At 41.1% G+C, this 72,089-nt stretch overlaps 1 protein-coding gene across 4 annotated transcripts; it reads left to right on the forward strand.

The window, feature by feature from the left end:
- Positions 1 to 1,593: 1,593 nt before the first annotated feature.
- LOC144493584 (histone deacetylase 2) lies at positions 1,594 to 58,483 on the forward strand. 4 transcript variants are annotated; one of them, XM_078212707.1, is made up of 15 exons: positions 1,601 to 1,679; positions 16,517 to 16,555; positions 26,949 to 27,061; positions 29,732 to 29,849; positions 33,048 to 33,122; positions 33,248 to 33,386; positions 43,035 to 43,176; positions 44,968 to 45,060; positions 45,244 to 45,352; positions 45,465 to 45,605; positions 48,045 to 48,153; positions 51,366 to 51,496; positions 53,349 to 53,501; positions 56,272 to 56,326; positions 56,942 to 58,483. In XM_078212707.1, the coding sequence occupies exons 1-15, from the start codon at positions 1,628 to 1,630 to the stop codon at positions 56,970 to 56,972; spliced, it is 1,500 nt and encodes a 499-aa protein (XP_078068833.1). In that variant the 5' UTR covers positions 1,601 to 1,627; the 3' UTR covers positions 56,973 to 58,483. The 4 variants fall into 4 exon arrangements, with proteins under 4 accessions (XP_078068836.1, XP_078068833.1, XP_078068832.1 ...); XM_078212710.1 differs by lacking the exon at positions 16,517 to 16,555 and having other exon boundaries at positions 1,594 to 1,679; XM_078212706.1 differs by lacking the exons at positions 56,272 to 56,326; positions 56,942 to 58,483 and adding an exon at positions 54,455 to 54,675.
- Positions 58,484 to 72,089: the final 13,606 nt, after the last annotated feature.

The raw sequence follows: 72,089 nt of genomic DNA on the forward strand, positions 1-72,089 counted from the left end.
GTTTTTTGCTGGAATATATTTTTGCTGAGAACTGAAAAGGATCTCCTTAAAAATCCTCCACTGTTCCTCAGCTATCCTACCTGCCAGCCTGCTCTCCCAGTCTACCTTAGCCAATTCATCCCTCATCCTATCATATTTCCCTCTGTTCAAACAGAGGACACTGGTTTGGGACCAAACTTTCTCCTCTTCCATCTGAATCAGAAATTCGACCATATTGTGGTCACTAGACCCAAGAGGGTCCTTCACAATTAGATCCTTAATTCTACCTTTGTTCTTTGTTTACAATTCAGATTTCTTGCACCCGGGGGTTGGGGTGGTTAGTGATGTGTGGGTTATTTTTGCTGGGAGAACTGGGCTGCAGACTCTAGTGGGTTTCTGTGCAAATTCTGTGGGTTTCCTCCCATAGTCCGAAATATGTGTAGGTTAGGTGCTTTGGCTATGCTACATTCTCCCTCAGTGTACCCGAACAGGCGCCGGAGTGTGGCGACTAGGGGATTTTCACAGTAACTTCATTGCAGTGTTAATGTAAGCCTAATTGTGACACTAATAAATAAACCAACTGAATTATTTGTTTACTAGGATGCTACTGGGGCTTGATGGTTTGAGTTACAAGGAGAGGCTGGATAGACTGGGACTTTTTTCTCTGGAGCGTAGAAGCCTGAGGGGTGATTTTATAGAGGTCTATAAAATAATGATGGGCATAGATCAGCTCGTCAATAGCTTTTCCCAAATGTAGGGGAGTCTAAAACTAGAGGGCATAGGTTTAAGGTGAGAGGGGAGACATACAAAAGTGTCCAGAGGGGCAATTTTTTCACACAGAGGGTGGTGTCTGGAACAAGCTGCCAGAGGTAGTAGAGGCGGGTACAATTTTGTCTTTTTAAAAACATTTAGACAGTTACATGGGTAAGATGGGTATAGAGGGATATGGGCCAAATGCGGATAATTGGGACTCGCTTCGAGGTTTAAAAAAAAGGCGGCATGGACAAATTGGGCCGAAGTGCCTGTTTCCATGCTGTAAACCTCTATGACTCGAAAGATGATGACTGACTGCATTTGCAAGATTTGCAGAACTTTCCATATTTTGCCCAGACATAATTAGGGATTGTGGAAGCAGTCACGTTTTTAGAGGGATGCAGAAACAAAAGAATGAGTCAGACTGCACTGGTGCAAGTTAACTCGCCTGGTTCCCCTGGACATTATTGTTAAAGAAAAAGCTGCTTGGCTCGGTGTTTGAACGTGTTTAGCTGCTCACTAAGGTACAGGGTCATTGTAGGAAGTCTCACAACACCAGGTTAAAGTCCAACAGGTTTATTTGATAGCAAAAGCCAATCTCTTTTGAGCTTTTGCTACCAAATAAACCTGTTGGACTTTAACCTGATGTTGCGAGACTTCTTACTGTGTTTACCCCAGTCCAACGCCGGCACCTCCACATCATTGTCATTGTCTCAGGGCAGGAGACTCCGCCCCGCGCGCGTGACCGGGGGGACTGGTTCATTTGGGGAGAAGTGGGGGGGGGAGTGCAGGGCGGTGAACAGTCAGCCCACTGCTAAAGGCGGGTTAAACTCCATCAATCCTCCCCTTCCCCCCGGCTAATGGTGGTGGCCGCACAGCCTCTGACGCTGCTGTCATGGCGCTGAGTCTGGGAGCAGCAAAGAAGAAAGTTTGTTATTATTATGACGGTAAGCCTGAGACTGGGGGAGGGGGACGTGGGGAGAGAGATTCATGGGGAGAGAGAAACGGGAAAGGACATGTGAGAAGAGCCAGGGAAGATGAAAGGGGAGGAGAGAAAGAGATGAGATGGGGAGGGGATAGGGAGAGACCATGTGGAGAGTGCTTGGGGCGAGAGAGAGAGAAAGAACTTTGGGGAGAGACCAGGGTTTGAGGGTTGTCCCCAGTCTGAGTTAGTCTTGCGGTGTCAACTCCATCTCCTAGAGGGGAGGAGGGGGGTTGTAGTATTGTCCCTGGGGCTGTTGGTCACTTTTTGGGGTCAAGGCTGTTCTTGGGCTAAGCTCTGTTCTTTATGGTGGGGTGGATCCAATCTGAACTGCTAGGGGATTGAGTAGTGGGATCCTGGGCTGAGCTTGTCTCTTGGTTGGGGGTGTGCAGTCTATGTGGGGTTTGGGGGGAGGACTACAGCACAGGGAGCAACCATTCAATCCATCAGATTTTTGCTGAAACTGACGTTTGGCCCCATTTCCACATCCTTTTAAATTTTAGCCTTTCCAAATATTTATCCATTTTCCTCATGGATTCTATCTACTCTGTACAACTGATCGTGCATTCTCTGCCCAAACGATCTTTGCAGGGGAAAAATCCTAAGATTTATTCCACTGTGGGCTATACTCTCCAGTTACTGATTCGCCAAACATTAGAAATAAGTTTTCTTGACTTACTTTATCAAAAGCCTTATATATTCTGAATACATCTATCAGATTGCCCTGAAGGGTTACTTCAATGTGGAAAGGTGTTTGAGGAGCAACCTGAAACCATGTAGGGAATTCTAAGCTCCCCAAGAGTGGCAATGAAGCACCTCTGGAAAGCAGATAATTTGACTATTTCTACTTTAAGCAGAGTTGGTCGGTACTTTAAATTTACTGATGAGGCTGCATGTCACAGATTTGGATAGACATAATTGGACAGCTATTGGCATATTTCTTAGGATTGGGGACAACCCTGAAGCTGAAGGAAGGCAGCACTGTTTGTAGACCAGGAGGAGCAGGAGTGCTTTGCCTTAGTCCTCCAAACAGAACTACGATGGCGGATCCTCACCTCCCCACTTTGCCACTGCTGATCCTGTGGCATCTGCCACTCCCCTTCTGTTGCAACGTAAATTAAATTGCAACCACAATCAGTACAAGTTGATTCCTGTTAAATGTGTGTCTCTGAAAGAACATTTGTGGGCTGTTGGAGCCAAAACTAATTTTGCCCTCACAGATGTCTCCGTACTTTTGTTTGGGGTTTCTTAATAGGGTTCTTGATAAGGTGGCACAGTGGTTAGCGCTGCTGTCTCACAGCGTCATCAACGTGGGTTCAATTCCAGCCTCGGGTCACTGTCTGTGTGGAGCACATTCTCCCCGTATCTGAGTGGGTTTTCTCTGGGTGCTCTGGTTTGCTCCCACAGTCCAAAGATGTGTGGGCTTGGCTGATTGGCCATGCTCAATTGACTTCGTGTCAGGTGGATTAGCTGGGTAAATACGTAGGGTTACAGGGATAGGGCCTGGGTAGGATTGTTGTCGGTATAGGCTCAATGGGCCAAATGGCCACCTCCTGTACTGTAGGACTTCTATGCAGAAATACCAGCTGGTTATTTTTTCTCCCCTTTTTCCATCCCACTTACCCCATTTTTTTAAAGACTACTAAAGCCAATCCTGTTGACTTGTTATTTCTCTGGATGAGAACAGTCAAATCAAATAAGGGATTGAAAACAGAAAATTTTGGAAATACTTAGCAAGTTTTGTGGAGAGAGAAATATTTCATGATTTGGTAGATGAAAGTTAGAAATGTTAACAGGTTTTGAGCAAGAGAAAGGGCTGAAGAAAGAACAAAGGGAACGACTGTGATAGGATGGAAGCCAGAAGAGATTAAATGGCAAAAGAGTTGGTGCCGGGTCAAAGGTAGTGGTAAGATGCAGGTGATGACTATGTGGAACACTGTTCAGTATGCAAACATGACCCTGTCATTTTCATTCTCTACCTTATTCTCAGGTTGACCTTTCTGTCCTTAAATTCCTGTAGTGTTCCAGCGAAGCGCATCATAAGCTCAACTTTCCATTGGGCATTTCACAGCTTTCTTGATTCATCATTGAGTTCAGCAATTCCATAGAATCATAGAATCCCTACAGTGCAGAAGGAGGCCATTTGGCCCATTGAACCTGCACCAACAACAATCCCACCCATGCCTTATCCCCATAACCCCTTGGTATTTACCCCCCTGACACTAAAAGGCAATTTAACATGGCCAATCCATCTAACCTGCACATTTTGGAATGTGGGGGGAAACCCACGCAGACACGGAAGAATGTGCAAACTCCACACAGTCACCCAAGGCTGGAATTGATCCCAGGCACTGACACTGTGAGGCAGCTGTACTAACCACTGTGCTACCTTGCCATCCAGACTTTTACTTTCCTTTAACTTTGCAGGTTTCAAGTTTACTCTTGTTTTTGCTTTTGGTGGCAAGTTGCTCATTGTGCTGTCATTCACATCTCCAGATTTAACTTATGCTTCTTTACTTGAAATCTCTCCAGCCTTGCACTATGAACTCTTACTTAATTTCTCGTCTTCCAGCTGATCACAGAACTTTTTTCTTCTTCCCATCTTCTAGCATTTTCTCTTTTTTTATTTCAGATATCCAGCATCTGCAGCATTTTGCTTTTGTTTCAAATTAGAGGACCTTAAGGATTACTACTCAGAGAAGTTAGGGTAAACTTGTATCAAACTTTGGATACGCCACTCGGTGTTCTGTTGTGTCTATTACAAAAGAGGAATAGAGAGACATGGATATATTGCAGAGGAGGAGGATGATACTACAAGTAAACACTAAACAGGCTGGGCCTTTTTTTTTTAGATAGGAGAGATGTGGTGCAGCTATTTCCACTTGTGGGAGTATCTGGAACTAGGGACAAAAACATGATGGTCAGTGGTAAATCCAATTAGGAATCCTGGAGAAACTTTACTCAGAGCTGGTGTCCGTGTGAATTTGCAATCAGATGGAGTAGTTGAGGTCAAGAGCGTATCCTCCTGTATTTAAGGGGAAACGAGATAAGTATGAAGTTAAATCACTTAATTTGGCAGCTTTGGTCTTGTGAGATATTGATTTGTACCTTGGTGGACAATTCGTGTGTTAAACATCACCTGGTTTGGCTCAGAAGCCACAGTCTGCCTGGCAGTCTCTGCCACATTTGCTACAGCCAGTTGAGAAGTTGCAGGATTTGTGGGCCCTTTTTCTCAGCCAGCTGAGCTCTCCACTTCTCCTTGCCTCTTCCAGTGCCCCTCCAGACAGTCAGCTTCCAGAGGTTATAGCTGTCAGCCACTGTCTTCCAATTGTAAAGTGAAGTTAGGGTTTACAATAAGGTGCAATTTTATTATTTTTGTTAAAACTGCTTTCCTGACTATATTGTGGGAAGTATTTATTAAAATAAGTTAAGAAAATTCATTACAAACAAGGTGGGTAAGAAGGTATAGCTCAGCCTACTTTAAAATTAATACTGTTCAGTCAAATCTCAGTTGAGGTCAAAATGCTTCCATATACTGGCTACATTGCAAAACATTGATGCAAATGAAAGCTTCCCTAAAACTTCCCTTTTTTTTTAGAAAAAGTCCTGTCACATGTTCTGGTAATCTAATAATAAGCTTCATGTTTGTGCACTTCTAATTCATTAACATCAGTAAAATCTTTTCTTCTGTTAATGCTTGAAACATTATAGCTACTGAAAATTTTATATTAATATGTGGTAAAGTTAAAAATTGTGCCCGATAATGAATGAGTCAAATTGTATTGGATTTCTTCTCTTGGAGTTGTAATCAATGCAATGAGTTATTTATTTTTCTCTGAGGTGTTTTCTGCTGAGAAAAAGTTGAAGCAGCAAAAAGCTCAGAAAAAGAACAAACCATGCAGCCGATTGCGTTGGCAAACTGGTTAAGAATTGTAGTCTGGGTGCAAATTGCATTTGTTTTATAAAGCATTTTTATTGTTCATTTCTGTTGAAACATATTTGAAGATCGCTGATTTTAAAATCTTCAGTGCACCAATGCAATCACACGGTATTTTGAATTGTTAAAACAGATTTTCACTATTGACATTAGTGGTAGTACAACTGAAAATGAATTTATCATAATAATAATCAATTTTAATCAGTTTCTATTTCACCACTTTAAATAACTGAAAGTAGTCTTTTAAAAATCTACAGGAACATTTGCTAGATATTAGTGTGCAATAGTCAGCTTCTTTGTACCTATTCGTGCCCTTGCACCAAAAATGAAGCAAACTTGATTTTAAGAGGCTACTCAAAGACCTGAAAATGATTTGTACCAAGCTGCTACGAGAATGTCAAAAAGCTAGATTTAGGCACTGGAAGCAACAACAGTAGCTTCTTGTCCCAAAATTGAGAAAGCTGTCCCAATCAGCCAATTACTGCCCCCTCAATTCACACTAGATCGTTAGTAAAGTGATGGAAGAGGTCATCAGTCGCACAATCAAACAGAACTTGCTTAGTAATAATCGGCTGACTGACGCTTAGTTTGGGTTCTGCCAGGGTCACTCAGCTCCTGATTCAATTACAGCCTTGGTTCAAGCATGGACAAAAGAGCTGAACTCCAAAGGTGAGGTGAGAGTGACAGCCCTTGACATCAAAGCAGCATTTGCCTAGGTGTGGCATCAAGGAGTCCTAGCAAAACGAGTCAGTGCAAATCAGTGGGAAAACTTTCCACTTGTCAGGGTCGTAGCAAGTGCAAAGAAGATGGTTATGGTTGTTAGAGGCAAAACAACCTGCAATGATACCCTGGATTTCTAGGGTATCACTGCAGGAGTTCCTTGTCCTATGCCCAACCATCTTCAGCTGCTTCATCAATGACCTGCCTTCCATCATAAGGTCAGATTTAGGGATGTTAGCTAATGAATCAGTACTCCTCCATGTTGGAACACCACTGGGAGAAAGGAGTGAGGACAAAGGCACAGAGGGTTGGAGATTGTGGTCCCACTATAGTTTAAAAAAAAAAGCCCATCAATGCCTCTACTTTCTCAGAAGACTAAGGAAATTTTGCACGTCAGCTATGATTCTCTCTAACCTTTACTGATGCACCATAGAAAGCATTCTTTCTGGTTGTATCACAGCTTGGTATGGCTCCTGCTCTGCTCAGGGCCGCAAGAAGCTACAAAAGGTTGTGAATGTAGCCCAATCCATCACGCAAACCGGCCTCCCATCCATTAACTCTGTTTACACTTCGCGCTGCCTCGGCAAAGCAGCCAGCATAATTAAGGACCCCTCGCACCCCGGACATTCTCTCTTCCACCTTCTTCCGTCAGGAAATAGATACAAAAGTCTGAGGTCACGTTCCAACCGACTCGAGAACAATTCTTCCCTGCTGCTAGCAGACTTTTGAATGGACCTACCTTGCATTAAGTTGGTCTTTCTCTACACCTTAGCTATGACTGTAACACTATATTCTGCACCCTCTCCTTTCCTTTCCCTATGAACAGTACGCTTTGTCTGTATAATGTGCAAGAAACAATACTTTTCACTGTATACTAATACATGTGACAATAATAAATCAAATCAAAGTCCATTGTCAAGAACGGTTCGGTCTAGCAACTCAAAACTGGGCAACCATGAGGCACAGTAAGCCATCATCAGCAGCCGAATTGCGCTGAAAATACAATTTGTAACCTTGTGGCCTCATTCCCCCACTCTATCATTACCACCAAGCCAGGGAATCAACTCTGGTTCAATGAAGCGTGCAAGAGGGCATGCCAGGAGCAGCACCAGCCATACCTACAAATTAGATGTCCTGTCAACAGGACTTACTTGTGTGCCAAACAGCATAAGCAATAGATAATAGGCAGAGCTAAGTGATTCCACAATCAATGGATCAGATCTAAGCTTTGTGGCTCACCGGAGGAGGAGGTTCCGTAAATATCCCTATCCTCAATGATGGAGGAGCCCAGCACATCTGTGCAAAAGCCAAGGCTGAAGCATTCGGAACGATCTTCAGCCAGAAGTGCCAAGTGGATGATCATCTCGGCCTCCTCCGAAATCCCTAGTGTCATCGATTCAGCCAATTCGATTCACTCCATGTGATATCAAGAACTGGATACTGCAAAGGCAATGGATCTTGACAATATTCTGGCAATTGTACTTGTCATTCAAACAGTCCTGGAGGTTTCCTTACTGCTCACTCTTGTTGGAATTTTTATGTTTCTTGTCTGATTTCCCTTTTACCTTTTTTTTGGCTTCATGTCTTCAGATGTAGGTTATTTGTACATTTGATCTTTTTCCAAGTTAAACTCTGGTGCACAAGGTTGATTTGCAGCGCATCTTGAACTTTAAACTCCACATCCTGTCTGTCAGAATTATTTATTTCTAAGACATTACTCAATTTTTGAAGCAACCTTCCATTCCAAGCTTTCTTCACTAATTTATCCAGAACTCTGCTGACTGCACTCTATTAAGTCTCTCTCACCCATTAGTTAATGTGTGTCTGGATTTTGCTCTCAGTGGTGATGGGACAATTTTTGTCCATCATCTCACTGACAATTACTGATGTCAGCAGAGAATTCTTCTAATTCAGCATCTTACTTAGTGTGGTGCTCTATAAATGGGAGCTGTGGCCTCTGAGTAGATCAAGCAGCAATGTGGCTCTTCAACCAATGAGGTTGAAGAATTCTCACTGAGATACTTCCAGTCTAAGCCAGGAAGTACAAAGCAGGAAATATAAGACAGATTTAAATCAAGTACAAAAACTGAAATAAAATTGGGAATGATAGATGGGATTAAAGAAGATAAATAACAAAGAAAAATGAGAAAAATTCTCCAACACTCATTTTCTTCTGAAGGTGAGACTCCACGCTTGTAAAACTATTTTTTCAGAGCCAAATATGTTGTTCGGTAATTATCACTTGATTGTTTCATTAAAAACTCAGATATTCCTGAATACACCAGGTATGAGCCCTGCAGTGATGCACCCTGTGGAAAGCAAGGGGATCTCTCATAGCAACTCTGGGTTTCTGTGTTTAGCTTCTCTCGTACATTCTCCAGAAGTTGTCAGATTTTCTCCATTATAATGGTGAGCACTGATAGTCTCACTGTTACCTTGTTGCAAATTCTGTTCCATTGAATTGAATAAACTTTTTGTTTATTTTCATATCCCTTCATGAGTTCAAATTACTTCATAGCTCACCTTTTACTGTCCACTTTTTTGAGCATAGACCAATGTCTCTGCACTCTGATTTCTACTATCAGTATAAGAGCCTTTTGTTATTACAACTTTACACTGGAATTTTGTTCCCTAAAGCTCATCCACCTTGCTACATCTCTCGCTATCAAAAGGCTCCTCTAATCTTAATTCTTCGTGCTTTTGAGCATATGCCCAACCTTATTCTCCAACCTAATAAAAGCAAATTACTGCAGATGCTGGAATGCGAAACCAAAAGAGAAAATGCTGGAAAATCTCAGCAGGTCTGGCAGCATCTGTAAGGAGAGAAAAGAGCTGACGTTTCGAGTCCAGATGACCCTTTGTCAGAGCTGTCAGCTCTTTTCTCTCCTTACAGATGCTGCCGGACCTGCTGAGATTTTCCAACATTTTCTCCTTTGGTTTCTTATTCTCCAACCAATGTCCAGGCCGATAAGCTTGTTTTTTTTATTAATGTCACAAGTAGGCTGAACACTGCAATGAAGTTACTGTGAAAATCCCTTAGTCACCACACTCTGGTGCCCGTTCAGGTACACTGAGGGAGAATTTAGCATGGCCAATGCGCCTAACCGGCACGTCTTTCGGACTGTGGCAGGAAACCGGAGCACCCGGAGGAAAACCATGCATACGTGGGGAGAACATGCAGACTCCGCACCGACAGTGACCCAAACCGAGAATTGAACCCGTATCCCTGGCGCTGTGAGGCAGCAGAGCAAGTGCCACCGTGCTGTGTCGTGTGATAAAAGGTGTGGCAGCAGAGCAAGCCCCAGACCAAGAGAAGAGTGAGCTGAGCAGATCAGGGAGAAAGAACCCCAGCACAGGAAGAATGAGAGCTGGGCAAGAATAGTGCGGGATAAGAAGGGCAGCAAAGCCAACGCAAGATCGGAAGCTGAGTGGAGTGGGATTTTTAAAAAGTGCTATGCGAGAACAAACTCGTGACCAGAAAGAGCACAGGCAGAAAGTAAAAATGTTGTTGGGATAAATGTGGCATGGAACGAGCAGCAGAACCTGAGGGAACTAAAATAATTATAGAGGGTAAATATTGAGGTAAGGATGTAAGATAAGAACTAAAATAATTGTATTTGCTTTTTAAATCTTAAGTTTATTTTTAAAAGTCAAGTTTTATTTCTGATAAGTATAATTAATATCCAGTGAATGGAGGCATGACAAGCCACCTCAATCCATGGAATGCTCACCATGCTCCATGTGTGTACTCCAGGATGCTTCTTGTATCCTGGACAATCACGTGCAGGAATTATCTGCTGGAAGAATTCTAGCTCCAGGTTTTGTGTTTCATGGATGCCATGCAACATAATGATGTGCAAGCAGAAAGGGAATAGGTGATCACCAGACAATCAGGAAGGATCAAGCAGGTAGTGCCAAAGTCCTGAGTGCATTTCACACTCCAACCTGTGTTCAGCTCTGAATACTGTTCAGGGTGGTGGTCCATCTGGGAAACGTAGCCACAGCCAATTCCATCACAACACAAATTGCTCAGCTGTACAGGGGGACAAGGAGGACGATGGATCTGTCCCAGGTAAATCGGATTCAAAGGTCAGCAGGCAAAATCATAATAGAACCATAGGGGCTGCCTTTTAAAGAGGAAATGTTTTGGGTACAATCGATGTACATTCCCTGAGGGCGAAAGATAGGATGAGCAAAGCCAGGGCTCCCTGGATGATGAAAGAGATAAGATGGTAAGATGACACAGAAAAAGGGGACATCTGATAAGTGTCAGATTGAGAACAAGGCTGAATATAGAACGTTCAGAGAGGAAGTGAAAAAAGAAATTAATGAGGCAAAGTGAGAATGAGAAGAGACGGCAGCTAACATAAGACATATAAATAGTATAATGGTAATAAGAGCTGGAGTTGGACAATTAGGGACTGAAAAAGGGATCTACAGATGATGGGAGTAGAAATGGTATTTTGTATCTGTCATCAAGTGAAGAAGAGGTAGTTGAGATACTGAACAGGCTGAAAATAACGAAAGAGAAGATATTAGAGGAACTAGCCATACTCAAAAGTTGATAAGTCATCAGAACCAGATGGGATTCATCTGAGGATGCTGAGGAATGTAAGGGTGGAAATTGCAGAGGTATTGGCCATTAATCAACTAATCCTTCTCAAGTATAGGGGTGGTGGCAAAAGACTGGAGAACTGCAAATGTCACATAGTTGTTCAAAAAGAGTGCAAGTATAAGCCCAGCAAGTTTTGACCAGTCAGTTTAAACTCCGTGATGGGAAAGCTTTTACATTAGATATTCCAGATGAAAGTTAACAATCACTCGGGCAAGTATGGATTAATTAAGAAAAGCCAGTGCAGGTTTATTAAAGGCAAATCATGTTTAAGTAACTTCATTGAGTTTTTTGATGAGGTTACAGGGTGAGTTGATGTGAATTTTTTTTTAATGTTTGCAGGGATGAGAAATTTCCATCGTTTGGCAGAATTCTGACTTCTGGATCACAATATTTCACTGAAGTCTGGAGGCTGGGAAGGGATGGGGGAGGTGGGATGCAGCGAAGCTGAGGGCTGGCAGCTGAGGCCAGGGGGAGTAGTGATCCCAAGACGTGGGGGCTGGGTTTCTGGGCCTGGGAGGAGCAGGGCTGACTGGGGGGAGGAGGGTGGTAGAAAGGGCTGGGTCCAGGCCCTAAGGTCTCCAGGAAGGACGTAATTGCTCTGGAAAGAGTGCAGAGGAGGTTTACAAGAATGTTGCCAGGGCTAGAAAAGTGTAGCTATGAGGAGAGATTGGGCAGGTTAGGGTTATTTTCCTTGGAACAAACAAGACTGAGGAGTGACTTGATAGACTGTACAAAATTGCGAGGGGAAGAGATAGTGGGCAGAATAAAATTGTTTCCCGATGTGGAGATGCCGGCGTTGGACTGGGGTAAACACAGTAAGAGTTTTAACAACACCAGGTTAAAGTCCAACAGGTTTATTTGGTAGCAAATGCCATTAGCTTTCGGAGCGCTGCCCCTTCGTCAGATGGAGTGGATATCTGCTCTCAAACAGTGCACAGAGACACAAAATCAAGTTACAGAATACTGATTAGAATGCAAATCTCTATAGCCAACCAGGTCTTAAAGATACAGACAATGTGAGTGGAGGGAGCATTAAGCACAGGTTAGAGAGAAGTGTATTATCTCCAGACAGGACAGCAGAATCTCACTGGCTGTCCTGTCTGGAGACAAAACACATCTCTTTAGGTGTAGAGGGGACTTGAGGAAGAACGTTTTTTACACACGGTGGTGGGTATCTGGAATTCACTGCCTGAGTTGATGGTGGAGACAGAGACCCGAACCTTTTTTAAAAAGTACCTGGATCTGCACCTTAAGTGCTATAAGCTGAAGGGCTGTGGGCTGGGTGCAGAAAGGTGGGAATAGAAAGGATACCTGGGTGTCCTTGTGCTGGCATGGGCCAGATAGGATGAATGGCTTCTTTCTGTGCTGTACCTTTTCTGTGGTTCGATGGTTGGGGCCCTGGCAGACACTTCTCTCCACACCAGTCAATGTTTTATAAAGGTTCAGAATTTTTTCTGTTTTCTCCATCATCCTAACTGCTGTTTTTCCACTTCAGCTCCCTCATATCTGGACAAGGTGGAGAGAACCAGGTTGGGACGGTGGAGGAGGGGATGGATGGGGAGAGAGGGAAGGGTTACATTAGTGGTGCTGAGTTGGGAGGGAGGACATGAGTGGGGAGCTGATTGAGGAGCTTAGAGAGGAGTGAGTGGCAGAGGAGAGTTAAAGAGGGATTTGGTGAAGGGAGAGCTGATTACAATGTGTCTGTGGGGGATGGAGTGGCGCGGGTAGAAGGGCTTCACTGAGTCTTCTGTCACAATGGAATATGAAGAGTTTGGCAAGTAAATGAAAAGAATTACAACTGCTTCAAAACTTGATTTTTACATTTATGTGATCTAATGTTGATCTATAATATGCAAACTTTAATAACAGTATACAAAGCAATAATATGCTACTTTATTGCTATTTTGATTTTTGCTGGAATCTGGGGTCACGTTAAGTTCCAAAAGTTTTTTAAAATATTTAGAAATCGATTCAAGGGCCCATTCTTAATTGCTCTTGAGACAAGTTAAAATGGGGTCACATTGGAAAATAGTTTGTGAAGCACTGCCATACTCCTTTGCTTTGCTTCACATATACGTAATTCGGCACGGTCATGTTCTGTTATTAATATAGATTTGCATTATATGCGCATAGTGCATTTAATGCTGAGCTCACTTTGGTGATTTTATACAAATGTATTAGTTCCCCATCTTGATGGCAATAACAGACAAAGAGAAAACTGATGTTTCTATTTACTTGAAGTCTAATAATTCCACCCATTTGAAATGGCATCTCATTACAGATCATAAAATGTTCTCTCATTACATGATTCCTTGTCACAAAAGAATTTCCAACCTTTTTGCCTTTGGGCACTCTCATCCCTGCATTTGATGAAATGCCAGATTATAGGCATCCCAACAAAGTTTAAGCCCATGTTAGAAAAGGGAAAGTGGCTTTGCGGATATAAACTTTACTGATTGACAGGAAACAGGAATAGTGGTAAACAGTTGTCTTTCAGACAGGCGAAGGTCTACAGTGGGATTCCTCAGGGGTGAGTACAAGGATGACTGCTTGGGATATATTAATGACATGACTTGGGTGTACAGACCACAATTTAAAAATTTTGCAGATGACACAAAACTTAAGTGCTGTAAACTATGAAGAGGATAGTTTTAACCTTCAAAGGGACATGGACAAGCTAATGAGTGGAAACATGGCAGATGAAATTTAATGCAGAGAAATGTGAAGTGATGTATTTTAGGAAAAAGAGTAAGGAGAGGCAATATAGAATAAAGGGTGCAACCAAGGGGAAAATGAGCACAAATTGGTGCAGGTGGCAGGGCAGGTTCAGAAAATAATTAAGGCATACAGGATTGGCTTTATAATTAGAGCCAACGGTACAAAAGACAAGGAAGTTATGATACTCTGTGAAACAGTGGTTCATCCTCAGCTGGACTATTGTGTCTAATTCTGGGCACCACACTTTAGGAAGGATGTAAAGGTTTCAGAGGGGATGCAGAATAATTTATAAGAACGTTTCTGAGGATGTGAGATATATTGGAGAAGCTGGGTTTGTTCTCTTTTTAGCAAAGAGAAGATTGAGAGGAGATTTGATGGAAGGGTTCAAAATCGTGATAAATCTGGATGAAGTAGAAACTGTGCCCTGAGAACCCTGGGACACTGATTTAAGATGACTGGTAAAAGAACCAATGGCAAAACCATTTATATGCAGCGAGTGGTTAGGATCTGGAATACACTGCCTGAAATGTTGTGGAGTCCGATTCAATCATAGCTTTTAAACTGGAATTGGATAAGCACCTGCAGAAAGATGATTAGCAGGGCGATGGGGAAAGGGGGGGAATTAAAGAGTTCCTCTTTCAGAGAGCTGGCACAGACACAAAGGGCCAAATGGCTGCCTCCTGTGCTAAAACCATTCTATGAAATTATGCTCATTTTTTCGAGGTAGTGGTATATTTAACTGTTTGTTGCAACCATGTCCATGATGTATTTTTAAAATCAATTTCTCAGACTAAAGGTGGAGATGTTTCTTTTATAGGCAGATCTCACCCATGCTCCATTATGGGAATTTTGTTTCTGTCTTTTCACACGTTTGCTCCTTTGAAAATTATACAAAGTAGTGGAAGAATTCACAGGCTGACAGTGTGATGAGCTATAGTATCAACTCCCCTTCCAAGACGATAAGATTAAAATAGCTTAATTATCACTTTAGTTATAAATGTGTAAACTTGTATCATTTACAGAGTTTTTGTACTTTGTATTACATTTTTTGTTCTCCCACCATTATTATGAAATGACAGATTGCATTCTACAATGTTCATGTTCTGTCTTTGTATAAATATTCCAGATAGGCAGAATGTTTAACTCTTGGAATGTCTAGTTGAATGCTTACTTCAGACCAATACAGCACGTCCAGTGCGTGATCTACAGTATTACACCACTCTGACTTAATTTGTAATTTCATACATTACAAAGTTAGAATTGTTCTAGGTCTCTTCAGTTAGCTTGCCACCCATTTTCCAATTTTGCTCTGACCTGAACAGGTGCAGTTAATCATCTCAAGGAACAATTTAAAAATAAGATATTACTATCAAAACTCTTTAGGGGAGACTGGGAACAGTCTTTTCTATGAATGCCCCTGAAATAAAGGGAAAAATGGGAGAGAAGAAGCTGCTGCTTTAAATAGCTGTTGAAAGGATAGGTTGCAATGGGAAATTTCTGTTAAAGTGTAGGGTCAGTGTGAAATTCTTCTTGCCCTTTTTTGTCCCGGAATTTTAAATTCTCATTAAATATGAATCCTCAGTTGAAAGGCCAAACTTACTGTAGACCCTGGAAGTAATTGCACTCCAGGAATGAGGGCCCTATAAGCCTTGTATGCCAGCTGATATTTTTACCCTTGGCTAAGCTAGAACCTGCTCATTGGAAGAGAATTCTACTATTCTCAGAAAAACTACAAGATGACTAATTTTAAGAATATGATCTTTAGCCAAGATGTAAAATGGCTAAATGATAAATATGGTAAGCTTTGCACACTTACTTCTGATTGAATATTCAGTGTGCTTTTGATATTTCAGTAAAACATAGTGGGGATGTGGATTATTTTGCACACGTCCAAGAGTTTTCTTCACCCCCAAGCTTAATAAAGCACATCATTGGGTGCCTGAAAGTTTTTTTTTAAAAAAGACTTTGTTCTTGCAAACAAACTCTGATTAATTTGGTAAAGTTATTATCTTGAATACAGAGTCACCTCGTAATTCAACGTGGTTTGTTTCAAATTGTCAGAGGATTCTGTTAATGCAAAAAGTAATTTGAATGGACAAAAGTGGAGCATAAAAGAGTGAGGTACTGGTGGTTGCAAGTTTCTTGATGGTGCTGGAATCAATTTGAGGTAAATGAAGAATATACACTTGAGTGTATGAATGTATGGCAAAGTCCATTCACAAAATTGTGCATCTTTTCCTATGGTGCTAAATAAGTCTGGTGACATGGGGCATTTCTGAAAGAGTTGTGCAAGGATTATAATTACTCATAAACATTTATTAAAATGGAATTCTGGGACCAAGGATGAGCTGTTTTACCATTTTATATTAATCAATCTTTTCTGTTTTCCACACATGCTCAGAGTATTGTTCTCCAAACTGTTAGATTTTTCTTTGCTTTCCCCTTTTTGCAATTACATTTTTTTTCTAAATAGGAACAGCACATTTTCAACAGAATTGAAGATGATTCCTTTTTAATCTAGACTTGTTTCCACAAGATTTATTAATTTTACATGGAATTCACTGTGAGCTATTAGTTTTTTTTGTTACACAATGTAATACATGCTATTTAATTCTAATGGCACAGTGTAAATTATTCAAACGGTTATCTGTAATATCAATGTTCAAATAATCACAATCGTACAAAAGTAATTGCAGTTTAGAAAGTGTGACCAAATGTGTAATAAATTGAATTTTATTTATATATATATATGTAGATAGATAGTTTTGGTTTTTCAATTACTGCTTACTTAACAGAAATGTTCATTTATCAGGTGTTCACTTAAGTGGAACTGACAGTACTGATGCTGTGGGTAAGTTTTTAGTTTTTGACCAAAAAATCTGAAGAAGAATTGAAATTTTTGTGTGATACTAACCTGTAATTAACCATAGAACATTACAGCACAGAAACAGGCCTTTTGGCCCTTCTTGGCTGTGCCGAACCATTTTTCTGTCTAGTCCCACTGACCTGCACCTGGACCATATCCCTCCACACCCCTCTCATCCATGTACCTGTCCAAGTTTTCTTAAATGTTAAAAGTGAGCCCGCATTCACCACTTCATCTGGCAGCTCATTCCACACTCTGTGTGAAGGAGCCCCCCCTAATATTCCCTTTAAACTTTTCCCCCTTCACCCTTAACCCATGTGCTCTAGTTTATTTCTCCCCTAGCCTCAATGGAAAAAAGCCTGCTTGCATCTATACCCTTCATAATTTTATACACCTCTATCAAATCTCCCCTCATTCTTCTACGCTCTAGGGAATAAAGTCCTAACCTATTCAACCTTTCTCTGGAGCTCAGTTTCTCAAGTCCCGGCAACATCCTTGTAAACCTTCTCTACACTCTTTCAATCTTATTAATATTCTTCCTGTAATTAGGTGACCAAAACTGCACACAATGCTCTAAATTCGGCCTCACCAATGTCTTATACAACCTCACCATAACATTCCAACTCTTGTACTCAATACTTTGATTTATAAAGGCCAATGTACCAAAAGCACTCTTTACGACCCTATCTACCTGTGACGCCACTTTTAGGGAATTATGTATCTGTATTCCCAGATTCCTCTGTTCTACTGCACTCTTCAGTGTCCTACCGTTTACCTTGTATGTTCTACCTTGATTTGTCCTTCCAAAGTGCAATACCTCACACTTGTCTGCATTAAACTCCATCTGCCATTTTTCAGCCCATTTTTCTAGCTGGTCCAAATCCCTCTGCAAGCTTTGAAAACCTTCCTCACTGTCCACTACACCTCCAATCTTTGTATCATCAGCAAATTTGCTGATCCAATTTACCACATTATCATCCAGATCATTGATATAGATGACAAACAACAGTGGACCCAGCATTGATCCCTGTGGCACACCACTAGTCACAGGCCTCCACTCAGAGAAGCAATCCTCTACTACCACTCTCTGGTACACCCTCTTCTTCCATTGAGCCAATGTCTAATCCAATTTACTACCTCTCCATGTATATCTAACGACTGAACCTTCCTAACTAACCTTCCTAACTAACCTCCCATGTGGGACCTTGTCAAAGGCCTTACTGAAGTCCATGTAGACAACATCCACTGCCTTCCCTTCATCCACTTTCCTGGTAACCTCCTCGAAAAACTCTAATAGATTGGTCAAACATGACCTACCACGCACAAAGCCATGTTGACTCTCCCTAATAAGTCCCTGTCTATCCAAATATTTGTAGATCCTATCTCTTAGTACTCCTTCCAATAATTTGCCTACTACTGACGTCAAACGTACCGGCCTATAATTTCCCGCATTACTTTTTGAGCCTTTTTTAAACAACGGAACAACATGAGCTATCCTCCAATCATCCGGCACCTCACCCGTGGATACCGACATTTTAAATATATCTGCCAGGGCCCCTGCAATTTCAACACTAGTCTCCTTCAAGGTCCAAGGGAATACCCTGTCCGGTCCTGGGGATTTATCTACTCTGATTTCCCTCAAGACAGCAAGCACCACCTCCCCTTTAATCTGTATAGGTTCCATGACCTCCCTACTTGTTTGCCTTATTTCCATAGACTCCATGCCAGTTTCCTTAGTAAATACGGATGCAAAAAACCCATTTAATATCTCCCCCATTTCTTTTGGTTCCATACATAGCCGACCACTCTGATCTTCAAGAGGACCAATTTTATCCCTTACTATCCTTTTGCTCTTAATATACCTGTAGAAGCTCTTAGGATTATCCTTCACCTTGTCTGCCAAAACAACCTCATGTCTTTTAGCTCTCCTGATTTCTTTCTTAAGTAATTTCTTGCACTTTTTATACTCAAGCATCTTATTTGCTCCCTGTTGCCTGTACATGTCATACATCTCTCTCTCCTTCTTTATCAGAGTTCCAATATCCCTCGAGAACCAAGGTTCCTTATTCTTCTTCACTTTGCCTTTAATCCTGACAGGAACATACAAACTCTGCACTCTCAAAATTTCTCCTTTGAAGGCCTCCCACTTACCAATCACATTCTTGCCAGAGGACAGCCTGTCCCAATCCACGCTTTTTAGATCCTTTCCCATTTCTTCAAATTTGGCCTTTTTCCAGTTTAGAACCTCAACCCGAGGACAAAATCTATCTTTATCCATGATCAAGTTGAAACCCTACACACACTTCCGTCACTTGTCCTAACTCATTTCCTAATAGGAGATCTAATATTGCATCCTCTCTAGTTGGTACCTCTATATATTGATTTAGAAAATTTTCCTGAACACATTTTACAAACTCTAACCTGTCTAGACCTTTAACAGTATGGGAGTCCCAATCTATATGTGGAAAATTAAAATCCCCTACTATCACAACTTTATGTTTCCTGCAGTTGTCTGCTATCTCTCTGCAGATTTGCTCCTCCAATTCTCGCTGACTACTGGGTGGTCTATAATACACCCCCATTAATGTGGTCATACCTTTCCTGCTTCTCAGCTCCACCCATATGGCCTCGGTAGACAAGCCCTCTAATCTGTCCTGCCTGAGCACTGCTGTAACATTTTCCCTGACTAGCAATGCCACCCGCCCCTCCCACCCTTCATCCCTCTGCCTCTATCACGTCTGAAACATCGGAACCCTGGAACATTGAGCTGCCAGTCCTGCCCCCCCTGTAGCCAAGTTTCACTAATGGCTATAATGTCATAATTCCATGTGTCAATCCACGCCCTCAGCTCATCTGCCTTCCCCACAATACTCCTGGCATTGAAATAGACACACCTCAGAAGATTATTACCACCACACACAGCCCTTCTATTTGTGATTTTGCATGAACTATTAACATCATTTATTTTCACCCCCGCTCCACTATCTGCTCTGGCACTCTGGTTCCCATCCCCCTGCAAAACTAGTTTAAACCCTCCCCAATAATACTAGCAAACCTCCCTGCAAGTATATTGGTCCCCTTGTAGTTCAGGTGTAACCTGTCTCTCTTGTACAGGTCCCACCTGCCCCAGAAGAGGTCCCAATGATCTAGAAATCTGAAACCCTGCCCCCTACACCAGTTCCTCAGCCACGTGTTCATCCGCCTGAGCGTCCTACTCTTACCCTCACTGGCAGGTGGCACAGGTAGCAATCTTGAGATTACTACTCTCGGGGTCCTGCTTTTTAACTTCCTACCAAGCTCTCTGTACTCTCTCTTCAGGACCTCCTCACTCTTCCTTCCTACGTCATTGGTACCGATGTGTACCATGACATCTGGCTGATCACCCTCCCACTTCAGAATGCTGTGCACGCGATCAGAGACATCCCTGACCCTGGCACCCGGGAGGCAACAAACCATCCGGGAGTCTCTGTCACGACCACAGAACCTCCTGTCTGTACCTCTGACAATCGAGTCCCCTATCACTACCGCTCTCCTCTTCTTCCACCCTCCCTTCTGCGCTGCAGAACCAGACTCAGTGCCAGAGATCCGGCTGCCGCAGCTTGCCCCAGGTAAGGCATCCCCCACAACAGTATCCAAATCGGTATACCTGTTGTGGAGGGGAATGGCCACAGGGGAACCCTGCTCTGCCTGCCCTTTCCCTTTCCCTCGCTTGACGGTAACCCAATTATCTGTGCCTTTGGCGTAACTCCCTCCCTGAAGCTACTATCTATAGACTCCTCATTCTCCCGAATGATCCGGAGGTCATCCAGCTCCTGCTCCAGTTCCCTAACGTGGTTTGTTAGGAGCTGCAGCTGGATGCACCTCCTGCAGGTGTCATTGTCAGGGACACCGAAGGTCTCCCTGACTTCCCACATCCTGCAAGAGAAACATTCCAACATCCTGCCTGGCATTCTTTCTACTCTGAAGAAACAAAAACAACTTACCGGAACCTACCCTCGCCTCTGCCTGTTCACGCCGAAGCCTGTTTGAGCCAAAGCCGTCCCACTCTGCTCCTTCTCACTCCGCCTCCCGCTCACAACGCTGCCCGCTGGATAGAGTGGCCTTCTTTTTAAACCTTCCGCGCACTACTGGCCGACGTCAGGCGCCTGCGCAGTCTCGCGTTCCACTCGCTGCCTCCCTTGCTCCGACTCAAAAAATTCACTGGGGCCTACTTCTGGTTTTACACTCCCGGCTGCCTTAAGAGAAAAAAAAACTCCGGAAAAAAAAGATTAAGTTAAAAATACCTCTTACCAACTAGCTCTCCTCACTTGAACCACCACTCTAGCTGCTCCTCTCGACAATATTATAATAATATTGTCACATGTAGCAAGCAGGTTCAAATCAATCCTTATTATTCTTCTTCACTTACAAATCGTTTTTTTCTGAAATTATAAATTAATATTCATTAGTAAAAATGTAAAGAGGCAATACTTTTAGTACAGGACTCTTCCCTTCCTTCTCCCCCAATCAAAACAATTGGAAAGGAAAGGAAAACCCCATTTTTGATGGCATTTGTTTTTTTATCTCTGGTTTGTGACCTGCCATTTTGTGTTTCTTTATGCCAAGTAATTGCTCCAACATGAAGTAGCTCTCAGAAAAAAATAATGTTGGCATGGCTTGACATTCAGTTTGCTTCAGAACAGTTTATGTTGTGGAGCAGAATGACTTTTTGAAATGTAGGTACCATGTTGGACATTTCATTGGCAGAGTTAAATCTAGGTCACTAGACTTCTGTTTTGTGCATATAACAACACTGTGTTTTCTGACTGTTGAAGTGTTTTATTGTTCTGATACTAATTGAATGAATTTGGTGTAAAAATATCACTATTTAAAAGGAAATCAATCTCTGTGTAATCACTTTATTACACAGTTCACTCTTCTCAATACTGTGAATGTTTATTGACTTTTTTTCTGGTTGTCCATTCTAATTTATTTAGTTCATTTGGATTTGCGTGTGACACTAATTCAACTACATTTGACAATTCCAAACAATCAGAATAAGCTTTGACCTGAGAAACAAGACCTGCTGAGTTTCTTTCCTCTTCCTCCTTTTCTAGTTTCCACACTTTTTTATATAACTGAGGACTGGAATGAGGCATATTCTTAGGCAATTATGAATACGGAACTTAAATTTTAGTGCAACCCCTCCCTTCGCCTGTTGTAAAATGTCAGAGACTGCTTGCTTCTTCCCAGTAATGGCATGGTCGAGATTGGACATTAAATATTTGAGGAAATTGCAGCCAAGCGCCCTATGTTTCATCACTTCAATACACTGCCTTGCTGATGCATTCATAACAAATAAATGTATAATATGAAAAATAATAGTTTTAGTCCTTTGATGAAGTGATTGAAGCCCATGGAATTAATGAGTAGGGGCAGCATGGATATAACACTGGCGAAGAATCAGAAAGCAGAATGGTGATGAGTAGCTTGGGAGAGAAAAAGACAGTGATGCCCCAGTGGTTGATATTAGGAACACTGCTTTTTGTGATGTACAGTTAATAGACTTGGGTAAACAGGGCATAATTTCAAAGTTTGCAAGCAACATGATACAGAGAAGTGTAAGTAGGGGAATAATAACAGACAGGGGAATGGCCAGACATATTCAGATGAAATTTAATACAGGGAGTTGTAGGGCGAGATTCTCTGCCCTCATTTCTCTCCTTCCCTCCCTCCCTCCCTCTCCCCCCCCCCCCCCTCCCTCCCTCCCTCCCTCCCTCTCCTCCTTCCCCCCCCCCCCCCCCCCCCCCCTGGCGTTTTTGGGAAATTCCCAATATGTCTGGCCATTCCCCTGTCTGTTATTATTCCCCTACTTACACTTCTCTGTATCATGTTGCTTGTAATACAGTGCACTGTCTAATAACCTAGAGTGCGGTGGATGCCAGGGTATTTGAATAAATTTAAGGAGGAGATAGATTTTTAATTAGTAATTGGTTGAAGGGTTATAGAGAACGGGCAGGAAAGTGGAGTTGAGGCTGAGTTGAGATCAGTCATGACCGTATTGAATGGCGGAACAGGCTCGAGGGGCTGAACTGCCTACTCCTGCTCCTAGTTATGTTCTGGGCATCACAAGCTATGAAGGATGTCAAGGCCTCAGAATATTTGAAGGATCGTTGACTTGAATTAAGTAGGAAAGTACTGTTCAGTTAGATTTTAACTTTGTATAGAGGAAGCTAAGTTGGAATTATTACTTCTATGTCAGTAACACATTTCTCTTTCTCTTGTCCCTATAATCAGTTATTCTTTTGCACTGCAATTAAATAATTTTAACACATATAACATTTAATAGTTTTAGCTATAGTATAAATTAATTAGGAAAAATCAGATATTTTTGAAAAGGTACTCATAAATATACGCACTGCTATGATTGACTGTGTGTAATAGGATTTGAAATTCCCAATGTCCTCATTTCCCTGAATTTATAAATACAAACAATAGTAAAGGCTTATGGAAATCTTGTCAGCCTTGGTAGTATGTAGAAATAAAAGCTGCTTGACTGATTATTCTCGAGAATGCTGTTTTCTTGAATAAACCAATGAGTGTGGATTTTCAAGTGTTTTGAGCTTCAGAATCACAAAGAACTGCTTGATTATGAATAAATAGCCCCTTGTAGACGTCTTTCTGAAATGTAATAATCTATTGTTGGATACTGTTTAGAAACTAACGCTGCTTCTTCTTTATTCTCTGCATTGTGTGTGTTGGAAGTGTATGATTGCAGTTCTGAGGAAATACTTCTAAATATTAAATTTTTGGTGGAGTATGGTGAGAATACAAAGTATGCTGCTTAATAAATAATTGTTCTCTTCCCCCTTCTCCCCCCCCCCCACCCCACCCCGATAAAGATTTCAATATATAATTTGACATATTGAGAAGAAGCATTTTATATCCCCACCAATAGCCCTTTAATGTTCAAGCTATGACATAAAACCTCAGTATATTAATTGACTACAGAAATTTTGGAAGCAATGACAGTATACATTTTATAATGCATCTAATATAGAGAAATGCTTCGGAGTAAAAAAGGAATGGACAATAAGTCTTGGGGTTACATTAGATAGGCACAATAGATGACTAGAAACAAGCCCTTGGGTAAATGAGCTGCTAGCATCAAGTTATAATGACCGAGTGATAAATGTAAGGGAGATTAGCATAATTTAAGTTTATCTGGACAAATTAAACAATGTAACTAGGTGCAATAGATGGATTTTTAATGTAGCAAATGTAAAATGTGTTGAAATCATAGGTGCATGATTAGAGTGTGTCTGTTAGCAATGGTGGAAAAGGTTTTGATATGATTGTTAGTCATTGAAAGTTGCTGAACTATGTGGAACTTGACAGCTCGGCTAATTAAATACGGGAACAAATAGGAGTCAAAATAAATTATTCTAGTCATTTATACATGGTCTTGAGTGTGTAATGTTTTAGTTACCCTATCTTCAATAGATTGTTGATGAGATAGAGGAGCATGCTGAGGATGATTGGTTCTTTATAAATTGAAACCCAAAGCTGGTCTCCAGTGGAAGAAAGATCATATGGGACAAGAACCAGTTTTTCAAAATCTCTGATAAAATGTAGATCTCGGGAGATCATTTAGTTTAGATTATGGCTGCATAACTAGGTGATACAAATAGTAAATAAGTTTCATGCAAGGCTTGAGATTAGATATAATTTTCCCTGCTTATAGTTTGGAATAGGCTTCCAGAAAAGTCAATCACTGTTGTGTTGATAAACGCAATTAAAGTGGATAGGTATAATTAGAACTTGTAAACAAATATATATGGGAAGGTATGATTGAATGCTATTGGAATATGAATGCTCATGGACCGCATAGAATGAATGAGGCAGTGTTGTGTGTGGTTACTATGAATTTCCATTTATTGTGAGAAGGATTAGAGAGAAACTTTACAGAACCTTGCCTTAAGAGTTAGATGGAATTAATTTTAACCAAATTCTGGGTGAAATTTTCTGGAGAGCTTGAACGTCATTGGGCCCTTTCCTACAGCCAGTTGTGATCAATAGATGGTATGTTGCCGATGCTTTTAAAAAATTCATTTATGGGACATGGGCTTCGCTGACTGGCCAGCATTTGTTGCCCATCCCTAGTTGCCCTTGAGAAGGTGGTGGTGAGCTACCTTCTTGAATCACTGGAGCTCACGTGCTGTGGGTTGACCCACAATGCTATTGGGGAGGGAATTCTAGGATTTTGACCCAGCAACTGCAAAGGAACTGATATATTTCTAAGTCAGGATGGCGAGTGGCTTGGGGGAGAACTTGTAGGTGGTGGTGTTTCCATGTATCTGCTGCCTTTGACCTTCTAGATGGAAGTGGTCATGGGTTTGGAAGGTGCTGTCTAAGGATCTTTGGTGAATTGCTGCAGTGCATTTTGTAGATAGTATACGCACATCGGTGGTGGAGGGAGTAGATGTTTGTGGATGTGGTGCCAATCAAGTGCGCTGCTTTGTCCTATATGGTGTCGAGCCTCTTGAGTGTTGTTGGAGCTGCACCCATCCAGGCAAGTGAAGATTATTCCATCACACTCCTGACTTGTGCCTTGTAGATGGTGGACAGGCTTTGGGGAGTCAGTAGGTGAGTTACCTCACCGCAGTATTCCGAGCCTCTGATCTGCTCTTGTAGCCACTGTGTTTATGTGGCAAGTCCAGTTGAGTTTCTGGTCAATGGTAACCCAATACAATTTTCTGTCTACAAGACCCCAATGGGGTAGTAGGCTCAGATACATTTTCCCAATATGTTGTGCTTGGCAAGGGCTTTAATGAACTGTGTGAACTTCTATCATTTCAGATTTTTCCAAAGTAAAAATAAGTTATTGAAAATTATCTGAGCTCTTAAAGGATAAAGTTGATAAATTGTTAGCGCTATTTGCCAGCCAAGAATGATATTATTCATGTGTTGCATGGATGGTAGAAAGTTTAGTGCAGAATGACATTTAAGTAATATGAAGGGCTGAGTAATTAGTCAAGGATGAATAACAATGGTTGTCGTCTTTTGTCCCATTTGTTACTAAAACATTTCCAAGAAATTGTGCTGTTAACCACTGGGGACGAATTACGCTACTTATACTGCAGGATGATTTGGTAGTGAAGAAACTGTTCAATCGCATACGCACAATTCTTTGAAGCTGCAAGTATGACCTTTAACACTGGCAACAAGCTAATCTCACTCATTCACCATTGGTGCAGTTACGTTTGTGTTTCAGTAAATCTGATTAAACTTTTTCTTGATATTGGGCAAGATCTACAATGACCAGAAATACTGAAAGCACATTCCTGACGTGAACAGGCAGATAGAAAATTCAGCTTGTTTGTAATCAGAGCTACAATGGTGCCCCTGACCCAAGGCTGCTGGCAGAACTTATTTAGCTTTGCTCTCAATGGTACAGCCCTTTCAGTTGAAAAGTCTTGAGGGAATCACTGCTTCTTGAAAAAGGAACATCCAGTAGTTTGTGCTAGATTAAAGGTTGTGTTCAATTGTACTACCTTGGGAGGGAATTCAAGTTCAGTAGTTTTATATTATTGCCCTTCTAAATTTTAATCAAATTAATCTTGGGTTCAGAAAAGGTTTCCCCAGAACCTTTACTTGTGGTTATTCACCTCAGGTCAGCTAAGTTGAAAAGAATCTGCAATAGCGTGGACTATTTAGCTTGTTAGGAGTGAGTTGGGTAAGTAGAAGGAACATTTTCTCTTAATGTATTTGTGTGTATAAAGCAGATGAAGACCAAACAATGCAAGCTTCTTTTTCTCCCCCTCAGCAGATTTTGTTAGTCAGCACAAAGAACACTGCCAAACAAAATTTAAGATATAATTTTGTTGACAAAGTTCTAATTTTTTGTAGTGAAATCAGTTTTTTCAATTAAGATATGGAATTACTGTTGCCCTCTCCACCAATGCTGATCAGTAGATTCTGTATGAAATGAAAGTTGAATTATTTGGCCAGTGTGACCTCTGACATAGTAATCAAAATCATTGTTAACAAAATGGATTGGAAACTTCATTAATTAATTACTAAACTGAGTCACCTTTTTCATCCATGGAACAATATAATAGTTTCTTTTGTATCTATTTGGTATTGTCAAATGTTCCCATAGGTCCCTTTTTCCAATTTGTGGTTGAGTTTTGTGCAGTGCCACATGTGTGATTTGCTATTGATATATTGATATTTTTAATAATTTCTCAATAGTGTAGTTTGGCACTGATTTTTGCATTACTTAGTTGCTGGGACTTAATGAATAGTATCAGATATCTTGTTTACCTAAAGTCTATAAGATGAATTTTTAAATATAATTTTCCTTAATTAATCAGCAGTTCCGTTTTCCTTTTGCCAGGTGACATAGGGAACTACTATTATGGGCAGGGACACCCTATGAAACCACATCGAATTCGTATGACCCATAATCTGTTGCTGAATTATGGCTTGTATAGAAAGATGGAAATCTATGTAAGTTGGTACTTGTATTTTCTAAACCTGATTAGTTAGAGTCATCGAGGTTTACAGCATGGAAACAGGCCCTTCGGCCCAACTTGCCCATGCCGCCCTTTTTTTTAAACCCCTAAACTAATCCCAATTGCCCGCATTTGGCCCATATCCCTCTATACCCATCGTACCCATGTAACTATCTAAATGCTTTTTAAAAGACAAAATTGTACCCGCCTCTATGACTACCTCTGGCAGCTTGTTCCAGACACTCACCACCCTCTGTGTGGAAAAAATTGGCCCTCTGGACACTTTTGTATCTCTCCCCTCTCACCTTAAACCTCTCCCCTCTAGTTTTAGACTCCCCGACTTTGGGAAAAGACATTGACTATCTACCTTGTCTATGCCCCTCATTATTTTATAGACCTCTATAAGGTCACCCCTCAGCCTCCTACGCTCCAGAGAAAAAAGTCCCGGTCTATTCAGCCTCTCCTTATAACTCAATCCATCAAGTCCCAGTAGCATCCTGGTAAATCTTTTCTGCACTCTTTCTAGTTTAATAATATCCTTTCTATAATAGGGTGACTAGAATTGCACACAGTATTCCAAGTGTGGCCTTACCAATGTCTTGTACAACTTCAACAAGACGTCCCAACTCCTGTATTTAATGTTCTGACCGATGAAACCAAGCATGCCGAATGCCGCCTTCACCACTCTGTCCACCCGTGACTCCACTTTCAAGGAGCTATGAACATGTACCCCTGGATCTCTTTGTTCTGTAACTCTCCCCAATGCCCTACCATTAACTGAGTAAGTCCTGCCCTGGTTCAATCTACCAAAATGCATCACCTCGCATTTGTCTAAATTAAACTCCATCTGCCATTCATCAGCCCACTGGCCCAATTGATCAAGATCCCGTTGCAATTGGAGATAACCTTCCTCACTGTTCACCATGCCACCAATCTTGGTGTCATCTGCAAACTTACTAACCATGCCCCCTATATTCTGATCCAAATCATTAATATAAATGACAAATAACAGTGGGCCCAGCACTGATCCCTGAGGCACACTGCTGGTCACAGGCCTCCAGTTTGAAAAATACCTCTCTACAACCATCTTACAGAAGCCAATTTTGTATCCATTTAGATACCTCACCCTGGATCCCGTGAGATTTAACTTTATGCAACAACCTACCATGCGGTACCTTGTCAAAGGCCTTGCTAAAGTCCATGTAGACAACCTTTCAAAAAACTCAAATCAGATTTGTGAGACATGATTTTCCACTCGCAAAGCCACGCTGACTGTCCCTAATCAGTCCTTGCATCTCTAAATGCCTGTAGATCTTGTCTGTCAAAATACCTTCCAACAATTTACCCACCACAGATGTGACGCTAACTGGCCTGTAGTTCCCAGGCTTTTCCCTGCAGCCCTTTTTTAAACAAAGGCACAACATTTGCCACTCTCCAATCTTCAGGCACCTCACCCATGACTATCGATGATTCAAATATCTCGGCTAGGGGACCCGCAATTTCCTTCCTAGCCTCCCACAACGTCTTGGGATATACCTCATCAGGTCCTGCAGATTTATCTACCTTGATGCACTTTAAGACTTCCAACACCTCCTTCTCTGTAATATGTACACTCTTCAAGACATCAATATTTAATTCCCTAAGTTCCCTAACATCCATGCTTTTCTCAACAGTAAATACTGATGAGAAATATTCATTTAATATCTCGCCCATCTCTTGTGGATCCACACATAGATTACCTTGTTGATCCTTAAGAGGCCCTACTCTCCCTTGTTACTCTTTTCCCTTTATGTATTTGTAGAAGCTCTTTGGATTCTCCTTTGCCTTATCTACCAAAACAATTTCGTGTTCCCTTTTTGCCCTCCTGATTTCTCTCATAACTCCACTCCTACACCCCCTATACTCTTCAAGAGATTCACTTGATCCCAGCTGCCTATGTACCTCATGTGCCTCTTTCTTCTTCTTGACCAGGACCTCAATATCCCGAGTCATCCAGGGTTCCCGACTTCTGCCAGCCTTGCCCTTCATTCTAAGAGGAATGTGTCTGCCCTGAACCCTGGTTAACACACTTTCGAAAGCATGCCACTTACCAGACGTCCCTTTTCCTTCCCACAGACTCCCCAAATTAACTTTTGAAAGTTCCTGCCTGATGCCATCAAAATTGGCCTTGCCCCAATTTAGAATATTAACTTTTGGGACAGACCTATCATTCTCCAAAGCTATCTTAAAACTAATAGAATTATGGTCACTGGTCCCAAAGTGATCCCTCACTAACACTTCTGTCACCTGCCTTTCCTTATTTCCCGAGAGGAGGTCAAGTTTTGCCCCCTCTCTAGTCGGGCCATCCACATACTGAATGAGAAATTCCTCCTGAATACACTCAATAAATTTCTCTCCATCCAACCCTCTAGTACTATGGCTGTCCCAGTCAATTTTGGGATAATTAAAATCTCCGACTATTACCACCCTATTTTTCTTGGAGCTATCTGTAATCTCCTTACATATTTGCTCCTCAATTTCCCGCTGACTATTTGGGGGCCTATAGTACAACCCTATCAAAGTGATTTCCCCCTTCTTGTGTCTCAGTTCTACCCACATAGTTAGGGAATGGAGAAGGAGAACCAGCAAAAATGTAATCGGCTTGTTCTTGTTATTTTTCCATTAGAGGCCACACAAGGCCACAACTGAGGAGATGACAAAGTACCACAGTGATGACTACATCAAATTTCTGCGGTCAATTCGACCAGATAACATGTCAGAGTACAGCAAACAGATGCAGAGATGTAAGAATGCAATTTAAATTGTGTTGTACAATGCGATCATAGGATCAAAAATTCAGGATTGATGAACCCTCCATGGATAGGGAATCCCAACTCAGTGTTTATGATTGACTTTAGAAAATTGGACCCATCATTCAGTATTTTGTCTAAGGCAGTATTGCAGTTTGAGCTTTGTCCATCACTCCTCTGTGAGAATGTGATTATAGCCATTCTTCCTCATTTGTTTGCGCGCTCTCTCTCTATCTCTCTCTCTCCCACCCCCCCTTGGCAGTTGCAGATCTGAAATGGTTAGTAATTTCAATTTTGGTTGGAAAGAAAAGACCATAAATGATATTTTTCCTCAGATTCCATAAGGATACATGATTTTAAGCCCATCAATATGTTGATCTTTTAATTCAGGCACAATCTGTTGCCCATATCAATTATTTAATCAGGATCGACTCCAACCAGTACAGGGATATATTTAATCAGAGTTTAAGATTGACTATAACACACCAGTTGTACAACAAAAACATATATCTTAATGTCCTATAAAGGTTCCCCTTAGTTCATAATGCCCAACAGTATATTGAGTTCTTGGCATGAGCTTCTAGAGCCTTGGCACATATTGTCTGCCATTGACCAGCCTGGTATTTCTTATCTCACCCTAGGCTCTTTATAACTCCTTTCCATCTCATTTCTTTCCTTTAAACAAACTTTCAGGGGTTTCAAGGTTTATATTGGCCTGTTGTTATTTATTCATGCTCATAACTGGTAATAAGGCCTGTTAATAAACTGTTTAACATATCTAAATTGTTATCAGATGATTGAACTATAGGGGAGTTCACTAACTTCTAATCTACTTCCATACCTTTACCAGTTTTCACATTTCCACAAGGTTAACTGAAAGTTCTGACACAGCCTTGAAGTATGGTTGTTTAAGTATCTGCCCAGTTGCTGAGTGGTCTTGTGGTGCAGTGTGTAGCATCCCTGCCTCTGAGCCAGAAGCTTTGAGTTTGAATTCCACTCCAGAACTTGATGGCCAAGAAAGGTGCTTCCATTGTGTGGCCAAACAAATTGAGTATTACTCTGCAAATCCTTCCAGCATACATCAGTGGAAGGTTGTGAGAGCGGGAAAGAAAATTAGAGCCTCTACCATCACTATTCATAGCTCCAAATGATAATCTTCATTTGGCCTTCCGGACGTCTCCGGGCGAGCCCTGACATTCCCCCCCTCTCGACAGTTCCGATCTCCCGACTTCAGTCCCGGGCCTGCTAATGGGATTTAATGTTGCTGCAGCAACCCTGACTCCTTGAGTTGGTGGGGGGGGTGGGGGCGATTGGCCCAGTTGACTAGATGGCCAAGGTGGAACAGATTGGTTTAATCCCAGTTCTGTCTGGGGTGAAATTGATCACTGCTTCCTTGCCTGACCCTTGGTGGAGATTGTGGCACTGTGGGTCAGATCTGTGGTTGGATAGAGAACTGAAGAAGATCCAGTTGCTCTTCCATTATTGCAGAGGCCCAAACTGACCATGACCTCTCTTTGGGTTAGATGCAGCTGCCACCCCTAAGTATAATTATTCTACTTGCTGCAGTAACCAATTCCTTTTAAGCATACAGTTAATTTCTAACAGGAGGATAAAAATACCATTTGAGTGCAATTGCACCAAGGAGATTGGGCAAAGTAAATTAAATCTCTCTCAAAATTGCCTGGAAAGAACTTTTTGGAGTGGATTAATTTAACAAGTGCAACGGTCAGATGGGACCTTGATTTAACTCATTTGGAATGGTGTCTCAATCTTGCAATTACATAACGTTACATAGTACTTGCAACACAACAGGCCATTCGGGTTATGCTGCACAGGATCTTCCTCCCACACATCTAATATATCCTTCTAGTCCTTCCTTGTGTTCATTTCGCTTTACCTTAAATGCACCCATACTAGTTGCCACAACTCAACTTGCTACCACAGGGAATAGGATCCGCATTAGCCAGTGAGTGATTACAATATAAATACATTTTGCCTGAGTTCCCTATTGGATTTATTAGTGACTGTTTTACATTTATGGCTCCCATTTTTGGTTTCCCCTGCCAGTGGAACATCTAAGTCTACCCTATCAAACTGATTCATAATCTTGAACACCTCTATCAGGCTTTCCTTCAGCCCTCCCTTTTCGAGAGAAAAATGCAGGAACAGGGATATACCATTTGGCTGTCCAGGCTACTCCAGCACCCTTCAAGAGACCATGCCTGATCAGCACCCGAACACCTGACTTTGACCCCCTATCTCTTCATATCTTTATTAACCAAAATCTTAGGGGCGATTCTCCCAGCCCGCTGCTCTGCACTAGCAATGCAGCAGGCTGGGAGACATAAGTGGAGGCCATTTAGTGGGCTCTCTGCTGGGCGCCACGGCCTTCGTGCGTTTCCAGCCGCTGGAATTCTGGCATCGTCAGCTCTGCGCTGTGAAGCAGCAGTGCTAACCACTGTGCTACCGTGCCGCCCCCGATATATATGGTCCCAGCAATATGTTCCTGAGCCAATTTCCTAACCAGATGAATAATTTTCCTTCTATTTCATAAGGTTTAACTTTAGTTAACTGTCTCTTATGAGTGATTTTATCAAAAGTCTTCTGAAAGTCCAAGACATTCATTCTTCTCCAAGAAGTTCAGCCAGGTTCATCGGGCATTACCTATCTTTTACAAATCCATACTCGTTTTCTGATCAACTTAAATTTTTCAAGATGTTCAGTCATTTTATCCTTAATTATTGACTCTAGTAATTTCCTGACAGTTAGGCTAACTGGATTGCAATTCCCTGGATTCCTTTCTTCACCTTTTTTTAAAAAGCTGTGCTTTGTGCAGTTTTCTAATCTAAGGCTCCTAAATAGAAGGAACTTTTGAAGATTACAGTTATCCGCCTAGATTATGTGCTCATGTCCCAAAATGTGATATAAACCTTCAACCTTCTGGTTTATCAGTTGAACCGTTATTGTCCTGACACTGGTATTAATGGTAGAAGCAATATGAATTGAAGATTTGAGTGTGCCTGTAGATGATCATGGCTTATTGGTTGAAAAACAGTAACTACTGCGTTCATATTGATATCCTGAATAAATCCAGTGATAGGCACTGTCTATTTCAAAAATTAATCCAGCATTTTAATCCTTAATTTTAATATTAGTTGCAAGATTTAAAAATTTTATTTTTTATTTTTACAGTTAATGTTGGAGAAGATTGTCCTGTATTTGACGGAATGTTTGAGTTTTGTCAATTATCAACAGGAGGTTCAGTGGGTGAGTTTTGTAAAATTTCTGGGTTTAACTGACATAATGTTTTTATGTGACTTATTGAAAAATTTATTGCAAGTAAAATTTCTACTGAGCGAGTCAAAGAATTTTAATTTTCCTTTTCTACATAGCTGCAGCAGTCAAACTCAATAGACAACAGACTGACATTGCAGTCAACTGGGCTGGAGGACTTCATCATGCCAAGAAATCTGAGGCATCAGGTTTTTGTTATGTCAATGATATTGTTCTCGCCATTCTTGAATTGCTGAAGTAAGTAACGCAGCTACTGCCTTCTTAAGGGAAATAACTGACTTTATTTGGCTTAGTCTGTAGAATTGTGGTCCCACTGTACAAATCATCAGTAATTTCTATTAAGTAAAATTACTGAAGGGAGAATTAAGCCTAAATAGGCGTAATCTAAAATTTTCCGAAGAAGGAACCTGTACATGTTTTATACTTTTAAAATTGCTAGGTAGTGGCAAAAATTATATAGCAATACATTAAACGGGATCTAGTTAACTCAGTTGGCGAGATGGCTAGTATATGGTTCAGAATAATGCAAACAGCATCTGTTCAATTCCTGCTCCAGCCAAGGTAGACTTGGGACCTGTCCTCATCCTGTTCCTGAGAGTGCAAAGCAATGGCAACCCACCACTGATTTAAAAATAGCCAAGAAAACAGCTCATAATGAAGCATCAGCAGACAGTGAGCCAAGAGCCTGCGGTCTCACCAATAGCTGTAGCAAATCTTTCTTATTCCATTCCCCTTGCCATTAGCAACTCCATTCTATTTGCCATCCTAATCACTTGCTGTACCTGCATACTAACTTTTTGTGATTTATGTATCAGGGCACACAGCTCCCTCTGTGCTTCAGAGTTCTGCAGTTTCTCTCTATTTAAATAATATGCTGATTTTTTTTTTATTCTTCTTGCCAAAATGGACAAGTTCTCATTCTCACACAATATACTCGATCTGCCCACTCCATTAAGCGACCTATTCCCTTTGCAAACTCCTTATGTCCTCTTCACAACTTACTATCTGACGTATCTTTGTATCATCAGCAAATTTAGCTACCATACGTTCAGTCCCTTCAATCAAGTTATGGATTGCAAATAGTTGAGGCCCCAGCACTTGCGAACCCGAAAATGACTTGTTTGTGCCGATTTCTATGATTTCTGTCAGCTAACCAATCCTCCATTCATGCTAATATGTTGCCCCTACACTTTGAGCTCTTATTTTGCATAGTAACCTTTGATGATGTACCTTGTCAAATGCCTTCTAGAAATCTAAGTACAACACATCCACAGTCCCCCTTTATCCGCATTGTTTGTTACTTCCTGAAAGAACTTCAATAAATCAGCTGAACATGAATTCCTTTTCACCAAACCATGTTGACCTTGCCTGATTGCATTGAGATTTTCTAAATGTCTCACTATAACCTCGTTAATAATAGCTTCTTGCAATTTCCTTATGACATTTGTTAAGCTAATACGCCTGTAGTTTCCTGCTTTCTGTCTTCCTCTCTTGAATGGAGGACTCTCACTTGCTATTTTCTAATCTGATGGAACCTTTCCAGAACCTAGGGAACTTTGGAAAATTAAAACCAATGCATCTATTATCTCAGTCGCTTCTTTTAAGGCTCTAGGATGAAGACCATCAGGACCTGGGGATCGGTCAGATATTAGTCCCAATAGTTATCTTAGTACTCGTTCCCTGGTGATTGCTATTATTTTAAGTTCCTCGCTCCCTTTTACTTCAAGTCACCATCTGGGATTTATATCCTCTAAAGTGAAGATAGAAACAAAATTATCTGTTCAATTCATCTGCCATTTCTTTATTTTCATTATTTGATTTGATTTACTATTGTCACATCTATTGGCGTATAGTGAGAAGTATTGTTTCTTGCGTGCTATACAGCCAGAGCATACTGTTCACCGAGAAGGAAACGAGTGCAGAATGTAGTATAACAGTCATAGTTAGGGTGTAGAGAAAAATCAACTTAATGCAAGGTAGACCCACTCAAAAGTCTTGACGACAGCAGCAGGGAAGAAGTTGTTCTTGAGTCGGTTGGTACATGACCTCAGACTTTTGTATCTTTTTCCCAACGGAGGAAGGTGGAAGAGAGAACGTCCAGGGTGCGTGGGGTCCTTGATTATGCTGGCTGCTTTGCCAAGGCAGCGGGAAGTGTCGACAGTGTCAATGGATGGGAGGCTGGTTTGCTTAATGGATTGGGCTACATTCATAACCTTTTGTAGTTTCTTGCGGTCTTGGGCAGTGCAGGAGCCATACCAAGCTGTGATACAGCCAGAAAGAATGCTTTCTATGGTATATCTGTAAAAGTTGGTGAGAATGGTAGCTGACATGCCAAATTTCCTTAGTCTTCGGAGAAAGTAGAGGCTTTCTAAAGTTGGTGGGCTTTCTTAACTATAGTGGTGGCATGAGGGACCAGGACAGGTTATTGGTGATCTGGACACCTAAAAACTTGAAGCTCTCGACCTTTTCCATTTTGTCCCCATTGATGTAGACAGGGGCATGTTCTCCTCTATGTTTCCTGAAATTGATGACAATCTCCTTCATTTTGTTGACATCCAGGGAGAGATTGTTGTCGCCGCAACAGTTCAGCAGATTCTCTATCTAGTTCCTGTACTCTGTCTCGTCATTGTTTGAGATCCAACTCACTATGGTGGTGTCGTCAGCAAACTTGAAAATTGAGTTGGAGGGAAATTTGGCCACACAGTCATAGGTGTATAAGGAGTATAGCAAGGGACTGAGAACACAGTCTTGTGGGGCCCTGGTGTTGAGGATGATCGTGGAGGAGGTGTTGTTGCCTATCCTTGCTGATTGTGGTCTGTGGGTTAGGAAGTTCAGGATCCAGTCGCAGAGGGAGTTTGGAGATGAATTTCGTAGGAATGATAGTGTTGAAGGCTGAGCTGTAGTCAATAAATAGGAGTCTGACATAGGTGTCTTGGTTATCTAGATGTTCCAGGGTTAAGTGCAGGGCCAGGGAGATGGCATCGGCTTTGGACCTGTTGTGGCAGTAGACAACCTGTAGTGGATCCAGGCAGTCCGGGAGGTTGAAATTGATTTGTGCCGTGACTAGCCTTTCGAAGCACTTCATAATGATGGATGTCAGAGCCACCAGACGATAATCATTAAGGCATGCTGCTTGGCTTTTCTTGGGTACCGGGAAGATGGTCATTTCCTTGAAGCAGGTAGGGACCTTAGATTGTATTAATTCCTCAAACTCATTCCCTAGTGGACCAATACTCACTTTATCTAATGTTTTCCTTTTTAAATATCTGTAGAAACTTTTATTATCTGTTTTTATATTTTCATAGAACCATAGAATCCCTATAGTGCAGAAAGAGGCCATTTGGCCCATTGTTTCTGCACCGACTTTCCAAAAGAGTATCTTACCCAAGCCCATCCCCTCACCCTATCCCCATAACCCATCTACAAGGTGCCTCCCAAATTGCCTGAATCCACTGAAGTTTGCCTACCATCACAACAGGTCCACAGCAGATGCCACCTCCCTGGCCCTGCGCTCAACCCTGGAACACCTAGATAACAAAGACACCAATGTCAGACTTCTATTTATTGACTACAGTTCAGCCGTCAACACCATTATTCCTACGAAACTGATCTCCAAATTCTGTGGCCTGGGGCTCGGCCCCTCCCTCTGCGACTGGATCTTGAACTTCCTAACCCATGCCGAAGCTATAGTTAAGGTATGACTCCTGCTCCGTCCAAGACTGCAAAAAACTACAAAGGGTCGTGAATGATGCCCAATCCATCACTCAAACCAGCCTCCCACCCATTGACACTCTGCATTTCCCGCTGCATCGGAAAAGCAGCCACTATAATTAAGGACTCCGTGCACCCCCAACAGACTCTCACCTTCTTCTGTCGGGGAAAAGATACTAAAGCCTGAGGACACGTACCAACTGACCAAGAACTGCTTCTTCCCTGCTACCATCAGACTTCTGAATGGACCTACCTTGCATTAAGTTGATTTTTCTCTACATCCTAGCTATGACTGTAACTCTATACTACATTCGGCACTCTCCTTTCTTTCTCTATGTATGTTACGCTTTGCCTGTATAGCGCACAAGAAACAATACTTTTCACTGTATACTGATACATGTGACAATAAATCAAATCAAATTTACCATAGTCAATCCACACGACCTGCACATCTTTGGATTTCTCGTTCTCTTACTAGCATTTCTAGCTAGCTTGCTCGATTACTCATAATTTCTCCCCCCCTTAATAATCTTTTAATCGCTCTTTACAATTGTTTGTATTCTATTCAGTCTTCCGACCTGCCACTGATTTTGGTGGAATTATATATTTTTTCTTTCAATTTGATACTATTTTTAACTTTCTTGGTTGGCGAGTTAGTTAGTGGTGGAGGCAATGAATGTTTAAGCTGATGGATGGGGTGCTGATCAAGCAGGCTCCTTTGTCTTGGAAACTGTTGAGCTTATTGACTGCTGTTGGATCTGCACTCATGCAAGCAAATGGAGAGCCTTGTCAATGGTGGGCAGGCTTTGGAGAGAAAGTATATGAGTTACTCGTCCGGAATTCCCAACCTCTGACTTGCCTTTTTAATCATCGTATTTAAATGGGCTGATCCAGTTCAGTTTTTGGTCAATGGTAACTCCCAGTATATTGATATTGGGGGACTCAATGATGGTAATGTCTTTGAATAGCAAATGGAAATGGTTAGATCCTCTGTTCATGGTGATGGTGCTGCCTAGCATTTGTGTGGCATAGGTATTGCTTGCTACTTATTACACATCTATGCATCGTACCTTTTTCAACTTAACAAAAGCTTAGGAGCATCAGTTTTCTTGTTCATTCCCCATGGCAATACCTTGACCAATCAACGTCCATTTGCCAACCAGCTAGCATTCTCTCATGCAGTACAAATTGTTGTTCCCTTTACAATTGGTATTCTTGCAAATCTATTCTGACGAGTGCAAGATGAAAAGCTTCAATAATGTGCCCTTTTTTCAGTAATACTCAAATTCTGTACTACCGAATGACTATATCTTAAGATTTTTAAGTTTGGAACTGTGCCTTTAATTTAAGGTAAAATGAAGAGGATAATGCGACCTGTTCTGAAGTCTTAACAGTGAGCCTGGGTGGGACCCAGATTGTTTTACTGAGAAGGAAATGCGAAGTGTTTATACTTGGAGACAATAGTCTCTGTGCTAATAGTGGATCAAGCATGAATCTCCAAAGTCCCAAGAAAGTGTTCAGAACATGTGGTTGTAAACAGTTGTGCTTAAAACTGCCCATTTAATTCCAAGATGAGAGACGGTTGGGATCTCGAGGATAGCTAATCAGCATTTCTACCTGGACACAAGGTCCATATGATTCACGTCATCGTGGAGGTGGACTTTTAGAAAGGAAAGACCCAAGTTATCCTGAAAATCTCAGGCAAGGTTAGCATGCCAAGATCGGAGGAGGGAGAGCAGCTATAGGCAGCAAGTCATTATGATTCACCACAGAAGCATGCAGGTGGGAGCTCACACAGAGTGAAAAGACCAAATCCATGATGAGTTAAAATGAGGCTGGAAGACTGGCCTAGCTTATGCTCGAGGAAGAATCACCAGGGGGGAAACTGCCTTGTGAAAGACAGTTCTGAGTTTTAAAAGTCCCAGGGCTGAGAAAGGAAAACAACAGAGATATACCCTCTAAGAATCGCCTAAGGCTGGGTCCGGGAGAATTGAATGTCTATTTAACGCACAGTATAAAGTATATCTCTGAACTGTTTTTGGTTGTGCAAAAAGACAAAGGTGGCCTGGTGATTTAAAGTATAAATTGCCTACAAAGATGGTGTTTAGTCAGTAGTGCTGTTAGTCATATCATCCTTTCAGCCATTTGCTGGTAGCTTATATTTCTTTTTAAAGGTTATTGGTCTCTATAGAAAAAATTCTACAGAGATCCTAACAACTTGTCTGATGCAACTGAGTGGCTTGTTAAGACATTTTAATAAACAGTTAGGAGTCAACCACACTGCTGTTGGTCTCGAGTTGCAAGTCGGCTAGCAGATTTCCTCCCTTTCATAGAAATCATAGAAACCCTACAGTACAGAAAGAGGCCATTCGGCCCATCGAGTCTGCACCGACCACAATCCCACCCAGGCCCTACTCTCATATCCCTACATATTTTACCCACTAATCCCTCTAACCTATGCATCTCAGGACACTAAGGGGTAATTTTTTAGCATGGTCAATCAACCTAACCCGCACATCTTTGGACTGTGGGAGGAAACCGGAGCACCCGGAGGAAACCCACGCAGACACGAGGAGAATGTGCAAACTCCACACAGATAGTGACCCAAGCCGGGAATCGAACCCAGGTCCCTGGAGCTGTGAAGCAGCAGTGCTAACCACTGTACTACCGTGCCGCCTGAGTAAATTGATTTGATGTGATTTATTATCATATGTATTGGAATATTGTGAAAAGTAAGTTTCTTACGCGCTTTACAGACAAAAACATTCCATTCATAGACTACATAGAGGAGGTTGCAGAATATAGTGCTGCAGTTACACTTAGGGGAAGATAAAGATCAGCTTTATATATAATAGGTCCTTTCAAAAGACTGGTGGCAGCAGGGGAGAAGCTGTTCTTGAGTCGGTTGGTACGTGTCCTCAGACTTTTGTATCTTTTTCCCAACATCAGTGAACAAAAGAGATTTGATGACAATAGGGTAGTTTCATGATTATTACTGAGAGTAGCATTTCATTAGATTTATTAATTAATGGACTATAAATTCCCCTAGCTTGTGTGTTGGGATTTAAACTCATGTTTCTGGAGCATTAGTTTGGATCTCTGGATTACTACTCCAGTCATGATGTGGAGATGCCGGCGTTGGACTGGGGTAAACACAGTAAGAAGTTTACCTTACTGACCTCACCTGAAGAAGGGGCTTAGAGCTTCGAAAGCTTGTGTGGCTTTTGCTACCAAATAAACCTGTTGGACTTTAACCTGGTGTTGTTAAACTTCTTACTGTTACTACTCCAGTAACATTATCATTCTACTACCATTCCTTCAAAACAACCATGAGGGCTCTGTCTTTCTACCCTAATCCTACTCCCCCAATCTCCCTGTGATCCTAGCCCTTGGTGCTCATTTATCTTAAATAATATCTCCAGTACTTGTCATGATAATATCCCTCTTACTTTTAACCAGTTCATGATTTACCTCCAACACACTCTTTCTTTGTGAATATTGAAACAAAGTATTTGTTGGATAGCCTTGCCAATTTGTTTATTTTCTCTGTTCCAAACTCATATTTAACAATTCTCTTTTCACTGATGCATTTTTATACAATATTGTTCTTTCTAATATTGGGATTCTGCTTTCATATTTCCTCTTTATTCTTCTTATCCTTCTGCTAACTTTTTCTTTTTTTTCGTATTCTCTGATTTTTATGTCTATAATTCCCATAGGCCTTCTTCAATTTTAGTTTATTTCTAACCTCTTTATTTATTCACAGCATCCTGAAACTTGAAGTCGTCTCCTTTTTTAATGGTATGTATTTGTCCTGCAGCTTTCAATCTTTTTAAAACTGTCCTATTGGTAATCAACATTCCTGTGTGTCAATTTCTCCTTCTGTCTCACCTCAGCGAGCTCACTCCTCATCTTACCAAACTCTGTCTTGTTCCAATCTGGTGTTATTGTACTAACCTTTTTCCTTTCCATTTAGTTATTTGCTTTGTCACGTTATGACAACTCCCTAGCTGCTTACCCACATGTAGCTCATCTTTCTGATCCACTTTGTTACTCACTAGCAATGCCTGTCCCTCATAGGCATATGAATGTAATGCTTGAAGGAGGAATCTTATGCATACTTTAGAAATTCCATTCCCTTTTCTTTGGTTAGTCCCTCTGTTCTAGTGATTGAGCAGGAAATTAAAACCTTGTAGGATGATAATTTGTTCCTCCTTTTCTTCCTAATATGTCTATATATTTCCTCGTCATTTCCCTCCTAACAATTGGGGTGGGTGGGATGGTGTGGGGCTGGGGATGTCATAATGCAGCCTAACCAACGTAACAACGTCTTTTATTTCACTGATATCTTAACCACATTGACTCAGTATTTCCTTTGTGTATACATCGCTTCAGTTTTGAAGCGCTGCACTGTCAGAGATGGTTCCTTTCAGATGTAATGTTAAATCTGTATGCCCACTTGTGTGAACTTAAAACATTCCATGTAACTAGCTGAAGAGCAGCAGAGTTGCCCAGGATGCCCATTCATTATTTATCTCTGAGCTGAGATCTACAGCAGGTGATACAAGAGCAAAATACTGCAGATTATGGCGATCTTAAACAAATGGAAATGTTGGGAGTATTCAGGAGGTCTGGCAGCACCTGTGGAGAAAGTAAAAGGGTTAATATTTGACCTGAAAAGTTAATTCTATTTTTCTCTCCACAGATGTTGCCAGGTCCACAGAATCTTTTAAGCATTTTCTGTTTTTTATCTAATGCACATGATTTATCCGTTTATTTATTTCTGTTTGTGGGACTATGTTGTGTACAAATTAGTTGCCTCATTCCCTTTTATTACTACAGTGACTGCAGTTCAACAAAATAGATTATCTGTAAAACATTTTGGGACATCCTGTGGTCATGAAATGCGCTATATAAATGCAAGTTCACGTTTTTCTTTATTAGTCCTGTCCATAACATGTATTCCTTCCTTCATTTTTATCCTACCTGTTGTGTTCCCCCTTAAAAAAATTGTAACCCACTGTTTATTTCCCATTCTGTACAGTTTGCAACCAAGTTTCTGTTCTATTAAATCGAGTTGCTTCTAATTTCTCTGGTTATATTATTATCGTGTTACAGTAATCACCAAGCCAGGCAATAGCTTCCGCAGTGACTAAATAGAGCTCTCTGAGCCCTCTGCTGAACTTTGGCAGGGGGTAGTCTTCAATTATGAGAGTCACTGATTAAGGTGCACCACAGCTGCAGTCCCTGCCAGACCCCATTTGTGGTGCACAAAACGCCTTGGCCAGTGCAAAAATGGTTGAGGAGTGTCCAATGCTGGCGTGGCAGGTTTAAGCCGGGTTGGCAGAGTGTGAGATCTCTCTGGTTTCTCAAATTTATCTGGTTTATTTCCCACTTTGCAATTCATGCACTTCATCTTTTTATTGCTCATATTTAATGCTACTTCTTTTCCTTTATTGGCCCAAGTTCACACCTGTCATTCCTTTATTTCAGTTGTTTCCTTGTTCATAACACTGTTCATTTTGGGCCTTAGTCCCTTTTCTTTCTTTTATATGCTATTCTTTTGGCTGAATTTTTTATTTTTATATTTATTATTCTAATTAAATCAATTCTGCATTTCATTCTTCCCTTTTCAAGTTGCTTTACCCTACTCCATTTTCTTTCTAGTTTCGATGACTCTTTACTTTCCTCTGTATGCATTTTGCAATTTTAGGTATGTAACTGGTGGCTGATCTGCCACTACATTTTGTGCCCTCACTGAGGTAGAATTTCGCCCTTGATACACTAATTCCCATTTGCCTCGTATTCTGTTGTGGAAGTACCATTTTGACTGGTTTCCATTATCATTCTGGTAGCAGCTCACTTTGTGTTTTCTTCTTGACCTGGCATCCTGGGAGACATACAGCAAAATTCCTAACAGTGATATCAGGAACCTGATTTCAGAAGAACTGCAGCGGAAATTCTGCTTCAAGCCCATATTCACTGAATGCCAGCAGTTTTAAAGTACAAACAGTAATGCAGAATATTCATATGGGGGGGAAAAAAAGCCATCTTCATGGGCTCCCTCCTAAATGCCTTAAGTTTTGCTGTGATTTAAAGCGATGACAGTGTCCTGTTTGAACATTTCATTCAGAGAAAATACAGTCCTAAATGTAATGGTTTCTACTTCCACAGATATCATCAGCGGGTTTTGTATATTGATATTGACATCCACCATGGAGATGGTGTGGAAGAGGCTTTTTATACAACAGATCGAGTGATGACTGTTTCATTCCATAAATATGGTGAATATTTCCCAGGCACAGGCGATCTTCGGGTGAGTGGTTGCTTCAGTAACAGAGATGTTTGTAAACACAAGTTTTGATTTAAAAGTTAAATTATTTTAATAACTTGAGACTATTCAAATGGCCTTCTGAAAAGGATGAAAACATTGTGCACGGTTACAAACCACAACTGAGTCGAAGATTGTGTTTGGCCAATGTTGTTGCTTAGTGTCTTAAAACAATATCTTGTTTTCTGTCTTTCAAACCTGATATTAATTTTCAGAAAATTCTTGCTTGTTTTTTGTTCTAAACTATGACATTGAAAAAGTAAAACCAGGAACAAACTGCAGAGAAACTTTGGGCTTTGTTCAACCCCTCCCCCCAGAAGCGAAGTGCTCCATACCAGCCTGCCCTGCAGCTGTAACGTGCTGCAGGCTGACTGAGTTGTCTAACAGTGGGGCTTTAGCCCTTCAATGGCGAGGAAGTCCTGCCTTCGGGAGCTGCCAGTCAATCAGATTGGTTGGCACTCCATCAGTCCCAGCAGTGCCAGGAAGGCAGCCCAATGGATCCCGGAGTACAGTCGGTGTGAGGTATTAGGTGGGAAGAATTTGGCCTCCCTGGGGAGGGGACCAAGGGTTGGTACATTTTGGAGAACAGGTAGGCACCCTCTCCATGCACAAAGACCACCCCTAAAGATGGTACCCACTCATTTCCTTCCCACCCTTTTAAATCTTTTCAACAGAATCAGCCTGTCAATTCCCACCCGACTGTCTTTGCCAACCATATTATGGTATGGGGAACGTATTATCGGGGTCAGTTGGCTTTTAACAAGCTCAGTTGACCCTTGATTGTTTATTTAAATACCAGCCACCTAACATGTTATGGGGATGAGCTTGGGGATGGGTGGGAAATGGAAGGATGATGGGTTGGGTACCTCACCTATTTTCCTTGCCCCCCTCCCCTATTGAAAACATGCCTGCCATAAAATCCAGCCCTTTGTTTATCGCACAATCTGATTTGGTTGATTTGCTTCTAAAGAAATGGCAAGGTAATAAATAATCATTCGAAAAAGCAGTTCAACAGCTTTGGTTTTGGTCCATTTAATGCTGAAATAAATAAGATAGGGTTAATATATAAAATGTGCCATACTTTTAGCCGTGATTTACATAATAAAGAGCCTTTTCCTTTCATTGCGTGTGGGATTGTTGTCTTGATTTGCGTTACTGGCCAGATGTCTTGGATTCAGTTGCAGTCTGCAGTTATGATGGCCCAGCAGGTTATGTTGTAGTGATGTATTCGGCCAGATGGTGAAATGGTATAGCAGCTGGTATTTTTTTTCCTTTTTAAAAAAATGAAGAAACTCAATTATCTGAGGACATTTTCAACCTGGCAGCTTGAAAAGATTTTGAATTTGAGTTCAAGACCTGAAAGACGTTATTCTAACCTGCTGTGCCTACATGGTACCTCTTTTATTAGCCACTGACTGCAATCCTTTTAAAGAAAATAATTAGCTGAGAGATGTCTCGGGCGGGGGGGGGAAATGGGTACCTTCATGGTTTGACCCTCTGAAAAGTGGTAAGATTGTCATTCATTAGCATAAGAACTTAACAGTCAACAGGGATAAATGTGTTTTGATTTCCAGTGATCCAGAGGTAAAATTTATCGTGCAGGTTGCAAACCCAGGAAAGATGTAAGTGGCAATCTAAAGCCATAAACATCTGAAAATATAGCATTACGGTACAGATATTTCATGCACCAAAAGTAATATTTGTGGAGTATTCAGTAATTATTGTGCCTCAAAATTGGCTCTGAATTCATATTTATTTTTTGTCATGTACGTACAGGATATAGGAGCAGGGAAAGGTAAATATTATGCTGTAAACTTTCCGCTGCGAGATGGAATTGATGATGAGTCTTATGAGCAGATATTTAAGCCAGTAAGTATTCTAAATATTATTTTCCTCATTTAGTAATTATTTAAGCTTGATTGTAATGATTGTGCAACACTTTGTGAAATATAATAGTTTAGTATGAACTACTGCCAGTTTTATCAAATAATTCCTCATGATTATGGCAAAATAAATAAAATAATCCTATCTTGTGTCTCATTTTTAATGCAGATTTTGACCAAGGTAATGGAAATGTACCAGCCCAGTGCAGTTGTACTACAGTGTGGGGCTGATTCTTTGTCAGGAGACAGACTTGGATGTTTTAATCTCACACTAAAAGGTATAAGCAAGTGTGGCGTAGTGAATTCTAGTACATTATTGAAAAGCCTATGGTGTGTTCTGATATTTTATAGATGAGGCTGTTGTAAATTTGTTGTTGTTTGTTAAAACAGGTCATGCTAAATGTGTGGAATTCATGAAGACCTTCAACCTGCCCTTACTGATGCTGGGAGGCGGAGGCTACACAATCCGAAATGTTGCTCGCTGCTGGACGTACGAGACTGCTGTAGCTTTGGATACAGAGATTCCAAATGGTAATTATTTGTTACAGATAAAGTTTTGGTAATCTGTACTTGAGGCCTGCAACCTTTAAAAACATAACTAAGCTTTCTGCTCAGTTGCTGTCTTACGGTGCAAAGGACCCCCGGGTTTGATTCGTGGCTTGGGTCACTGTCTGTGTGGAGTCTGCACGTTCTCCCCGTGTCTGTGTGGGTTTCCTCCAGGTGCTCCGGTTTCCTCCCACATTTCAAAAGACATACTGGTTAGGTGCATTGGCCATGCTACATTTTCCATCAGTGTACCCGAATAGGCCCCAGAGTGTGGCGACTAGGGCATTTTCACAGTAACTTCATTGCATTGTTAATGTAAGCCTACTTGTGACATTAATAAATAAACTTAAAACATGATTCTCATGGATTTCCTACCAGTCTCATTCCAGTGTTTGAATGTGCCAACGAGGCAAACTCCTTTCTGGATGCATGAGGAAAACTGATGCATGGTTGCCTTTGATTAAGTTGTGTGTCCTCCCGATACAGCTAGTTTGATCAGAAGGTTGTATATTTTATCACTTGTACAGAGATAAAATATAAATATGTGAAATGAATGTAGGTACGACTCCTAGGCCAGAATTTCCAGAAGCATATGAAATCGCGTGAGAATACGTCGGGCATGTGTCCCAATGTCATCACGCAATTGCGCAATACTGCTATTGGCGGAAGCGCCAGGGAGTCAGAGGAGTGCCCACTAACAATCAAGCAGGCAATTTAACCCATTAAGGGATCTTTTGAAAGCAATCTTATGTGGCCCATCTGCTTGTACAGTTGACAGGGTGGACCAAATGGTCAAGAGGCTTTTACGTTTTAGCTACAACCTCAACCCAGGGTGGGAAGAAACGTCAGAGCTGAAATAAAATTTTAAAAGGTGTCTAAGAACAGACTTTGTGTTTTAAATGTGCTGCCTAGACACTCGTTGCAGCTTTTTTTTCATCGGGATTTATTTTTTCAGGTTTGTGGCTCCCTGAGATAGCTCTGTAGTGGAAGTCCCGTTGAGGGCGCACATTAGAAGGATCAACCCGCACTCTCCCTTGTCTAGGTGCACCCCCCTCTTCCCAGCGCATGTTTCCTGCTGGGTGCCCATTAATTGGCCAGCCTGTGTGAAATCACATTCAGGGGCCGATTGGTGCCGGAAACTCATTTCGCACAAAACTCAGGCCATAGTCATTAATCAGAGATTGAATTTCAACTGTGTTCTTCTAACTCTTATCAGAACTTCAGCCAATTGACAGAACTCCTAATGTAATCGCATAAATGTCCAAAGTGTTATAATTCAGGTCCGAAACTCCAAAGTGTTTCATGGAACTCTGCCTGGATCATAAGTTTTGCAATTTGAATTTGGCTAGGGTAAACATGAGATGTTTCACTTCAGGTATGATTCAAATGACCCACTGGGGAACTTTTATCAAACAAAGTTTATTTAAGAATACAGTTGACATGTATAGAAAGAAAATTAGCAATAACTTTTACCAGTTACAAACAAGAAAAAAAACAACCATGATATTGTATAAACCTTCACAGCTAAATACCATTCCAACCAAACAAATTTTTAAAGGCACACGAGCATTACAAAAGTATTGACATAAATATCCACTGTTAGCCATTTTCATTATTTGTCTGGGAGCTTCCCTATGTCATGCTTCAAACTTGCATAGGAGTTTCTTGGCATATATGTACATTCAGATCTTAGGCAAATAAAATTGTAGTTGTCTGTATCTAGCTAGTGCACAAACCATTCCATAAAATTTATAATGCAGAAACTGGGCATTTGGCCCAACCAATCTATGCCTGTGTTTATGCATATACACCTTTTTATGTATATGCATATACGCATATGTTTATGCATATCTTCTCCCATTTTATTTACTCCATCTCTGCCTTTCAACATATCCTCCCATTCCCTTCCTCTCCATTTATTTCTTGAGCTTCCTCTTAAATGCATCAATCAATCCATGTGGTAGCCAGCCCTGCTTTCTCACCATGTTCTCTCTATATTATGAAGTTTCTCCTGAATTGTTGGATATCTTATGCTTATGACCCCTAGTTTTGGGGTCCACTAAATAGAAACATCATCTCTACGTCTATCCTATCAATGCTTTTCTAATTTTAAAGACATCTATTAGGTCACCTCCCAGTCTTCTGTTTTCTAGAAGGCTCCTGTTCAATCTTTCCTGCTAGTTGATATCATCCATGTACGTCTTTTTTGTTTTACTTGCTCCAGTGCTCCTATCTCTTATATAATATAAATTTAGCACAACTCTTCTGGTATTGAATTCTATCCCTCTAATAGCCTACATTATGAAATAGTTTATTCTTTTGATAAGCTATTTATGTAAAAATAGGATGGACTAGCACTGTTATTTTGCTCTATATTTCAACATTATCCTGATTCTGTTTACATTGCTTATTTTACTCATTTAGAGTTACCTTACAATGACTATTTTGAGTACTTCGGGCCAGACTTTAAACTGCACATCAGTCCTTCCAATATGACAAACCAGAACACACTGGAATACATGGAAAAGATCAAGTAAGTACTGTGATTTTATTTACATTTGATGAACAGATAATTTGAGTCCCTAATCTAGTACGAAGTGTATATGGCTTCTGATTTAGACATAAAGCTGTGATTTTTACAATTGTAAATTAACAGCCTTACCCTGCATGTTCTAATCAACTTGCATTTTATTCCTGTTTCCTTTGCATCATATGGGGCAATGACCTTTCGGTGTGAGTAGGAATTTGGGCCTAACCAGAACATTGCAAATTCTTCTTTAATTTCTTTGGATTCTGTCACATGTTCCCCATCATTACGTGGAGATGCCGGCGTTGGACTGGGGTAAGCACAGTAAGAAGTCTCACAACTTCATCTCACAACAGCATCTCCACATCATGGCTACCATCAACACCGCAAACTGCCGGCTCCAAGTGGAGAACTTTAACCTGATGTTGTGAGACTCCTTACTGTGCTTACCCTATCATTACCACAGTGATGTATTTTGAGAATCCAAGTCTGATAAGTAAGCAACAAAAACAGAAAATGCTGGAAAATCTCAGCAGATCTGACAGCATCTGTGGAGGGAGAATGGAGCTAATGTTTCGAGTCTGAATGACTCTATGCCAGAGCTAAGTATGGCTCTAATTCATATTCCAACATTCAATAGTATAAAATACTAGTGTTAAATATCCTATAAAATAGAGGAAGGTATTTCCTTAAAGTATTTGGTAAAATGAGGGAAATTCAACCATTGATGAAAAATGCTCAGTAAAGATGCTTGTTATGAATTTGGGCTTTGCCTTAGATGTTTGTTTAAGTGGTGATGGTAGCTTCTTAAAAGTGGTCCCTATTATTGTCCAGTGATGAGCTATTGCAAATTCTGGGGTGTGACCCAAGCTGGATATCTCTCTCTTTTACAAATGCTCCAACACATGGCTCTCCAATCTTTTGAAAAGTGGAGTGAGAATACGCATGATAAGATGTATTAATAGTTAAGACTAGACTTGCTTCGTATATCTTGTCTTTTTATATTACAAATCAGTGAATACTTTACACTTCGTCACGTTGAACCTTTTTATACATCAAAAGGACAAATTAAATGCAAGTTGTTGAGTTATCTTCCTTGATTTTGAATCTAGGAATACAGTTAGAAGTTATGTTATAAGTCCTTATAAGTGGTGAAAGCTGTCCTGCATCCTCTGTTTACATTGAAAAGAAAATGGTCTCAAGGTTGTTCATGGCCCTATTTTTTTCTGCCTATAAATAGAATGACTGGCCCATTACAAATAATCCCTGCCTAGTGCCTGGGATCTTGGCCCTCCCAAATGCAATGCGCAGACTTAATGCTCTCCCCAGTGGTGGGAGACACTTAATTAGGCAGGAGGCTGGTGAATGGAGACACTACCACTTTCCTACCTCCACCCCTTTTAAGTCCATGACGTGGACGACCTTTCTGCCCTGTTAGCAGTCAGGGTGATTATTGATGCCCGCTTAAGGGTCTCATCCCACCACCACCAGTATTAATCCAGCGGCGGACAGTGGCTTCCCCATGTCGGGAGCATACAAGCCAACCCATGTAGGGTGCTTCTGAAAGGGGGTGGGGGTCACCTTCATTCAAAGACATTCAGTGCCTGATTACCTTCATTCAAAGACGTTCAGTGCCTGAGGTACCTGGCACCGGGACATGGGGGAATCGGCGGAGAGCCACCTCAATGCCTTTGCTCAAGCCGCCACCCACAACCACCCTCCAACGATCACCCATTTGTGGTCTTGGACCCAGCAACGATCATAAGCCTCAAGTGGGTGAAGTACTGGCAGTAGTCACTGCCTGCACAGTTACGATGCTATTCAATAAGGCTGATGACTGGCAGCTATCGACAGGTGGAATTTTGCCCTCAGGCCTGGGCAAGGTCTGCGGCTGTCCAGTTAAGTGCCTGAGTGTCACTTAATTCAGTAGTCAATGCCTAAAACAAAGGTGATGACGATGGTCATTGGTTCTCCAGCTAGCACACAGTTGCTGGTTGCTGTTACTCAATAGACGTAAGGTGATTGTTGATTACTGAACTGCTTATTGTTTTCAGTTTTATGGAAAGAACTTCAACACATAACACATTAATGTTTTGACCATCTTTCATTGCACTTTCTTCAATTTTGTGAATACTTTAAAAAAAACTAAAATTTAAATGTAACTCTTTTTCAAATCTTTTCTCTGAAAATATGGTTAAAAGTACCTTGAAACATGACACTACTGAAAAGATGAATTAGAAGAATTGCAAGGGTTGATCATTTCACATATGATATGACTGTGATAATCAGAGGAGAAGTGTGTATGTATATTTTGTAAATAAGCATAATTGTCTACTTGTTGAAGAATTGCCACTCCTCATCACAAATATTTTAACGTGCATTTACAGCACTCAAAATCTGAGGTGAAGAGCACTATAACTTGCCATTGTAGTGTAATACTGCTGTTGCGGATGCCACCTGATTTTCATTGATATCAATGAAAATTAAAATCAGATTTCTGTAATGGGCAGCCTGAGGCCTAACCATCTTCAGCTGCTTCCTCAATTAGTGTACCTCCATCATAAGGTCAAAAGTAGGGAATTTCACTAATGATTGCACCATTTGCAATTTCTCATACTAAAGCAGACTGTCCATGGGCAGCAAGACCGGGACAGCATTTTTGTTTTTATTCATTCAAGGGACGTTGGCATGACTGGGCCAGCATTTATTGCCCATCCCTGGGGCATTTAAGAGTCAACCACATTGTTGTAGACCTGGAGTCACATAAGGCCAGACCATCCTGACTTGGAACTATATCACTGTTCCTTCACTGTCACTGGGTCAAAATCCTGGGACATCCTCCCCAACAGTACTTTACATGGACCGACATCACAGGTTAAAGAAAGCAGCTTTCCACTACCTCGAGGGCAATTAGGAATGCAGACCTACCCATCAATGCTCACATCCTATGGAAGAATAATATATTTTTAGAAACTCACTCACACCACCATTTGCACCCGGTTTGAAAGTCTACCTTGTTGGCTGGAGATGTGAATTTTGCACATGCGTGAAAGCTTTTTAGTTGTTTGTAAAGAAATTATCCTGTGTTCCACATCCATAGTTTTGCTGCACATGCTACAATATCTTAACTTTTGATGTAAATTTGCCCAATTCTATTTCAAATTGTACTACTGTTCTATAAAACAGTTTTTTGTGTGATTTGTCCTGTCTCTTTACAGAATACGTTTATTTGAAAATCTACGTATGCTGCCTCATGCACCTGGCGCCCAGATGCAGGCTATTCCAGAGGATGCTATTCAAGAAAACAGTGGAGATGAGGAGGAAGATGATCCTGACAAGCGAATTTCAAGTTAGTGGTAGTACACTGATGTTTTAGAACACTAGCAGTAATGTAGAAAAATATTCATAGAAGTGTAAACAGACAAAAATTGACAAGTCCAAGATGAAGATATCAGGAGGATTGGCAGAGGTCTTCAAAACGGGAGGAAGAGGTGAAGAGAGACAGAGGAAGGAAATTTCAGTACTTAGGATCAAAACTGCTGAAGGTCTGGCCTCTGTTAATTGGGCAAATAGAGACGGGGATGCTCAGTAGATCAGAAATGAAGGAAGGCAAGGTTTTTGGAGGCTCAGAGGAGGTTTTAGATTGGGAAGATTATCACAACCAGAAATCATCATTATATAGACCATAAGAGGGAACAGCAGAAGTAGGCCATTCGGCCCATTGAGTATGATCACCATTCACTGAGATCGTGATTGTTCTGATAATCCTCAACTCCACTCTCCTGCCTTAACTCTTGATTCCCTTACTGATTAAAAATCTGTCTATTTCAGCCTTGAATGTACTTAACGACCCAATCTCTACAGCCTTTTGCAGTAAAGAATTCCACAGATTCAACAACCCTCTGAAAAAAGAAATTCCTCGTCATCCCTGTCTTGAATGGGTGACCCCTTATTCTGATTCTAGTCATAGACTCTCCCACAAGAGGAAACTACCTCTTAGCATCTACCCTGTCAAGAATATGAATAAATATTTGTACAATATGTTATCTCCACTACACCTATACAAATGATTACACCATAATTCCAAAAGTAGATGCTGAGAACCAACATGCAATGTACTTAGACATGAGAGAAATGGGTATCTATTGATTGTTATATATATAATATATATTAGAGAGGCAGAAAATATCTGAATGCAACAGGCTGAAATGATAGTCAAAAATGCCTCTGTCTTCTGAAGTTCTAATTTGGAGCTCACAAGAGGAAAACATGATTTGTTTCCACAACTAAAGTGCTTGCCGAACCATTCGAATCTTATTAAAGTTGAGATTTGATTGTTTTTTTGGCATTTCTTTCTGTATACTCAATTGTGTACTTGTGTACGGGGCGGCATGGTAGCACAGTGGTTAGCACTGCGGCTTCACAGCGCCAGGGACCCGGGTTTGATTCCCAGCTTGGGTCACTGTCTGTGGAGTTGGCACGTTCTCCCCGTATCTGCGTGGGTTTTTTCTGGGTGATCCAGTTTCCTCCCACATTCTGAAAGACGTGGTGGTTAGGTGCATTGACCCGAACAGGCGTCCGACTGTGGTGACTAGGAGAATTTCACATTAACTTCATTGCAGTGTTAATGTAACCCTTACTTGTGACTAATAAATAAACTTTACTTCTAAGACAAAGTAGCTCTCAAATCAGAAGGTTCTCGCGATTTGAGTACAAAATCTAAATTGATATCCTAGTGTGGTACTAGTTGATATCCTAGTGTGGAATGCAACACTGTTTAAGATGCTGACTTTTGGCTGAGACATTAAACCAAGCAATCTACCCTTTCAGTAGAAGTAAAAGATCCCATGACAATATTTATACGAAAAGTGGTAGAGTTCTGTCATTTGGCCTGGACAATATTATTCCCTTCAGCAATACAAAACAGGTTACTTGTTTGTTATCTCATTGCTGTTTTTGGGATCTTGCTATGTGAAAATAAACCATTTCCTTAATCACAACAGTGATTAGATGTTGAATTTACATCAAAGTTTTTTGGCACTTTCTGAGGTTATGAAAGGCAAATATAAATGCAAATCTGTCTGTCTGCTTGACTTTCTCTGTATCCATGCATTTATTTGTAAATGTTTATATAAAAGGATTCTAAACGTCTGAATTGAGAGCATGGACCTTGGCAAATGATTTTACTTGCTTTATTGCAGTTCGAGCTTCCGATAAACGAATAGCCTGTGATGAGGAATTTTCAGACTCTGAAGATGAAGGCGAAGGAGGTAGACGTAATATTGCAAATCATAAGAAAAGTACCAAACGAGCACGAATAGAAGAAAAGAAGGAACCAGAAGACAGAAAAAATGGTGAGTGCACTAAGGTCTGGATTTGGCGGGGACAATGACGGCAACTCTGTAATCGTCATCATTGCTTCATTGAAACTGACAGGAACTTTGGAAGTCCACATGTGCAGAAAAATACGGAAATCTAGACTTGGGTTGTTAGCAATTCCTGAAGTCCTCCAGAGGCAAACTATTGAGATTCCACAGAGTACAATCCCAAAGCAGTCAGTGAATTGACAAAAAATTTCACTGTTATGCTATTTAGCCTTGCTGTAAAAACCCTCAAGTACAACTTGGTAAATGAAGTGTTCGTGGTGTGTCACCTTTCTCCATACTAAAATAAAATTTGCATTTTAATTTTTTTTTAATGAAACTTGCTATTTTAGCTTCTCTTGTATTCCAATCATGTTATTTTGCTATCTGAAAAATTAAATTAAAAGTGAAGGCTAAAAAAGGTTTTTAAAATTCCTGGATTGTTGTCCATGTGAATATTACAATGTGATTGGCTGCTTAGCCTTCTTGCTGACATCACTGCTGCTGGAAGCTTGGCAATTCTCTTGTCTTGGGGACTTCCCCAAAATCATTCCATCTTTGGGAACAGCTATTTTTTTCCGTCGATGGCAAGTGCCATTGCTTCACTGTGTACTGCAAAATCCAGCCCTATTTATCTGAACTAAATACAATCCAATTGTGAGAGAAGCAAAATGTGCACATTCAGAGTTTTGAAAAATGTTAAATGCAAGTTTAATATTCAAAGTAGTGGTCAGAAGAAACTTGGTGTGATTGCAAAGAGAATGGTTGCCCTTGTAGAGGGAAGGATTTGAATGTGTTCTACTGTATACTTATCTTTGAAAGTTATGCGTATGAAGTTATGAAGAGGATGAACGCTACTTTTAAAAAGCAGAATATAAAAGGACAAATTGACATAAAAGAGATTCTGGGCGTCAGGTGACCTTTTGTGTTTTCTATACAAACAGAGACTGATTGCGTCGGGATATGTCCCTGGGAAGTCATTTTAAAATGCAAATGGCCTTCCAAGATGTTGATGACTGCCCCCAACCCCCCTTCAATTCAAGAAATTCCTTGGGTGAAATCTTGAGCCTACGTTCGCCGTCTGTCAGGTTGCCAGCGGGGGCTCAAGATCCGGAAGTTGCAGTCTTTGTTGACCTTCCCGGCCCCAGCTGGCAACATCATCAGGTTTACGCCTATATCCGGCCTAACGGTCATAGGATTGTGGTGATTCTGAACAAGTGCAACTAAATCCACAAATTCAATGTCCCCTGGATTCCATGGTGTTGTTAAATTCCTCACTACCTTGTTAAGTCTTTGCCTTAAGCATACTTGGAAGAACTGCATGCTTTTTAGCCTCATCTGTAATTCTGTTTGCCAAGAAAAAGTGTTCCAACCTTTCCACATATTCCGTCAAGTCCTTGTTCTCTTCCACAAACTCACTAATAGTCCCAAATATACTGTTTACCTGTTTTCCACCAATAAACTCTCATGCCCTCTGATTAGAGCCATCGACTGCTAATCACATTACAAACTAGCTACTCACTATGCAAATCTTCATGGCACCATGCTGAACCTTGAATATTTATTTTCCTTTTACTTTGCTGTTTTCTCTTCATCGTCAAAAAGATGTGGTAACATGGCCACAAAAAGGTAATCGAACATGTTGTGATACTCTTTCATCTTTACTTTTAAAAGTATCCCTCGGTACAGCATGGACTCAGAACTGGAGACCGCTAGCTACACAGGTCCCTTGTGGTAAGACTAGACCTGCAAAAGCCTGTGCTACCGATGACGTACTCATGCATGCTCATACCTGCTAAAGACCTCAGTACATACACTCAAATAGGAAAATGCTTACTATAACACTCTAACAAGAAAAGAGTGAAAGCTTTAGATGCAAGACTTCATAGTTAACACCAGAACCAGGAGAGTCCTGACCTGAGGTGCTATACTTGAAACACTAGCCATACCTGTGTTGAACTAAGCATCTACAACTATGGGATGGTTGAAGATGATTTGAAGATACAACCTTGCTGAAAGTTAGCAAAAGGCCCGAGAAATAATATGATCATTATCTGAATTGGGTTTTTTTTGGTGCAAGTCGAATGGGTGTAGAAGGAAATTGAGTTAAGAAGTTCATTTTAGGGACTAAGTAACTGTTCATTGAACGTTTAATATCTTTAACCTAACTAGTTAAGATAGAGTGTAGTGTTTAGTATGTATGTTCTTTGATTTTTGTGTTGTAACATTTTATTTAAACCATGAACCTTGTGGATTATTTGTTTTATTAAAATACCCTGATTCCTGGACTGAAAAAAAATGTTACAGGTCTCTCCCAGACCATAATGTCAGTTGTTGGAAGTGAGATGATGTTCCAGTAGTACGTTGTGTGCAAGACTTCATTTTGCTTCTGACCTCATTTTTATCTTTCCCCCCACCCCCGTTATGAGAGCAAATCTTTGCTGTATCTTGCATCCTTAAAGAACTGAATACCAAGATGGTGGTTTTCTGTTGTAAACTCTGTCAATTGATTTATTCTATGAAGGATCTAGCAAAATTACATTTGTATGAGAAGACTGAATTTTAATCAAAGAATGAGGAAGATCACCTCTGTGGTAGCAAATGTGACACACATTCATTCCGAAAATCATGGGGCTTCAAAACTCTGCAGATGTAAATTAAGGAACAAGTGTTAAATTACCAGACCACTAAGAGGAACAATTTTTTTTTCTGTAAGTTTCTCTCTCTTTAATCAACGTACTAATGACTGAACTGTTTGCAGATGCTGAAGAGGATGACAAAGCTAAAGATGTTACAGAGAAAACTGATATAAAAGGGTAAACAAAATTGCTGTCTACATGCTGTAATGTTTTAAATTAGTAACATTGTTCACTAGAGGTGACAACCAAATAAGCAAATTTACCTAAGTAGAAATTAAACTGTTCTGTTGATTTATACCTAGGCTCAGGTGTCACCTGTATAATAGTTAAAAATCAAATCAGCTGAACAGCATTGAATAATTAGAAGCTAATTTTGCATGATGTGAGTTCTCGAGATATTTACCTTTAATTCGTGGCTAAGTAGTGACACAAAACTGTATTGGGGTAGGGGGTCCATGGCGAACCTGTGTTTCTAACTTTTAGGTGCTGTTAGAACTGGATCACATTGAGCTTGTAATGCTCCCCACTGTTACATAGCCTGCTGACATTCGCTTTCGTACTTTATTCAAACATGAGTAGTGGTCATTTGGGAAAGATACCAGATGGCATAACCTAGTAAGAGTCAGCATCTTTAGAAAAGAAGTGTGGAAAGTTTAATGGGAAATATTTTTTAAAAAGCATTTATGGGTTCCATGGTCATTCTTTTCTGAAATAGCCATTATATTGCGCAGTGTTTGCATTTATGATATTGTGGTTACAAAAGTCACTAATGCTATTTATTCTCCTCTTCAGGACCAAGTCTGAGCAACCCATGAACATTTGAAGTTATTTTGTGTAGCGAATGAAGGTCACACCTCAAAGAAAGTTATGCCTTTGAGAGACTGCAGACTTTTTGTACTATTTCAAATGGGCCACATATTTATTTCAAAACTAGACATTTGCGTTTGTCAGTTTCTTTGTGATATTCTAAGCAACAGAAATACAAATAGTCCTAATTATGAAGTTGAGAGAAAAAAAAGGTTTAGTTTTGACAACCACCCTACCATGTTGCAAATAATAACATTTGTAAGTAATTTTTTTTACCTAAATGTTTTGCTTTTGAATATGCTATGTTATCTTGTTGAAAACTGAGTTTACTACTTTTACAAATATTTGGAATTAAAATGGTGTTACATGACCAAATATACATGTGTCTGTCATATTGGGAGAAACGTTCATCGACACAGATAAATGGTAGCACTACTACAGTGATGGTTTCTAAATTTTTAGCCAATTGATGCTAATCATTCAGCTGTCTACTTTCAAAAAGAATCTTTGAAGAACATTTTGTTTGGAAGAAGCGGTTTTGAGCTGAAAAAAAATTACCTGCTTTATCAATACGTTTTTATTTAGGGACTGTCAGCCTAAATTTATAATCGTGAATGAAAAGGATGTTTTATATATGACTAAGGAGATTGGTACTGATGCATGGATCATTGTCAGTTATCTGTCCTGGAAAATCACCCGACGAGTATTAATTACCCCAGTGTTTCTTTTTAAACAGTGTTGTTGCACTGCTGTGCTGCCAGGAAGAAGAGGTTCAAAGCATTTTTTTTGCCACTTCAGAAACTTCCCAATTGTTAGTCTCTGGATATCAAACTGAAGGGGCCTACATGCCCTGTAAAGGAAACAATCATTTCACTTTGCGTTTGTACTTTGGGATTTGTCAATATGATTGTGGGTTTTTGTTGTAAATGACTCCAATGTGGAGCCTCGCTGTGCTGCTTTTGAAAAGTATTGGGCTGAATTTTGCTGTAAAAATTCACAAATTGCACGACAATACTATCTTGCATTTTGATTCGCCATTCAAATACATTGACTGGTGTGAAGTTGCTGGCTTTCAGGAAGGAGGTTACAAAGATTAGATGGAAATTCTTTTTGAAAACTTATATGGTCTCCATAGTCCAAAAATAGAACATGCTAGAAAGTTTCAGCAGGTCTGACAGCATCTATGGAGAGAGAACAGAGCTGATGTTTCGAGTCTGGGTTTGGAGCTCTGACATTTCGGAGCTCTGACATTTTGTTTCAAATTCCAGAATCCGCAGTAATTTTGCTTTTATCTTGTGGTCTCAATGGTCATTCTTTTCTGCATTAAATTGGCCATTGTATTGGGCATGGATACAGACTAAACTTATCAGAAGAAGTTGGGGCATATCCATTCCAGTTTCAGTACCCTTTCATGATGTGATAAGTCTGAATTGCTGCCAAAGGACCATTCTGACTACTCAAAATTAACTTTTAAAAGTGTTCAACTTGTTGAGATTTAAAAACAATTAAAGATTTTTCTTCTCTTTCTTTCTGTCTCTTCCTTGCTGTCTCTTTCACTTTCTTACTGTATCTGATTTCACTTCAACTTCACAGTTCAAACTGACACTCCCTGCTTCAGATTCCTGATTCATTGACTCTTCAATTGGATTGTTGAAAGAGACACTATTGTTTGTCCTGTTCACATAGAGACCAGATGTCCTCCAGAGGGCGCTACTCTTTGATGGTTGGCTGACAGCAATTTGCCATGGCAATGCCCATAGAATATCAGTGGGAAAGTGCAAGTGTTAATTTTTTTTTCACTCATGGGCCATGGGTGTCATGCCCTTATACAACTGAGTGGCTTGCTCGACCTGTCAGAGAGCAGCTGAGTCAACCACATTGCTGTGACTCTGGAGTCATATGTAGTAAGAAGTTTAACAACACCAGGTTAAAGTCCAACAGGTTTATTTGGTAGCAAAAGCCACACAAGCTTTCGAGGCTCTGAGCCCCTTCTTCAGGTGAGTGGGAATTCTGTTCACAAACAGAACTTATAAGACACAGACTCAATTTACATGAATAATGGTTGGAATGCGAATACTTACAACTAATCCAGTCTTTAAGAAACAAAACAATGGGAGTGGAGAGAGCATCAAGACAGGCTAAAAAGATGTGTATTGTCTCCAGACAAGACAGCCAGTGAAACTCTGCAGGTCCACACAACTGTGGGAGTTACAAATAGTGTGACATAAATTCTGATTCTAGGATCGCATGATAAAGACTCAGGAGGAAAAAAGCAGAAATATTTATGTGAAATAGTGTGACATAAACCCAATATCCCGGTTGAGGCCGTCCTTGTGTGTGCGGAACCTGGCTATCAGTTTCTGCTCCGCGACTCTGCGCTGTCGTGTGTCGCGAAGGCCGCCTTGGAGAACGCTTACCCGAATATCAGAGGCCGAATGCCCGTGACCGCTGAAGTGCTCCCCAACAGGAAGAGAACAGTCTTGCCTGGTGATTGTCGAGCGGTGTTCATTCATCCGTTGTCGCAGCGTCTGCATAGTTTCCCCAATGTACCATGCCTCGGGACATCCTTTCTTGCAGCGTATCAGGTAGACAACGTTGGCCGAGTGTAGGCCAGAGCAGGTAAGAGCAGCAGATTTCCTTCCCTAAAGGGCATTAGTGAACCAGATTAGTTTTTCCGATGCTCGACAATGGTTTCATGGTCATAATTCCAAATGCTTTTTATTCAAATTCCATCATCTGCCGTGGCGGGATTCAAGCCCATGTTCCAGATCATTAGCTGAGGTTCTGGAATAATAGATCAACGATTTCTGGGTCATTGACTCCCCTAAATGTCATTGTCATTCATTCACTGTTCAGAACAAATGTCCCCATTGTTTTTAAGTAATTAAAATACTTTTTTGCTTTGGCATCTTCAGAGTTGGGAACATTATCATTATTTAAAATAGTTGCAGTTGTACGTATTTTTGTATTGCAGTATGGGATGCTTAGGACCAAGTCATTTCAGGTTTTCCCAATGTTCTAGATTATAGAATGACATTAGAATGTCTAACCACAGGTAGGGGAACTGGAAAATAATGTAGAAATAAACATTTACCTGAAACATAGTGATAACATATTATAAAACAGCAATAATAACTTTCACTTATCCAAAGCACTGTACTTTTATTTTTCTGCTCCCAAAGTACTGTATTATTTTGGTTTTATTGGAAATGGTTCCTATGTTTTATACATATTTATATTAGAATGCAACTTAAACCTGAAGAAGTTGCCTTATATAAATCCAATTAATAGCAATCAAAATTTCTACACATGCCCATGCCTGCGTGGGTTTCCTCCAAGTGCTTCGGTTTCCTCCCACAGTCCAAGGATGTTCAGGTTAGGTTGATTGGCCATGTTAAATTGCCCCTTAATGTCCCAAGATGTGTAGATTTGGGGGGGGGGGGGTATTAGAGGGGTGAATATGTGCGGTTACGAGAATGGGGCTTGGGTAAGATGCGCTTTGGAGAGTTTGTGCAGACTCTGGGCCAAATGGCCTCCTTCTGCACTGTAGGGATTCTATGATGATTCTGTGCCACCTTAGTTCAAAATTTTAAGATTAATATTTTTACTTTCTTTCCCAATTACACTGTAGGTGATTCCTCTTGAGGAATGAAGTAAAGAGCATTTTTTTAAATGTGGTCCTTTAATTATACACTACCTGGAATCAGTCTTCCAAAATAATATAAAATACTGCAGGATGTAGTAATGGTTGAGGTATGTTGTCAAACCAAAGTAGGAAATGCACTTCTCTTGTGCCTGGCATGATGAAGTATGCCACTAAAAAAAATTCTGTCAAGTAATCTTATCAAGAACTGATGAAACTCAGCCGCTTGCTGAGGTTCAAGTGCAGATCTTCCAAATAGAAATTTAGTACTACTACCTAAAAAGTGTACTTTAACAATAATCCTGAGTGATTCAGAATTCTATGTATCAACTCTGCTGTTATTAAAATGATTGGGGAAAATAAAATTCATTTAGCATTCCACTTGTGTTGCATGTGCCAACACTGCAAAGATCTATAGTCCCTTGAGGATATAGAATGTGATTACTAGAGAACAAGGAGTGCAAGCAGTGTTGGGTCATTAATATTGTAGTGACTCGACTGAATGCCTTCAGTACATTCTCATTACATCTACATTATACATTGAAAATACCTCACTGTACACAGACGCAAGAAATAAAACTCACTTTTTCTCTTGCTGGTCCCAATTAAAGTGATTGATTTCTGATCCATGTCTTTCAAAAGACTTTCTTAGTGAAAAAGGTTGTTAGGTATTGTGTTTGGGAATAGCCACACTGTGCAAAATTGAAAGTGCAACAGTAATTTCAGATGTACAACAGAAAACCTTATAAACTAATCTTCAGTAACTGAGTGATGTCGTTAGGTTGAGTGTTGCGCAAAAACCCTGCATAGCTTTTACTTCTTGAACCATTAAGAAATCTTTACCAAAGTTCAGTAGAAAAATTGATACCGTACAGAAAGAATAAAGCTGACATTCTAACCTGGATAACAAATACTAGCTGCTGTCAATTCATTCTCACTGTCTGAGCGCAGTGCTAGATTTTATTTGAAATGAATTCTGCACACACCGATTCAAAGTCAGTTATTTGAATGGTTTTAGTATCTCATCCAAAATATGGCACCACTGGCAGTACAGCACTCCGTGCTGCATTGGAATGTTAGCCAAGATTTTGTGCTTATGTCTTTGGAGTGACAAAATAATATTCTGGATGATTAGTTCCACCAAATGTTCATTGGTGTAAACATGGGCAATGAATCACCCAATAGTTAACCAAGGCAAAATTAATGACTTTTAGATACAAATAAGATGAAAGTTCAAGATTGGTTTAGTGCTAAACACAAAAAGCCACTAAGGTTTTCACAAACATTAGACGATGCGGTGGTATCAGTAACTTGGAGACAATGTATTAAAAACAGTGGCAAAATCAACATGGGCAACCTTTGGCCTTTTGTTTTTCCTAGTATGTGGGCATCACTGGCTAGACCAGCATTTACTGCCCATCCCTAATTGCCTTCGAGAAGGTGGTAGTGAACTACCTCCTTTTGGACTACTAGAGTCCATGTTGTGTCAGTGCACTCAGTGCTCTTAGAAAATGAGTACAGGATTTTGACTCCGTAACTGTGAAGGAATGGTGGGTGATATTGTTCTAAGTCAGGGTGGTGTGTGGTTTGGAGGGGAACTTGCAGGTGGTGGTGTTCTCGTGCATCTGGTGCCCTGGTCCTTCCGGGTGGTACAAGTTGGGGGTTTTGGAATGTGCTGTCATAGAAGCCTTGGTGCATCTTGTAGATGGTACGTGCTGTTGCCGTTGTTGTCAGTGATGGAGGGAGTGATGTTGAAGTTGGTCAGTGGGATTCCAAAGAAGTGAGCTGCTTTGTCCTGGATGGTGTCAAACTTTGAGTGTTGTAGCAGCACTCATCCAGGCAAGTGAAGTGTATTCCATCACACTTCGAACTTGTAAATGGTATGTCAGGAGCTGAGTTTCTCTGCAGAATTCCCAACTTCTTTCAGATCAATGGTATGGTAACCCCCCCCCCCCACCTCCCCAAACAGGGTGTTGATAGTGGGGAAGGGTTCAGTCCTGGTAATGCTGTTGAATGTCAAGGGAAGATAGTTAGATTCCCTCTAGTTTATATGACACCTGTGTGGCCTGAATGTTACTTGCCATATCTCAGCCCAAGCCTTGAATGCTGTCTAGGTCTTTACGCAAATGGATACAAAATACCGGAGTGTTTGAGGAGTTGTGAATAGTACTGAACATTGTGCAATCATTCACAAACCTTCCCGCTTCTGACCTTATGACAGAGGGAAGGTCATTGAAGAGACAACTGAAGATGGTTGGGTCTCGGGCACTACCCGGAGGAACACCTGCAGTGATGTACCGGGCTGAGATAATTGACTTCCAACAACTGCAACCATCTTTCTTTGTGTGAGATACGACACCAGTGATATGTAAAATTGTAATGTGTTGACATTTTTATTTTGCCATTTGACATTCTGCTATTTTTCAGTTGTGTCTCAGTCTCTGTCTCCATCTCTCTTTCTCTGGTGTTACCTCTATCTCTCTCTGTCTCTGTCTCACTCTGTCTGTCTCCTGTACAGATATAAAACTAATCTAAATCACTCAAAATAGTCACCTGCTTTTTGACTCCTACAATCAAATAATGGTAAAGACCACCCCCTTGTGGATAATAATTGTCAACACATCAAGTTCTTACAGTTTGGTGTTTGTAACCACTTGCATTCTATTTTAATGTAGCAAAATATCTCAGGTATTTTGCAGAAATATTATCGGGCAAAAATGGACACCACGCCAAAGAAAAAGATAGTGGGCATGGCCATACAAGGCTTGGTCAAACAAATAGATAAAAGGGAGGTGGGGAGCAGTGTGGTGAATCACAGAATCCTGCAGTGCAGAAGGAAGGAGGTCATTTGGCCCATTGAGTCTGCACCAACCACAATCCCACCCAGGCCTTTCCCATAACCATTTGTATTTACTCTAGCTCGTCCTCCTGACACTAAGGGGCAATTTAGCATAGCAAATCAACCCAACCTGCACGTTTTTGGGTTGTGGGAGGAAACCCATGCAGACATGGGGAGAACGTGCAAACTCCACACACAGTCACCCAAGGCCAGAATTGAACCTGGCGCTGTGAGGCAGCAGTGCTAACCACAGTGTTTCAGAACCCACGCCTAGGGTGACTTTAGGCATAGCCATCACCTGTGGGGCAAAGAGGAGGGTGTAAATGAGGTTAAAGTCAGCGAAAGAGTTCGGTAACATTAGGGATTACAGAAATGAAGTGGCAAAAGGCAAAGAAGACATTTAAATGTAAGAATGAGAATTTTAAATTGGAGATGCTGGGGATCAAGAGACAATGCATGTTTAGAAGACAGAAATGATGTGATGAGTGAGCAGGGTCTGATGTGAGATGGAGTACAGTACAAACAGTGGAGATTTAAATGATTTTAAAGTTTATGGAATGTGGAGGCTAGTCAAGAGAATATTGAATTAGACACGTCTGGAAATAACAAAGATGAGTTTCAGGAGTAGATCAGCTGAGGGAAGAGCAGAGGTGACTGATGTTACAGTGGAAAAGGTAGGCAATATGATCTTGAGGTAAGGGCCCCGGAGAAATCAACAATTTGTGGTGGAGATGACATGGAGTTGGAAGCTCAAGTGGGATGCTAAGGTTGTGAGCAGACTGGTTCAACATGAGACTGGCTGGTAACAGGTGGAATCACTCACAAGGGGTCAGGCCTTTTGGTAGGGGCTGAAGACGATGGCTTTTCCTTGTGTTTAACTGATGAAGGTAACTTTGTTGTCAGACTGTGTGCCAGATATCAAAGAGACAGTGGTGAGATTGACCTAGTTATCTGTATACACGGGGAGAGATTGATCTGATTGTCTGTATACACGGGGAGAGATTGATCTGATTGTCTGTATACATGTGAAGAGATTGATCTGGTTATCTGTTTACACGTGGAGAGATTGATCTGGTTATCTGTATACACGTGGAGAGATTGATCTGGTTATCTGTATACATGGGGAGAGATTGATCTGGTTATCTATATACATGTGGAGAGATTGATCTGGTTGTCAGGTGTATACATGTGGAGAGATTGATCTGGTTGCCTGTATACATGTGGTGAGATTGATCTGATTGTCGGGTATATACATGTGGTGAGATTGATCTGGTTATCTGTATACATGTGGAGAGATTGATCTGGTTGTCAGGTGTATACATGTGGAGAGATTGATCTGGTTGCCTGTATACATGGGGAGAGATTGATCTGGTTGCCTGTATACATGTGGAGAGATTGGTCTGGTTATCTGTATACATGTGGAGAGATTGATCTGGTTGTCAGGTGTATACATGTGGAGAGATTGATCTGGTCGCCTGTATATATGTGGAGAGATTGACCTGGTTGTCGGGTGTATACATGTGGAGAGATTGATCTGGTTGTCGGGTGTATACATGTGGAAAGATTGATCTGATTGTCGAGTGTATACATGTGGAGAGATTGATCTGGTTGTCGGGTGTATACATGTGGAGAGATTGATCTGATTGTCGAGTGTATACATGTGGAGAGATTGATCTGATTGTCGAGTGTATACATGTGGAGAGATTGATCTGGTTGTCGGGTGTATACATGTGGTGAGATTGATCTGGTTGTCGGGTGTATACATGTGGAGAGATTGATCTGGTTGTCGGGTGTATACATGTGGAAAGATTGATCTGATTGTCGAGTGTATACATGTGGAGAGATTGATCTGGTTGTCGGGTGTATACATGTGGTGAGATTGATCTGGTTGTCGGGTGTATACATGTGGAGAGATTGATCTGGTTGTCGGGTGTATACATGTGGAAAGATTGATCTGATTGTCGAGTGTATACATGTGGAGAGATTGATCTGGTTGTCGGGTGTATACATGTGGAGAGATTGATCTGATTGTCGAGTGTATACATGTGGAGAGATTGATCTGATTGTCGAGTGTATACATGTGGTGAGATTGATCTGGTTGTCGGGTGTATACATGTGGAGAGATTGATCTGGTTGTCGGGTGTATACATGTGGTGAGATTGATCTGGTTGTCGGGTGTATGCATGTGTAGTGATTGATCTGGTTGTCGGGTGTATACATGTGGAGAGATTGATCTGGTTGTCAGGTGTATACATGTGGAGAGATTGATCTGGTTGTCGGGTGTATACATGTGGAGAGATTGATCTGGTTGTCGGGTGTATACATGTGGAGAGATTGATCTGGTTGTCGGGTGTATACATGTGGAAAGATTGATCTGGTTGTCGGGTGTATACATGTGGACGGTGATGTGGTTGTCGGGTGTATACATGTGGACGGTGATGTGGTTGTCGGGTGTATACATGTGGACGGTGATGTGGTATTGCCCATGGGCTACATGAAGAAGAACATGGGACCTAAGACAGTTGATACGTGGGGGCCTTGGAACATAATGGTGCAGGAGTAAGAAAAACTTTTGTCAGATCGAAATGGACAACAGGAAAAGAATTGGATGCGGATTGTCTTCTCTGTGGTAAGCAACCTATTGGCCCAAAATTCAGAATAGTAGCCTCCATCTTCCTCTGGATTTTCTTTCTGCCCACCAAAAGATTTAGAAGTAGTCAGTGTTTAAGCTTGTTTACGGTTGCCAAATACAAGCAACAGAATGGATCATGATACAAACAAAAAGTAAATAAAAACAAAAAGTTGAAATGATATTGCAGCATTATTAGTGCTGATTTTACATATATGGACCTGGAAATCAGTACTAATGACAACTGATACAGAAAACTACGCAAGACATAGTTACCAGCAGCCACCTGATCGGCTGAGGAATCCCCCTGTCTGACACGGAACTGACCATTTCTCTGACCTACACAACCTCTGACTTCAGGATCGAAGATCCTTGTGGACTAGCCTTGAGCTTCTTCCTGTTCCGCCTTTAAAAGGTTCAGTTGCATCTCAACCAGATACAGATTTTTCTTTTTCTCGTGAGAGTTTTGTATTCTTTGAGTATGTAAAATAAATTTACAAAAGATTGCTTCTAATTGATTAATGAATATAGCAATAAGTAACATTATAGTGTATTCCACACAAACACCCTCCATGATGCTAGCAGAGTGGGTCTGCTTCACAAACATTTGGGGGGGAATGACCTTCATGATTATTGAACAAACATGGGCAATGGCTAAATATAACGACATGAGGGACCCTGCTTCACAGCCTGTCCCTAGATTTGATTATCAAAATTAATAAATGCATAAAACATGGCAAAATACATCACTTACAAAAAGCAAAACACCTTTTATTTTCTCCACAGATGCTTGCTATCTGCTGTGCATTTCCAGAATTTTCTTTTTGATTTGTGAGGCAGGATAGTTAGCACTACTGCCTCACAGAGCTAGGGACAAGGGTTCGATTCCCAGCTTAGGTCACACTCTGTGTGGAGCTACATGTTCTCCTCGTGTCTGCATGGGTTTCCTCCGGATGCTCTGGTTTCCTCCCACAGTCCGAAAGACGTGCTGGTTAGGTACATTGGCCATGTAAATTCTCCCTCGGTGTACCCGAACAGGTGCCGGAGTGTGGCGACTAAGGGATTTTCACAGTAACTTCATTGCAGTGTTAATGTAAGCCTACTTGTGACACCAGTAAATAAACTTTAATCTGATTTCATCTTGGCTGATTTAATTTCAAAATTAAATGTTTTCTTTTTAGATTAATATAATGGTGTTTATCAACAGTTTATTGAGGGCCACAATCTCATTGCAGATTCTGTTAGGGTGGAGCCAATGGAAAGTGAGCGTCGCTCGATCATGGACAACTCTTTGCACTAGAAGATAAACAAGTCTGGGGCAGACTGAAGAACGTCTTTTAGCGAGTTGATGGTACTCCACCCACAAGTTGATGTTTATCTGAGTGTGTGTTCCTGGGAACAGCCCATAGAGATCCTACAGGCATCACACTTAATTGTATTTTAATTAAACTTTAACATGATTAGTGTAACTCCAATTTTAATTAAACTTTCAGCTTTTACAGCTCTTTTAATTAAACATTTTGTTATTAGACGCGCAAAACACAACAGTGCCTAATGTGTGATGTTAAATGTTTTAGTGTAATTGGTACTGTCAGGTGTCAGGATTATTAGAATACTTGTGATTAATAAACTTCGGTTTCTCTCAACTCTCTTGTTCCACAACGATCTATAAAACTGGAGTTATCAACAACTCAATTGACTTTAAGGCTAAAAAGGGTATAAGAATAATATGACATGGAAGTTAGAGTCTTAAATAGATTTGAAGCTGGGAATCGGCGATACACATAAGTACAGCACCAGGGCAACTTAAAACAAGGTTCACATATGCTAAGGTGAAGTTGGTTTAAATGAGAATCATACGAGAAAGAAAACAATTTTACAGACACACCTGGCTTTAGTAAGTTAATCGTCACATTATATTTTAATTACTACATGAAAAGAAGATTTTGGAGTGATTTTCTGCGAGGAAAGCCTTGGCCATGCTATCAATGTAGTTTATGTTATTGGAAAAGGGTGATCATTCTCCTCCATGCCCTTGTCACTTTGGCACGATGGCACCATGGTTAGCACTGCTGCTTCACAGCGCCAGGAACCCGGGTTCAATTCCAGCCTCGGGTCACTGTCTGTGTAGAGTTTGCACATTCTCCCCGTGTCTGTGTGGGTTTCCTTTGGGTGCTCCGGTTTCCTCCCACAGTCTGAAAGACGTGCTGGTTAGGTATATTGGGGAGCACTTCAGCGGTCACGGGCATTCGGCCTCTGATATTCGGGTAAGCGTTCTCCAAGGCGGCCTTCGCGACACACGACGGCGCAGAGTCGCTGAGCAGAAACTGATAGCCAAGTTCCGCACACACGAGGACGGCCTCAACCGGGATATTGGGTTCATGTCCCACTATTTGTAACCCCCACAGAGTTTCACTGGCTGTCTTGTCTGGAGACAATACACATCTTTTTAGCCTGTCTTGATGCTCTCTCCACTCATGCTGTTTTGTTTCTTAAAGACTTGATTAGTTGTAAGTATTCGCATCCAACCATTATTCATGTAAATTGAGTTTGTGTCTTTATATGCTCTGTTTGTGAACAGAATTCCCACTCACCTGAAGAAGGGGCTTGCAGCTCCGAAAGCTTGTGTGGCTTTTGCTACCAAATAAACCTGTTGGACGTTAACCTGGTGTTGTTAAACTTCTTACTGTGTTTACCCCAGTCCAACGCCGGCATCTCCACATCATAGGTATATTGACCCAGACAGGTGCCAGAGTGTAGCGACTAGGGGAATTTCACAGTAACTTCATTGCAATGTTAATGTAAGCCTTACTTTTGACTAATAAATAATAACTAAACTTCTAGACCTGACTATTCCAATGTACTCCAGCTGAGCTCCCGAGGTAGTACTGTCCATATACTTCTGGTCATCCAAAACTCTGCTTCCCGAATTCTTACTCACACGAACTTCCATTCACCCATCAGCCCTGTGTTCACTGACCTACATTGGCTCCTAGTTACAGTCTCTCTTGATTTTAAAATCCCCATCAATGTTTTCAAATCCCTCCGTAGCTCCATCCTGGCCTATTTCTGTAATTTCTTCCAGCCTCACATCTCTCCCAAGATATTTGTGCTCCTACAGCTCTGGCCTCAAGCATCCCTGATTTTGACATCTCTATATTTGGTGGCTATGGCTTCAGCTACCAGTGCCTAGCCTCTGTAATTCCCTTCTTAAATCTCTCTGCCTTTACTTCTCTTCACTCTTTCAAGATGATCTTTAAAGCTTACCTCTAAGATCAGGTTCAAAAATGTGCAAGTTAGTTGGATTGGCTATGCTAAATTGTCCCTTAGTATTCAAAGATGTGTAGTTTAGGGGGATTAGCAGGGCAAGTACGTGGGACTAGGGGGATATGGCCTGGTTGGGATGCTCTGTTGGAGAGTCAGTGCAGACTCGATGAGCCGAATGACCTCCTTCTGCACTGTAGGGATTCTATTAAGCCCCTCATCACTCTATGTGGCTTGGTGTCAAATGTTGCTTCAATACACTCCTATGAAACATCTTGGGATGTTTCATTTCATTAATGGAGGAGCAGCACAGCGGGTAGCACTACTGCCTCACAATGCCAGGGACCTGGGTTCGATTCCAGCCTTGGGTCACTGAATGTGTGGAGTTTGCACATTCTCCCTGTGTCTACGTGGGTTTCCTCCGGGTGCTCTGGTTTCCTTCCACACTCCAAAGATGTGCTGGTTAGGTTGATTGGCCATGATAAATTGCCCCTTAGTGTCAGGGGGACTAGAAGGGTAAATATGTGGGATTGCGGGGATAGGACCTGGGTGGTCAGTGCAGGCCCGTTGGGCCAAATGGCCTCCTCAACACTGTAGATTATTGTTAACTTGAGAATCTCGACAATCACCATTGTGTAGGACTTGATTGGAGTTAGAAGTCACACTCGGATCAGGACTTAATCTGTACCAGTCAAATACAGGCAATATAATTAATTTATTCATGTCTCACTGAAATTTCAATGTAAACCACTGGAATGCCCTGAAAACATTTAGAATTCTAATTTTGCATAGGCAAGAATTTTTCATCCGAATGATGAAATGCTGGATAAGGTAGTCTGGTTGAAGTACTATCCACCAGAACTAGCCAAGTTTGAGAGCTTGTTGCTTTGATGCCACGTGACACTCGTAAACGAGGCTAATTTCAATGCTATTCCACTCGGCAATTCTGGCTAAGGATGGTTGCAAAAATGTTTCTGCCTTTTCTTTAGCACAGATCGCCCCATCATTGAGGATGGGGTTATTTGTGGAGCCTCCTCCTCTGGTTAGTAACTTAATTGTTCACCACCATTCATTACTGAATGTGTCAGGATTTGAAAGCTTTGATCTTTTCGGTTGGTTGTGAAATCGCTTTGTTCTGTCTACTATGTGCTGCTTCCATTGTTTAGCGCGCATGAGGCCTGTGTTGTAGCTTCACTATGTTGGCATCTTATTTTTAGATATGCCTGGTGCTGCTCCTGACATGCTCTCCTACACTCTTCATTGAATCAGAATTGAACCCCGAGGCTGAAAAGCAGAATAAGCGTTCTTGTGGCACAATGGGAAAATCCCTACCCAGCATCTCCGGGCTCTAGTCCAACGCCAGGACTTGTCAGCCACAGAAGGAGCCTTCATCAAGTGGTTGAATGGGCTGATAATCAGCTCAGGAATCCTTCCACCACTTCCCCACTATTCCCCAAATGAAATGAAGTATGTGTGTGAAAAATGCACTTTTTTTTAAAAAGCAGAATACTATGGATGCTGGAACTTTGAAATAAGAACAGAAAATGCTGTAAATACTCAGCAGGATAGGCAGCATCTGTGAGGAGAAAAACAGAATAAAAGTTTCATCAAAACTGAAAAGTTATAGATGTAATTTATTTTGAACTGTAATGGGGTGAGAGACAGTAGAGATTGAATGACGGAGTTAATCCTACAGGCCAAACATCAGAGAATCCCTACAGTGCAGAAAGAGGCCATTTGGTCCATCAAGCCTGCACCAACAACAATCCCACCTAGGCCTTATCCCGTGACCCCACATATCTACCCTGCTAATCCCCATGACACTAAGGGTCAATTTAGCATAGCCAATTCACCTAACCTTTGGAGTGTGGGAGGAACAGAGCACCTGGAGGAAACCCATACAGACACACAGGCAGAATGTGCAAACTCCACACACACACACAGTCATCCAAGACCAGAATTGAACCCAGGTCCCTGGTGCTGTGAAGCAGCAGTGCTAACCATGGTGCCACCGTGCTGCTGAAATGATGATGGGGAAGGAAAAGAATCAAAGATATGCCTATAGCAATCTGAAAGTAAAAAAGAAAACAAACGGGGGACAGAGTTTTGGGTCTAACATTGTTGAACAAAGTGTTGAGTCCTGAAGGCAATAAAGTGCTTAAACAAAAGAAGAGGTGCAGTCATTGAGCTTACATTGAGCTTCACTGAAACAGTGCAAAGACAAAGATGTCACTGTGAGAGCAAAGGGGACAATTAAAAAGACAGGCCACCAGAAACCCGGGGCCATACTTGCAGTTGAAAAGAGATGTTCTGCTAAACGGTCTCCTAATCTGCATTTGGTAGAGGAAACCACATTGTGACCAGCGAATACAATAGACTAAACTGAAGGAAGTTCATGCGAATTGTTGCATCATCCGGAAGGAGTGTTTGGGTCCTTGGACGCTGAGGAGAGAGGAGGCAATAGGGCAGGTTTTACACCTCCCGCGATTGCAGGGAAGAGTCTTGGGGGAAAGGGGATAGTGTGTTGGGGGTGATTGAAGAGTGAACCAGGTTATCACAGGAGGAATAGCCCCTTTGGAATGCTGAAAGTGGAAAGGGGAATATATTTGATGAATGACATCATGCTGGAGGTGGGGGAAATGGCTGAGAATAGATGCTAAGGCTGATGGGATCAGGATGGAGATGAGGGGAACTGTATCATGGTTCTGGGAGGGAGGGTTAGGGATGAGAGCAGAAGGGCAGAAAATGCAGTGGACAT

Source organism: Mustelus asterias, chromosome 5 (assembly GCF_964213995.1).
Source record: "Mustelus asterias chromosome 5, sMusAst1.hap1.1, whole genome shotgun sequence".
Classification (NCBI taxonomy): domain Eukaryota; kingdom Metazoa; phylum Chordata; class Chondrichthyes; order Carcharhiniformes; family Triakidae; genus Mustelus; species Mustelus asterias.

Excerpts from the sequence above, each read along its gene's own strand:
- LOC144493584 (XM_078212706.1), top strand. The coding sequence starts at position 1,628 with ATGGCGCTGAGTCTGGGAGCAGCAAAGAAGAAAGTTTGTTATTATTAT. Across the intron at positions 16,556-26,948 it reads TGACAGTACTGATGCTGTGG|GTGACATAGGGAACTACTAT; the intron begins GTAAGTTTTTAG and ends TCCTTTTGCCAG. Across the intron at positions 27,062-29,731 it reads ATAGAAAGATGGAAATCTAT|AGGCCACACAAGGCCACAAC; the intron begins GTAAGTTGGTAC and ends TTTTTCCATTAG.